This window comes from Panthera leo, chromosome D3, assembly GCF_018350215.1.
Source record: "Panthera leo isolate Ple1 chromosome D3, P.leo_Ple1_pat1.1, whole genome shotgun sequence".
Taxonomy (NCBI): Eukaryota; Metazoa; Chordata; class Mammalia; order Carnivora; family Felidae; genus Panthera; species Panthera leo.
Genome location: NC_056690.1, coordinates 53,248,671 through 53,310,961, shown reverse-complemented (window position 1 = coordinate 53,310,961; position 62,291 = coordinate 53,248,671). Strand labels below are relative to the sequence as shown.

Sequence of the window (62,291 nt, the reverse complement as noted above, 5' to 3'; positions counted from 1 at the left end):
AAAAGCTGGAGGACCTGGTAGGGAATGAACAGCACCTAGTAGGGATCCCTAAGGAGGCTAGCTCATTGAATGCCTAAACACACTTTCATTTCAGGCAGCAGGGGAACTGATATTTACTGAGTACCCTCTATGTGCTTAAATGTGGTACTATTTTCTTTATATTGTTTATTTAATTATTTTATTTACCCAAACACCCTGCAAGGAAGATATTATTAACCCCATTTTGCAGAAGAGACAACCAAAACTCAGTAAGTTTTTCAAGACCCTAAATACTATAGCTGAGATTTGAACCAGATCTGCCTGACCTCAAAGTTTATGCTTTTCCCACAACCCCAAGACTCTAAAAAGAAGGACGTAAGGCGATGTGACTTCATAGAAGTTGAAAGGTACTGTACTTGCCTATTTTGTCTTCATTTTCTTCTTAATAAAAAAAACCTAACTTTTTATTATTATGTAAGTAGTAAACATACTTTGTAGAAAGTTAGAAAATACAAGCAAGCAAAAAGAAAATCAAGTCACCAAATTTTGACCACCAAGAGATTAGTTCTATTAACAGCTTTCAAATACATGCCTCATTTGGAAAATGAGGCTAATTTCATTTTCTTTGCAGGTGTTTGGGAAAATCAAATGATATAAACAAATTCCTAGCATAACATAGAAGTAGGTAGAAGGTAAATATAAGTTTCCTTTCCTGCTTGAAATTCTTCCACTTACTTTTCTATTTACATAAATTTGATTTTTTGTTTTAGACAAAAGGAGATTCAGCTGTACATGCTTTCTTTTTAAGTTTATTTATTTTGAGAGAGAGAGAGAGAAAAAGAGAAGGAGGGGGAGAGAGAGATGGGGAGAAAGAGACAAGCAGACTCTGCACGGTCAGAGCAGAGCCCAATGTGGGGCTCGAAATCATGAACCATGAGATCATGACCTGAGCCGAGATCAAGAGTTGGATGCTGAACCGACTGAGCCACTCACATGCCCCCACCATTTTTAAGTTTATTGTGCATGCTTTTTGTCACTTGCTTTTTACCTATGTGTTCTCTGCCTTTCCATGTCAATAAGCATTATCTTTTCTAATACTCAGTCCATATTCAAATTTCCTCAAGTAAGCCAAAAAAAAAAAAAAAAAAAAAAAAAAAGCTTTTAGAGGTGATCTTTCCAAATTAGAATCTAACTCAGGACTGCATTTCCACCTTAAGTTTATTTTACTCTAGTAGCATGCCCCACTGTTTTAAAATGGCACTAATTTGTTGAATAGGCTGAGCCAGTTATCTTATAAAATGTCCCACTTTTGGGTTGGTCTTGTGTTAAACTTGTCTCTCTATCCTTGAATTTCTAATCCCTTGTGTACTGTATCTAAAGGTGTGTCAGATTCAACCCAAACATTTTTGTCCAAAACCTGTCCTATGTATTTCAGGTACCATCTCTGACCTCCCAGACTAGCTGGGGCTCTGTGTCTGCATGCCCGTACATAGCACTTGGGTAGAGCTTTCTTAAAGATTATGCTGAAGTATTTGCTTAAGAGTTGATCCCTCTTACTATTCTGTAGCGTCTCCAAGGGTGGAACTGTGTCTTGTTCCTCTTTGTAGCCCCGGTGCCTTGTCTGTTTATGGAAGATACTCAATAAATATTTGTTGAGATAAAATGAAATCAGTGGACTGAAAGTCAGCAAAATGTGGGCTGGGAATCATGCATCTGAATGTTACCTTGAAAGGACAGATTACGGAGTCCTGGGGGATAAGCTAAGATGAGGTTCAGAGATTCCAGGTCAGGCTGTGGGATGCAGGCAAGTTTCAGTGTCTGACAAAGTTCTTGTTATGTTAGCAGTCAGAAATCCAAGTCAGGTGAGAGGGACAAGCAGTCTAAATAAAAGCTGAGTTTGGCATTTAGGATTGGCATGAGAACAACACTAAGAAGAAGGAGAAGGGGATGGGGAAAGAGAAGGGGAAGGGGAAGAGGAGGAGGAAAAAGAAGAAGGAGAAGGAGAAGAAGGAGAAGGAGGAGAAGGAGAAGGAGAAGGAGAAGGAGAAGAAGAAGAAGAAGAAGAAGAAGAAGAAGAAGAAGAAGAAGAAGAGGAGGAGGAGGAGGAACAGGAACAACAACAACAACAACAACAACAGCAACAACAACAACAACAACAACAGGAATGGAGTAGAAAGTAGGAATAGGAATCAGATCAGGCAACTAGTCAGTTCATTGGCTCCAAACCAGGAAATGACTGTCTCTCCTAGAACAAGGGCTACATCTGCTCTCCCTTGTGTGGGTTTCCTGGTGAGGTCAGAGATCAGGTTGGGCAGGTGTGGCAGGTTCCAGAGCACAGCGGGCATCTTAGGGCTAGTGAGCCAGGACAGGCTCCAAATCCCTTTTCAGGATATGTGCCTCCTCCAACCTGTCTCTCTGGATGCTGCCCACTCTCTCCTTTCCTGTTCCTTTCCCTCCTTCTAATCCTTCTCCCTCCTGCTTCTTTAGATTTTCCCCTTCTCTCTGACTATCCGTTCTTTCTTTTCTTTCCATTATTTCCCCCTTTTCTCTTTCCCCTCTTCTACATAACCTCTGGGCAGAACGTAGCTCTGAAATGTGTGTTAGTCTGTTTATCAGAGGAAATTTTATGTTGTTTTTTCATTAGAACAAACCCCTGCATTGTTTTCTCACTCTTACAAGAAGAGCCAACTAAAGAAACAACCAAAAAGGAAGATCCCACTAATAAAATTGCTTACTGTTCCTTTAAATTTTATTAAACCCCATTCCACTAGAGCATGAAGAAAAGCAAGCTATTGTGTATGTCTGGTGAGGGTGGGGGCAGTGGATGCATTGAGCCTAGCTCCCAGCCCCTAGCACATCCAGAAAGATAGCACAGGGAAAGGGAAACAAAAATCTCAAGGAATTCTGGAGGTTCTTTCAGAAAACTTATTGCTCAGGGTGCAATAGTTCACTGCTCCCCAAGAGGCTTCATCCCCAACTTTCTCACTTGACCATAAGACCTCCTGGGGATTATATACATGTAGTTTTACTCACAGAGGATCCTCCAGAATTGGTTTCTTCTTGAACAGAATGCCTGGAATGCCTCAGGTCACTTTCATTTTAAGAAAGATTTAGTGTCTAATAGGGATTATCTTGTTAAGCAAGAGCAGTTAATACAATTTCATACCCAGGGACGTATGTTGTTCCAGAAACTCACATTTTGAAGGTGGTAGCCATGAAATCCAGAGAGGTAAGGGACTTGCCTACCATTGCCTACTATTAGGCAAGAAACACATCCCCAGCATCTAGGTTAGGATGATAAATTGCTACTGAGCAGAGATCATGGGCACATGTCTCAACATCTATAAAGTGCCATCTATTTCATACTCTAAAAGATGAAGATCAAAGCAAAGATTGTCAAAAGTGGGGTGTTGTAGATTCTGGGTCTGAAGTTCTCTCTTGTCCAGCAAAAGAGTGGGATGCAGGATTGAAAATGCGAGAAAGGCTAATATCCGAGAGGAGACAAGAGCCCCAAGTAAGGGTTCTTGCTTCTCCTTGCTCTGTTTTTATTAAGATCAGAAGGCTTACTAGTGTGATGGACGCGCACAAAGAGATGATGAAACCATGAACATTAACTCATGGGCGTGGAAAAAGGGGGTCTTGGAGATTTACAGCGTTAGGGGTTTGGGTCAGTACGAAACAAGATTCTGGTGCTGGGTGGAAGGTTGTTTACAGCAAACATGAGGCGCTACCTCTGTTTACCTGAACTGGTCTAGGGGATAAGAAAGAGCATGCTACCTCAGGGTCAACAAGGCACCTTTATTTTGCTAATTAGATCTGCTCTGGGCAACTTTGCCCTGCTGTGGTCTAAAGTCCCATTTTCCTGTTTACCTATTTTGGTCCTTCCTTCCAGCGAAAGCAGCTTTCTGCTATTGTATTAAGTTGGGGGGCATTTCTGCCCTGAATACCTAATCTTGTTTACCTCATCTTGGATGTTTTCATCCTGAGATTCCCTATTGCTATACCTTTGGCCTATACTGGGGGCCTTTGTGCGGTTTGCTTAATCTTGGATATTTTCATCTTGAGATTCTCTATTCCTGTATCTTTGTCCTATACTGGGGACCTTTGTCCCGTTTACCCAATCTTGTTTACCCAAACATGGGTGTGTACATCCTATGGCTTTCTAATTCTTTATGCCTTGTTAACCCATCGATGCAAGCTTGGGGGATTCCTAAGCTTATTCCCCACAGTGGAGTTTGCTAGGTTCAATTTAATTGAAGATATGATGCACCAACAACCCACTGGCTTTTCTCCATGTAGACGAACTATCTTTCGTTAGTAATAGTTATAATAGGTCTATGGTAGGTAAGGATCAAGTGCTCATTTTTACAAATTCTTCTGTAGTCTTCCAGGATCTGATAACTTCCTTGTTTTCCCAGTGTTTTCCAGGAAGAGGTATTCTATGTAAAAGATCTACCCAGGGCTTACTTTCATGTGATGCAAATAATATCAAGGGCACTAAGGTATCTCTCACTTGCATTGCTTTTGCTCTGCTCTAAGAGGCACTGCCCCTGTCTATTGATCTGAGCTTCCTCATTTCTAGCACTAAAACCCTTCTTATTTCTCTTGCAACTTTTTCAGCATTTGAGAACCTGAGGACATTTAAGATGATCTAGTCTAGTAGTTTTCAAACTTCTTTTAACCATGGTCAAAAATATGGTGTATGTCACCAACCAATGCACACATACTCTTACTATGTGTGATGGACTCTATTTCCTTTTCCTTTTTGTTCTGTTTAATTCCATTAAAGATGTTCATCTAGACAGGTATACTAAATTGACTTAATGACCCATCATTAGGAAGTATGACCCATAGTGTCATAGGGAGTATATACCATAGAAAAACAGTGGTATAATCCAATTCTCTAGTTTTACAAATAAGCCAAGAAAGGTAAATAGATGTAAGTGACTTATCCAAGAATTTGTCCTAAATGTGAATTCTCAGTAAAGTTATTCAGAGCTGCAAGCCTTTATAGGTAGAAGGTGAATATCTAATTGTTTTTACCTCCTGGTAAGTTATTAATACATGTTTTTTGATTTTATGATTTTTCTTTTAGAAAGCCGGATTCTCCCATAATCTACAGCTAGTAGAAGAGATAATTTTGAAAACAATATTAAGAATTGATTGAAGAAGGTAATTTAATAAACAAGTATTCATTCCATGGCATTTTTGAGTGTGTAATATCTACGAGGCACAGTTTGAGCCTAGAGATACAAAGATGAATGAAATAGTGGTGGAATCTTGAATCAGGGTGTGCACATAGGCAAAGAAAGAAAATGACTAATTCATTTCTTGTTGTGAAGGATTTTACATGACTCACTAGTTACGTGAAATTGACAAATATTTTAATGAATACCTACAATGGTGACTGTATTTTCTAAAACTCAGCTTGTCTAAGAAGAATGAGTATGTCAGTGGATAACAGGGAAATGATTTTAATTAAGACTGAAAGGGATAGTGATAATAATTGTGAACCTATCCTGGAAATCCAGGAAGTATGGTTACTATTAATTATGCACCCAACCCTAAGAATCGCCAACTGCTTCAAATGACAAAACTCATTATAAAGCCGTTTTTATTTTGGCCAGATTTTCCAGTTGACAATGGGATGGACGTTTTTCTCTTTTATGTAGTCACTGCTCATCAGTTTGTCATGGAGCTTAGTGGTTCCAACTTCAGATTTCACTTCTCAGCCTTTTTCCTGTTGAGCTACATGCTTTTCTGTCTTAGCTGAGGGCACTTAACAAATAAGTTGCCAAAACATGCAATGAACTGAACACACCCTTGTTTCAGAGAAAGGACACCCCTTTTGATTCCATGTAAACCATCATTCCTAAACCAGTGGGATTTTCTGTAGTCTTTTCTCCCTTCCCTTTCTTCTGCTCTCTAGGGGAAAGAGGAATCCTACAGGAGTGTGCTGCCTTCTTGACCTTCTCGGTTTTCCTTTCTGAAGTAGCCCATGGTGTAGGGCAGAAAGGCACTGTTGACTTGGTGAGAGACTGGGAGAGGCTTGAATTACAGGAGGGTAGGTGTCCTGTTTCCTCCTGTTCCACTAAAGAACTGCTCCCTCTTTCAGATTCTCCTGCTTGCTTCCTCCCAATAGAAAGCAAGTCTACCATCAGAAAATCTGAAGATTGAGGGAAGACACTAAGCACTTAAACCAGTTGGTTACCAGAATATGGTAATGGATTTTTCCTTTCCATTTCTTTAGATAATCACTTATTTTTCACTGATACATTTTATGAAATTGGGGTGGTGGAAAAGTGTTAAGGTTCCACTTGATTTTTTGTAGCACTTGCTGTGTGATATGGTCCTAAGGTACTGCTCAATTTTAGCATCCAGTGGAAGCTCTTGGCTCTAGCCACGTTGTGAAGATTATGCTGTTGTTGAATAGATAACACCCATCAGCAAGAGTTCATGAATCTTATTAGCTTGTGATATACGTTTGAGGGGGAGGTTTGTTTGTAATTGTTGTTAAAGTGGTTACTGTATAAGCCGAATGTTCCCTCCATGCCCAGATCTTCCATTCTCTCTGGTCAAGGGTTAACACAAAACATTGTATCTTAGTTTTTCAACATCGTTTGTCATGGTAGCTTCTCTCCTGCCAATATCTCAGTGCAGGTGAAACAGAGAATGTAAATTCCCTAAGTTACAGGAGGTGGGTGAGCAACATTGGTTTGAAACTATGGAAATGGAGAAGATCAGGAACAAGCTAGTACTTGAAATGCACACATTGTGGAAGATTAGTCATAGTTTAATGTATTCCAGACAGTGTAAGAATATCAATTTTCTTTTTTGAAATTAAGAAGAAAGACAAGCATTAAGTGTCATCTCAGGATGGGATCTACAATCATCATGTCAGATCATGCTTTATCTTTGCTGGGAATAGTTTTTTTCCTCTAAAGCACATGTTTAAATCTAAGGATCTTTCTTGGTGGATGGTGAACCTAGTTCTTTCAACCAGCTGACAGGTGGTACTTTGGAGATGCCAGTGTGGCATTGTAGTTTAGGTTTTCTCTTACTCTTTTGCGAGGAGAGATTTTTTTTCAGTGTTCAAATTGTTAGATGGTAATTTGGTACTTTCTTAGAAAATTATAGCATATAATTTTCGTTCTAGGATTACATTATACATAGATCAGAGCTGAAGACATAGATACATTGCCTTCACTCGAGAAAAATGAGTAAGTTCTAGGGCCATCAAAAATAACCTGGTGAAATTTAAGCCTTGATAGTGGGGAGTATCTATCTAAATATTCTTCTATAATGCTGGCATCTTAACAAATGAATATGTATCATAATAATGTGATACATTTCTTGGATCCATGGTCTCTGTCACAGTACTGGAAGGGAAACTGGAACTTCAGAAGTTGAACAATATATACTATGGCTGTGATTATTGCACTTTGGTGTATAAGGTATTTTTACAAACATTCAGGACTATCTTGTTAATGTGTTGTAATATAGAGTTTCTTTAATTTTTTTTAAATAAAATTTTTTTTAATGTTTATTTTAGAGAGAGAGAAAGAGAGAGAGAGAGAGAGAGACAAGAGTGTGAATGGGAGTGGGGCAGAGAGAGAGGGAGACACAGAATCTGAAGCAGGCTCCAGGCTCTGAGCTGTCAGCACAGAGTCCAATGTGGGACTGGAACCCATGAGATGGGAGATCATGACCTGAGCCGAAGCTGACTGCTTAACCGACTGAGCCACCCAGGTGCCCCATAATATACAGTTTCTTAAGTGCATAAGTTTGTAGAAATTTAAATTCCAATGGAAATAATGTAAAATGCATGTAAAGTTCCACATCATTATTTACAATATGAAAAGAGTGGAAGAAACCTCAGTGCTCATTCATGGCATGAAATATCCCTTAAAATACTTTCATAAAGAATTTTAAATATAAAGTAGGCATGAGATTTTATATATCATAATCTCAACTTTAAAATCAGATGCAGTGGGGGCACCTGGGTGGCTCAGTCGGTTGGGCAACCGACTTTGTCTCAGGTCATGATCTCACAGCTCGTGGGTTCGAGCCCTGTGTCGGGCTCTGTGCTGACAGCTCGGAGCCTGGAGCCTGCTTCTGATTCTGTGTCTCCCTCTCTCTCTGCCCTTCCCCCACTGTTGTCTCTGTCTCTCTCAAAAATAAACATTAAAAAAAATTAAAAAAAATAAAATGAGACGCAGTGAGTAAGACTGTAGAGAAAGGATATAGAAGCTAGGTTTAACAGTCACGAGTTTGGGTTTCTTGGGCGTTAACCTGTCAGCTGAAGGGTAGAGGTGGGGAAACGTTAACTGAAAGGAAAACTATCATGGTGCTAGCAGAGGTTGTCTCTGGGTAATTGTATATGATTTCTGTTATCTTTTTGTATTTCCTAAATTTTCTACAGTAGCTATACCCTAATTTTATCGTAGAAAATAATGAAAGCTGCACTAATAGCAAAACAAACAAACAAAAACAACAAAAACCTTAAAATCTTAACACTGACCTGTTTCAAATTTTTCATTTCTCTCCCTTATAAATGTAGAAAGCATTTTATTCTTGAGATGAAAGTTTGGGCCTTAGTATCCATATTCTGCTCCTTTAGCAGATAGTCCTCCCGGGAGACACCTGTTTCAAGGGCATGTACTGGGCTTGATGGCTTGAGGTTGCAGTGCCATCTTTGGGACATGGCTGGCATAGCTGGTTGTCACCATTTGTTGACGATGTGAGATACACAATTATAATATGGTTTTGTGATAGAGGCCGCTAATACGGGCAGTTAATTGGTCCATTATCCCAAGGATTATGATGAGTGGATGAAACTCCAGTCATTCTTGGTTCATTGAAATAGCTTCCTCATTGATTTCCTATTAACAGCCTCATTGTGCCCTTTGATCTGTACCAGAGCAAAGTTCACAAGTGATTTCTTTTTCTTTTTTTTAAAAAAAAATTATTTAAATTCAAATTAGTTAACCTACAGTGTAGTATTGGTTTCAGGAGTAGAACCCAGTGATTCATCTCTTACATAGAACACCCAGTGCTCATCCCAACAAGTGCCCTCCTTAATGCCCATCACCCATTTAGCTCATCCCCCTGCCCACCTCCCCTCCAGCAACTCTCAGTTTGTCTTCTGTGTTTAAGAGTCTCTTATGGTTTGCCTACCTCTCTGTTTTTACCTTATTTTTCTTTCCCTTCCTCTATCTTCATCTGTTGTGTTTGTTAAATTCCACATATGAGTGAAGTCATATATTTGTCTTCCTCTGACTGACTTATTTCATTAGCATAATACACTCTAGTTCCATCCATATTGTTGCAAATGGCAAGATTTCATTCTTTTTGATCGCTGAGTAATATTCCTTAATGAGGAAAAACTGAGAGCTTTCTCCCTAATGTCCAGAACATGACAAGGATGTCCACTCTTACCACTATTGTTTAACATAGTACTGGAAGTCCAAGCCTCAGCAATCAGACAAAAAAAGAAGAAAGAAAGAAAGAAAGAAAGAAAGAAAGAAAGAAAGAAAGAAAGAAAGAAAGGAAGGTTATCCAAATTAGCAAGGAAGAAATCAAACTTTCACTCTTCACAAATGACATGATACTCTATGTGGAAAACGTGAAAGACTCCACCAAAAAACGGCTAGAATTGATCCATGAATTCAGCAAAGTCACAGGATATAAAATCAACATACAGAAATCAGTTGTATTTCTATACACCAATAATGAAGCAGCAGAAAGAGAAATCAAGGAATCAATCTCATTTACAACTGCACTGAAACCCAAAGAATACCTAGGAATAAACCTAACCAAAGAGGTAAAAAGACCTTTATGCTTTAAACTATGGAAAGCTTATGGAAGAAATTGAAGAAAACACGAAGAAATGAAAAAACATTTCCATGCTCATGGATTGGAAGAACAAATATTGTTAAAATTTTGATAGTACCCGAAGCCATCTACACATTTAATGCAGTCTCTATCAAAATAATACTAGCATTCTTCACAAAGCTAGAAAAAACAATTCTAAAATTTGTATGGAACCAGAAATGACCCCGAATAACCAAGGTAATGTTGAAAAAGAAAATCAAAGCTGGAGGCATCACAATTCCAGGCTTCAAACTACATTACAACATTTTACTCATCAAGACAATATGGTAGCGGCACGAAAACAGACACTCAGATCAGTGGAACAGAACAGAGAACCCAGAAATGGACCCACATACATATGGCCAACTAATTTTTGACAAAGCAGGAAATAGCATCCAATCAGCAAATGCTGTAGGGAAAACTGGACAGCAACATGCAGAAGAATGAACCTGGACCACTTTCTTACACCATACACAAAAATGAACTCAAAGTAGATGAAAGACGTAAACATAAGACAGGAATTTGTCAAAGTCCTAGAGGAGACGACAGACAGCAATGTCTTTGACCTTGGTTGCAGCAGCTTCTTACTTGACACGTCTCCAGAGGCAAAGGAAACAAAAGCAAAAATGAACTATTGGGATCTCATCAAGATAAAGAGCTTCTTCACAGTGAAGGAAACACAAGTGATTTCCAATTCGGTGTTCTCCTTTAAATATTTCTGTGGTTTTCTTTAAGATAAAAATAAGAAATCCTTAGCATGTCATACATTTTAGGCTTCTGACTTCTTGTCCGTACAAACTTCTCTCCAGCCTTACCAGATTACTTCCAGTTTTCAGAGGAGCTCATCTCTTTTTCCATGTCCCCTGTTTCTCTGTTTCTCTCCCATTCTAGCGTGCCCTTCCCATTTCTTCATCTGGCTGTTTCCCATGGGTCCTTCCAGACTCAGGTGAAAGGCCACTGCTGAGAAGCTTTTCCCAGCTCCACTCAGCCCCCAATCTTATTTATTCCCCTGGGTAACACTTGTCATACTGCATTTTAACTCTTTACTTCTTCCTGCATTGAATTGTGAGGTCCTTGGTGTCAAGGACCTTAGTTCACCTCTCTACTCCTAGCAGTTAGCTCACAGGTAAATAGTGAAATGATCAAACATCATTGAATGAATGAATGAATGAATGAGCTTTGGAATCAGGTCACGGTGTTCCCGTAACTTTTCTTTCTCTTAATTTTCTCCATCTATAAAGGAAGATCATAGGTGGATTAAATAAGAATATGTTTGAAAAGCAATTAGCATAATGGCTTGGGTATAATAACAAAGAAACATTTGGTTTTTTATTCTTCTCTCTTTACAACACCTCTCTAGTTTCATGTTTCTCACACCTGGTGGCTCATGTCTCACTGATACCAAAGTCCCCACCCAGTCAGTGCCTCCTGTGTATTCAAATGTGTAATGAAGTCTCCCCAGTCAACCAGTGGTTATGCTGATCACATGCATGCGCTATGACTTTTGTACCAACACCTCACCATCACTCACCACACATACTCACTGCCTCCCCGTTAAGCACACAGTCAGCATCTCTCTTACCTTTGACTTAGTCATCTTGCTAATCACAGAGAAACTCAGCTTTATGGATTCCTAACCTAAGTGTGGCCCTCTTTTTGAGAAAAACTTTTCAATGCTGAGAGTTGGTCTTTTATGCCAACAACAGTAAATACAGGTTGTCCTCAGTTTTCATTTGTTCCACTTTGATTCAACCTACTTTATCCACATTATATATTGGCACCTTTATGTTGCCTTTCTGTGCACAGTTTCACCCACACAGGAGCTGATGAACAAGTACTTTGTGGTAGCACAGGATGCCTGCCTGCCTGCCGGCCGGCAGTTCACGTCCCCACAATTGCTATCTCTGTTTGTGAAGGAGAATTTTTTATTTTTCTTTTAACGTTTATTTATTTTTGGGACAGAGAGAGACAGAGCATGAACGGGGGAAGGGCAGACAGAGAGGGAGACAAAGAATCTGAAACAGGTTCCAGGCTCTGAGCAGTCAGCACAGAGCCTGGCGCGGGGCTCGAACTCACGGACCGCAAGATCGTGACCTGAGCTGAAGTTGGACGCTCAACCGAGTGAGCCACCCAGACGCCCCGTAAAGGAGAATTTATATGTGTAATTAATAGGGTTTTATTGCCTTTTCCTTTATTATTTTTTTTTTTATTTTTTTTTTTTAAATTTTTTTTTTCAACGTTTTTTATTTATTTTTGGGACAGAGAGAGACAGAGCATGAACGGGGGAGGGGCAGAGAGAGAGGGAGACACAGAATCGGAAACAGGCTCCAGGCTCCGAGCCATCAGCCCAGAGCCTGACGCGGGGCTCGAACTCACGGACCGGGAGATCGTGACCTGGCTGAAGTCGGACGCTTAACCGACTGCGCCACCCAGGCGCCCCCTTTATTATTTTTTAAAATGGTAAGACACTTACAATCTTTTGTTTATTTACTTTCTTAGCAATCCACAAAAGCACCAGCACCCCCCTGCCAGGGATCCCTTCCCAATGTGAATTGTTTCTTCAGTCTTACTGTCATTTCAAACAAGTTGAAATAGAATTTAAAGAAGTTGTCTTAGCAAATTAATTTTCATTACCTGTGCTTCATATTTAGTCCATGTTTAAAATATTGTAACAACCATTGGAACATTGCAATGTTCAAGAAGTTGTACCATATTTAGTGACAGTAAATGAGTTTTTTTGGGAATGAGTTATTTTCCATGTAACAAATACGTGCAATTTTTAGGGTTCATTTATTTGATTTTCGTGGTTGTTTTGATGAAAAGTTAAGAACCTTTCTGGGAAGGTTTTTTTCCATGTAACAAATAAGTGTAATTTTTAGAGTTCATTTATTTGATTTTCATGGTTGTTTTGATGAAAAGTTAAGAACTTTTATCTTAATATTAGGAACTCTATATTTCTTGCTGTATACTCTATGACTTACACACATACACACACACACACACACACACATTTTGTTACCAAACTTACATGGAATACATGGTTTTGAAAGAGAAAAAACCCACAATCAATTGCTCTAATGAAAGGTAACCTTATTATCAGCAGCCTCTCAAAGTTTCAGAAATTTTAACTTTCTTCTGAAGTATTTATCCTGCCTAAAATCTCTTTCTCTGTAACATTTTAACATTTATTTTATTCAGCTATAACATAGCTTCTTTCAAAAAGCACACGAGGTTTTCAATAGCTTTATTACTTTTTCTGCAAAAGGTAAATTTCTCCTGAAATTAACTGTCTTTGTGAGTTATATACTTGCATTTTCTTGCTAAGAGTGGCATTTACACAAGCATTTCAAAGATCATTCAAAGGGCTGCTATCAAAAGGCAATGTTGTTGAATTGCAGACATTTCCTTTTAGATGCCTGAGAGAATTGGACTATATTCTTCACTTCTTTTTTTTATATATATATGAAATTTATTGTCAAATTGGTTTCCATACAACACCCAGTGCTCATCCCAAAAGATGCCCTCTTCAATGCCCCTCAGTTTGTTCTCAGTTTTTAAGAGTCTCTTATGCTTTGGCTCTCTCCCACTCTAACCTCGTTTTCTTCACTTCTAAGATTAATGAGTGCATGCTGTGTCCTAGACATTCTGTTAATCCTGGAGAAAAGCAGTGCCCTTGTTCTCAAGGCGCTCACAGGCTGATAGGCATAGGACAAACAGCGTGTTGCTGGTGGGAGTAAAGGAGACTTAGCTAAGCCAGCAGGTTGGGGCTGTGAAAGAGATATCAGGAAATGCTCCCAAGAAGTGGCAATGCTTGAGGTGAGTGTTGAAGGGTAAGGAGAAACAAGCTACTTAGATGAGGAGAGTGAAGAGGGCTCCAGGTAAAAGAACCGGGGAGGGGCAGAGTGACAGAGGTATGAAAAAGCATGCCCTATTCTAGAAACTGAAAATAGTCCATGCATCTCACTTAAAGTTAAAAAAAAAAAAAAAGTAAAAGGCATTCAGTGTAGAAAAACTTTGGAGTCACTTTAAATATTAACTGGGGTCCCTGGGTGGTTCAGTCAGTTAAGCCTCCGACTTCGGCTCAGGTCATGATCTCATGGCTTGTGAGTTCCACGTTGGGCTCTGCGCTGACAGCTTGGAGCCTGGAGCCTGCTTCAGATTCTGTGTCTCCCTCTCTTTACCCCTCCCTGCTCGTGTTCTGTCTCTCTCTGTCTCAAAAATAAATAAACATTGAAAAACAATTTTTTTAAATATTAAAAAAATTTTTAGGTTTATTTATAAGAGAGAGAGAGAGAGAGAGAGAGAGAGAGAGAGAAGCAGCATGAGCAGGGGAGGGGCAGAGAGAGAGAGAGGGAGAGAGAGAATCCCAAGCAGGTTCTACATTGTCAGCATAGAGTCCGACACAGGGCTCGATCCCACGAACTGTGAAATCATGACCTGAGCTGAAATCAAAAGTCAAATGTCCAACCATATGAGCCACCCAGGCGCCCCTGATTGCGGTCACTTTAGACCACCCAGCATATACCTGCTCATTGCAGTGGTTGTCCAAGAGGATCTCTGATGCTTTAGAGCCACCAGGCTCACCCTGGAATGTTGCCTTTTCATAAGATCCTAGGCTCTCTGCCTCAGTAATCTGGCCTCAAGGGCATCTCTGTAATCAACAACACACCAACTATCATGAGGACTCCTGGTGGCTTCCCCAGTGTCATCTCATAAAATAACACCATTTGACCATTTACCAGCACACAAAATTTCGTTTGTTCCTCATTTTATACCAAGTTAAAACCAAACCCCTAATGGGATTCAGGATTCTTTACCATGTGCCTTTCTCACATATCCTTTCAGAATTAGGTCAAAAGAATTCGAAGATTAAGAACAAGAGTAGGCCTGGGGCACCTGGGTGGTTCAGTCAGTTAAGCGTTCGACTTTAGCTCAGGTCATGATCTCGTAGTTCGTGATTTCAAGCCCTGTGTTCGGCTTTGTGCTGACAGCTTGGATCCTAGAGACTGCTTCAGATTCTGTGTGTCCCTCTCTCTCTGCCCCTCCTGGCTCATGCTCTGTCTCTCTCTGTCAAAAATAAACATTAAAAAATTAAAAAAAAATAATAAGAGTAGGCCATCCTGGGTTTGAATCTTAATCCTGCTACTCAATTAAGCTCTAACATAAAAATAAGAAATTCTTTTTGCTTTAGTGTCTTCATGTATGACGTGGATATCAGTCATACCGTGTAGTGTGGTTTTAAGAATTCAATAGGCTAATATATTCTGAGTAATTGGTATAGTAAACATCATATAAAATGGCTGACTATGAAATAATTTTATAATGCCTATTTTGTTTCAGACTTTTTTTTATTATATTTAATTTGACCACTTAATATTCTTTGAATATGCTGTTTTTAGTTTTTATGCCTTTGGAATCCCTGTCAGATGACATTCTATTTGGCCTAGCCCAGATCTCACCATCTTCAAGGAGCCTTCCTTAATTCCCCTTATTGAAATTAATTATTCTTTTCTTACTTCAACAGAAATTAGTACCTCTGGTAAAAGAGGAACAATAATGATAATTTTATTGAATTTAAATCCAGTGGGAAAAGAGGATATTTAATTCTGTAACGCATACAGTGTTTAGAGCAATTTCTGGAATTTATTCAGTTGACTTGTTGACTAAACTAACGTTTATAGTGAGCATCTACTAAGAAAATAATGATTTTACTGAGAAATTTTACCATTGGTGAGTAAATGAATTATTCTGAATTTCATTTTACAAATGAATCCATGCTCCTGTATTATATACATCATGATAGAGATGATAATCACCTAGTAACACGATGGGAAAAAGGTTTTCTGGATGTATGTTTGCGTGTAGAACACTACATGCACCAAAGAGAAAATGAAATGTTTCTTTCCTTATCACATATTTTTTATTGAAGACATATATAAAACACTATTACATTCAGGAATACATTGCAATCAGAAATATCTAATCCAAAAGAGGAAATTTTTTTAAATAATTTTTTTTGGAAACAAGGTTATAAATACTCTGTCTTCTTAATGTCTTCCTCTCCCTTCACCTAACAAGACTTTTCTGAGCGAACCCATTTATGCATTTGAATGCTTTCTCTACAGGTAATTGCATAGGGTGAGAGATATGACTGAAATTACACATTATTATATTTATTCATTAGATCTCATTTCTTGGGCTTCTGGGTTCATTTTCAAACCTTAAAATAAATGCTATATCAGCTTTATCTCCTAGATAAATCAGTATCCTAGCTCTTCAGCAGTGAAGGGGAAATCTTGCTTTCCACTTTCTGTTTTGTTTGATATTTTAAAAATATACCAATTTCAGAAATTTAAGTCATATATGAGTGATACTGACCGTCTTGGAATGATGGAGTTCTCCTCACTGATAATGTTAAAAGAGAAAATGAAATGGTTCCGGTCTTGTTTCCATGAATAGTGTAAGGGAAAACATCCACCAGATGTACATTTTCTCTTTTGGAAGCACCCTTAAATCTTTGTGTATTGATGGAAGGAAAAGTTCACAAAGAAATTTTCTTACCCTTCTCACAAGAGATTTCGGTGAAATTCTTATGCTTAGTACTATTTTCTTAATTTCTCAGTCTTAAAGTATTTTCAGTTTTAATACTGTTAGCACCTTACATTTAATTATTTACTAGTTTTTTTTCATAATTTAAAAAATTATTGTCCCAATAACATGCAAAGTTCAAAAGCAGAATATCCACATCAGGATATGCCACAGGACTGAGTGCATGAGAGATGTTACATGGCTGGGACTGTTAAAATGACCATGGTACTGATGCTCCTTGGCTACCCTATGGATTCGTCAAATTATAGAGTTATGAAATGTAGCAGAATCTTGGTTGTGAATAACTACGGTAAAGAATGACTATAACAACTGGTAACACACATGATTTGGAAAAGATGAGAAAACATGTAAATAACCTTCTGGCATTATACCGTTGTAGCCATTCAGCATTTAAACTTCACAAAACCCATTTTTTTTTTTTTTTTGAGAGATAGTTTTTCTTCCAAGTAGGAAATAGCAAAGACCCTGCAACAGACCAAACTAGATCCTCTCCGTGTCTGATGAGGTTATAACATTGAAACACTGGCCAGAGTGCCCAAGCAATGGCCTCAAGGTTTTGTACCACAACTAGCAGGTTGTGGTCATTTTACCTCTCTAGTTCTAGATTCCTCTTCTGTAAAATAAGAGAATTGGACAAGAGGTTATGTGTGATGCTCCAAGTTCTACAGTAGTTTTAGTTATAAAGGAACAAATCAAGAAGCAATGCGGTTATTTCCTTCCAAAAGGAATAAGCCCTGACAATAAGTTTATTTCATTTACATTGTCTTACTGGTCATATTATAGTTACCACTATACAGTTTACATATGTTACAGAATTAAATAAAACTATCTTGCTAGAACCTCTCTTTCACAAGCCCACTTTATACCTACAAGGAGTAGCTATCTGTGCAAGTGTTTCCATTTCATTCATTCAGCAGGAGCAGCAATGTTAAAAAGAGAAACACAACTTGGTAGTGGACTTAAATATTTTGTTACTTATTCTTGGTAGGAACCCAAAGCTGTATCCCCAGGGTTTTAAGTCTAGAAATGAGTTAGAAGTTCTATGAAGTGAGAAATCATGTTTGTCTTCTTCCCCTATATATTGACGGAGACAAGACCAACACTCCACACATAATAGCTTCTAAGTAAATATTGTTGAATACGTGCATGACTACAGAGGTGCTTTGGAGAATATCTGATTGCCAAATGAAAGCTCTATGACTCAGGTCACTGAAACCGAGTAAACTATATTTCATATGGTTTTTTGACATAATTAGCAAGAATAGAGAAAACATTCCCCTTAAGAAGGAAATACTCTAATACTTTCCCTAAGAACTGTTTATACTCCATCATTGTCATAATTCTTTTGACTATCATAAATTATTTTACAGTTACTGATATAAATCAATAAAGTGCGATACACATTCATCCATATTGATTTATGTATATATGCATATCTATCTATCTATCTATATATATATAATTCTTTTCGGTGAACCATTTTCAGTGGTGCATTCAGCTGGCAAACACTTTCCCTGTATTATATTAACCATGCCCTAAATATTGCATATCTTGAGAAACCGAACAAATGACTTCAGATGTCTAATGATAGATGCTCTATTTTCCTTTTAAATCTTCTTTCAGAAATGTATACTTCATTCACTTTTTCAATTAAAAATTTTTAATAGAAATATTTCTCTAAAGGTATTTGCCTGGCAAATGCAGGCAAGATTTCTTTTGCAACCTCCAAGAACAAGAGCATCCTGGCTTACATGACCAGTCCTATGGGGCTGAAGACCTCTAAGATTCACCTTATGAGTTATGTGCTATTTATTAGATGGTATCAAAGGATAGAAAACATTTTCTTTAAGTTTTTTGGCACATTATTTAAAACCAGAAAGAATTACAAAAGGCTTATCTAAAGTGCTTAGCCATATTCTCCCCCCGCCCCAAAGATATATTCAAAGAGTGGCATTGATCTTAGAATGTTCAAATATTTGTCGGCTGCTAAAATGTTAAATATACTACATTATACATCTTTGATGGATATGTTGGTGATCACTAGGTGGAAGGTGTCCATATAGAATACTGACCAAAAGCACTTACTGTTGGGAGTAATGTATGTTACTATATCGTGTTACTCTGTGTCGAGATGTCATTGGAGATGTGGAGCCAGTGGTTTGACTTACGTGAATGTTGGGACTCATCATTTGTGTCACTTGAATTTCTGGCCCTACCAAAATACTGCCACTCATTACAGGCCCCATACAGCCATCAGTCATGCTACCATTGCTCGTGTCAGGCATACCAGGACTAGACAGCACTCTCTCGGCATAGATTACATTGTGCGTGTTGGCTAACTCAGCAGGTATGCAGATATTCCCTTGAACATCATAGACAGGTGCCATTACTGTTTCGGTCACTACAACACTGGGTGCAAGCTGAGGATCGAAAACAATTGTTGTGGGTTGCACACATGGGTCAGCTGTTGTATAAGTCTCTGTCACTACGATATCCCCGTGGATCATGGGTTCCGGTATTGCCATTTCTGCCTGGAATTCAGCTTCTGAGAGGGTCATTCCTGAAGATTCATTAACAAAATAATTAGGCCCCAGCAAAGGCAGGTCAGTACTGATAGGTATACAGGCCTGCTGTGAAGGAAATGGTTCAATTTCTGTGTCTAAGCAGATTTCAGCCAGAGTCCTAAATTTTGGGTCTAAAGTTTCCATGTAGCTTTCATCTAAATCATCCACAATCCAACTGCAACAACCAATGGAGCCAACAGGAGACCCTACTCCCTCGTGGTCATAAATGAGCAAGCAGTCGTTTGCAGGCCGACATTCATCTTCATCTGCATAAGCATACGCTTTCTAAAATTAGAGGAAAAACAGGAAGTTAAAAGTTACTTTTCCTTTAAAATAACCAAAGAATGACAACAATGCTTTAGAGATGTCTGATCTGAGAAGATTATAATGGAATGAACTGAAAAAAACACGATTTTTCGCTGTATTTCTAAATAATTGGAATTTTTAAAGGAGATCAGAGGGCACTAATGGTGTATAGAATCTGAAGCAATGTGAACTGCTCTTATTTGAAAGCTAACAAATAATAGTTTCTGCATTTTATTCAGATTTTGGCAATCTGAATTTGTCAGACAATGTTTTAACTTTTTGGATTTATAGTCTTTTGTTTTTGAGGGGTCTAGAAATAACAAAATATATTTAGTTATGTTCAACATGTTATTTATTTAAGGAGAGATATTTGATCAACTTGGAATAAAAGCATGTATAAACATGTCAGTATCTTTAAGCTTCAGAGACTTATGTCCAAATGTTCAGTGGTTTTACATGACCGAAGCAAAGAGAGCCAAGATGTCTTTGGAGTTAGGTTAACAGGAAGAAGGCACTAAAAGGTTATCTACTGTGACTTTCAAATTATTTTTAATGATGGACCCTTTGAATGTAATGCTAGGTAGGAGCCCTGTATATGGAACTAATGAAAGGGAACTTCTCTGTGGGAAGACGATGAGGTGGCTGCTCTCCTCCAGCTGCTATGGCTCTTGTTGGGTTCCGTGAAATCCTACGGGGCCTGACATAATCTTATCCCCTCTCTGTTTCATAAATAAGGTAACTGAAAGCCCAGAGAGAGTGAATGGCGTGCCCCAGACTCAAATAATCATAGAATGCTACCTCAAATCCAACTATCTTTTTTACCCTACATCATGCTGCTTACCCTCTGGTCTATGCGAGATTCTAAATTCTACCATTAGAAATGGATGGTTTTAAGTCTTGAAAGCAATTATTCATGAGTTTGGTATTACCATAAACATGCCGCTTAATATTTTCAAGTGACACCTCAGTAAGAGGATAATCCCCCTTGTCGGGGGCACAAGTTGGCTGTGGGGGTGGAGGGTGGTGGTGTAAAACATGGCAGAAAAGAAACACTGTACGTTCTGCAGAGGTTTTATCTTGTAGGGGGAGAGGCTGCATCTCACCACCTCTGAAACCTAGTGCCGTTTTTTAAAAGTTTTTTGTTTGTTTGTTTTTGGGTTTTTTGTTTGTTTGTTTGTTTTGAGAGAGAGAGTGGGAGAGGGGCAGAGAGAAGGAAAGAATCCTAAGTAGACTCCTGCATTGTTAGTGCAGAGCGCGATGTGGGGCTCGAACTTACAAACCCTGAGATTTAATGTATCAGGCACCAATTGTAATCAAAGGAAAAATTTTGAAAAATCAAAGGACATTAAAGGTAAGGCTCTTTTAATGTTACTGTGAATTTTATGAATGATTCATTAAATATAATTTCTATGTCATTTCTATGACACATAATTTGTGCCCATTTATTGGGTGTACTTAGTGATATCTATCACTCATCTAAATAATCAATACTGTTCATGTGATGGTATTTGTAATCACCAATTTTAGGGAATAGCTTACATTTACAACAACATCCTTAACATTTTTTGTTGTTGTTGTTAATAGCAGGTAATAACTCATGTATTACCATATATGGAATAAAACAGGCTAGTTGAAATATGAGATGAAATGGATTGCTATTAAATGAAATAAACATACTAACTAGGGATTCACAGGGGATTTATTTACCCTTTGTGCCACCCTGTCAGGCCAACCCAATGCCTATGGAGCTTTCTTCTTTGGAATGCTCAGACCCATGATCCCTTCTCTTAGTGAGGGACACGTATCCCTTGGGGATGGGGCACTGGATAGAGAATAGGAGACCGGGGTTCTAGGCCCTGATCTATCACCAAGTCATGATGATACTCTGTTTCTGAGTTATCATTCTCTTCCTTTCCCAGTCCTGGTTTTTAATTTATTTTTTTCTCCTTTCATTGGAGGTACCTGCAGGGTAGGAAGGACACCATAAAGAGAGGACATGCATACATTTTTTTTTTTCTTGATCAGGATCTTCCCGTTTTGCTGCTGCTATGGGAAACAAAGTGGTAAAAGCAAGAGACAGAAGACAGAAAAATGGGAAAAAATGAAGTAGGGAATAATGAGAGATGCTAGCCTTTTCCACGATAGTAAGATGGATGTATGTCAGTTGAATATGAAATGCTTTGGCAAATTGGCTTTCTGTATTATAAGGAGAAATGAAATACTTTTTATTCAGGATTGAAATAGAGTTGAGAATAACTGAATATATTTCAGAAGAACCTATTGCCATCATTGTTATCATTCAGTGTCAAGACTATTTTGTATAATCGTGTTCAGGGGGATTACCTCAGAGAAATAACTGTCCAGGAAAGCCATGTTCAGGCCCGTGTCTGCATATTCCCACTGGGTTCCTATTGTGGAACTCCTCCTCCGTCGAGCTCCTGCTGAACCTCCGGCCGCCACGCCAGCGGCCGTCACAAGGTCTGTGTTCAGTTCCACTCCTGACACACCCCCTTCAACCGTTCCTCCGCCCGCGTAGGTGTTAGTGTAGATTTCTGAAAGGACAGAGCATTCGTGGAACAGTGCTTGAGTGGTCCGCACTGTTCATCCATGTCAAACCCTGCTAGCCACTGTCTGCCATGTTGCACCACCACACATGTGAGTAGGTCCTGGAAAGCAAGGCCAGGAGCTATTTGAAATCTGCCCAGTCTTAGTTCCCTCATAAAATAAAAGTCAGTAAATGGTACAGAGGGAGCCAGCTTTTGGAATTGGCCTCTGATTTGCACAAAAATATCCCCTAGACTCACAGGTATGGAGCCAGCCAAGGGGAGCAGGGCCTCTGCCTGTCTGCATCAGTCCTTCTGTCACTGCCTCTGGCAAGCTCCCTGGCCTGTGTGAGAGGGCTTGCACCCCCCTCAGGACCGCTCCACAGCAAGGCCAGCAGAAACTGAAACAGTCCTCACTCACCACCGGTGCTGGAGGGAGAGCTGGCTTTCACAGGAATGTTCAGCCACCTTAGACTCTGCATCAGAGTCTGGTTTGGGATACTGAGGAAGCACTGCTGAGAAATCTCATGTTTGTCCTAGAATTGGACGACCTCTCTACTTCGTTCATTCATTGCCCACTAGTTGAATATTTTACAGTATTCCTAGGTGTACATGGAACTGGTAAATTAGGAGAATATAAGTCTGGTGAGGCAAATGCATGGATTGCATTGGCAGATATACTGTTTTTTTAAAGGCACTTATACATGAAATTAATCAAATGCAAATGCATGGATTTAAGAAGAATTCTTCAGTGTATTATTAGAAGAGCATATTTGCTGCTTTTTCTTTTCTCTTATTATTATTATTATTATTATTTTTGAACAGCTTTATTACAAATAATGGCTCCAGTAGCTGTCTGTGCAAGGCACTATTCTAATGTATATTTTTAATGTATATATACATATTTTATGTACATGTATATGTGTATATTTTGTGATATATATTATATAAGTTATTTATAGGTAACTTACATAATATATAGTAAGAACATTATATATCATACATAATATGTATATATGTGTGTGTATCGCTCTTTACAGGGACACCTTGAAGTAGGTGTTATCATAAACTAAGTTTCAAAGATAAGGAAATTGAGGCCCAGAGAGGTTAAGTGCCGCCCAAGCACATAGCAGGGGATCAAACTCAAACACTCTGGTTCTAGAGTTTGCCTTTCAAATTGCTACGCCATACTCCACTGCCTGTAGTTTAAGAAAAGTAAAGCGATGACTTCAAACATGTTACTTGCCCTCTCATTATGCTATCATCCAAAAGTATTGGCAGATATACTGTTTTTTTAAAGGTACTTATACATGAAATTAATCAGGTTAAATAATTTTGCAAACTTTAACAAGAAACAGATTTTGGTGTCCACTGACCAGAAGAATCTATACGATCCTGGGTATTAGAGGCTGTCATTGGTACACATATATTTGACACATCCTGAAAAGAAAGAGAAACATTTTTGAAATAAATGCTTTATGTTAAACACATAACAAATGACATAGTTTTCTTTCTGTGTGTCGTGCAATTATCAAGACATGCTCGCTTGCACTGAAACCCCACCCCGCTCTGGACCATGGCCATCCACTCACCCTGTCCTCCGGGCGGGCCCCTTCTATCCCCCAGGCCTGCATCACTCCATCTCCCCCTTCTGGCACGGGAGCAAACCTCGTCCCCAGGCCTTCGGGCTGTCTTCGTTTGCAGCAACACATGAGGAGCAGGAGGGGCGCCACTGCCCAAGAAAGTGGATAGAGACTTAACACATTGTTGCTCAATTTAGGAAGTCACTGAATGTATCATTTTTTGAAACATGTGGAATTATATTTAGAACCAAAGGGATGAATACAAATATAAGAAAGCATCAGTTCTCCCTGAAGAGTTGAATATATAGATCCATGTTTATGAATACAAAACCACCAAATCACATAGACTTTTAGAGCTGGACTGAAGGGAATTTGGGATTATGTAATCGGAGTTCTCTCCTGATATATTAGAAAAATTAGGCCCTTTATACCCTCGATTCCAAGACTCAAGAATCCAGGATTCTGATTCCTAGTCCCCCATGTGCATGCATGTGCATTTATATGTGCATATGCGTGCACATATAGTCATCTGTATATGTATATGTATTTGCAAGCCTGTGTACACATATGAATAAATATGTACTTATCTCCAAGAGCATGTGTATAAGTGCAGGTGCCTTATACATATATATACATATATTTGCAAATCCATATAAAAACCGATATATACAAATCCGTGTAACCAAACACCATATATACACTATAAGTTAAATACATAATCAGTATATGTAATCAAAAGGATTGAATACAGGTTTCAGTTACAGGACCTAGAAATAGGACTCTTCCTCCAGCCTTATACCAACCACATATCACCCTTAAAACCAACCACATATCACCCACTAAATTTAATTGAGCTATTTACATTTATTTTAAGATCTTGTATACAAAATATAATGGAAACTTTACTTCAGTTCTACACTTTAATCCAGAAATTTACACATTTCTTAAGTTTTCTAAGATTCTAGAATATACTCAGTTTAGTTCTTTGGGTCCCCTCTAGTGGTTTTTTATACTTTTAAATGCCCTAGTATAACATGCGTTCCACTGAGTTAATTACAGGTATGGAAGAAAAATGTCAAAGCTGCTAAATCAGCGCTTTTTACTGATTTCCCTGAAACAGTTAATCTCACTCAGAGCAAACATCAAAAGTCTTAAATGAAGGCCCTTTGAGAATTAGGTTTTGGGCAAGGACCTCTCCTCTCACTATCACGCCCAAAACACAGCCTGGGCTTCTTCACTGAGAACCGATGACTTTGTCCAAAAGGGTCTTCCCCTCCTATTCTACAATCAACTTAACAACTCTTGTGCTTTCTTGGCCTGAGTAAGGAACAGTGGTGAAATTTTGAGTGCTAGTCCACTGGGAATGTGGCTAATTCTGGGTGTTTATCCCTGAACTACACATTAGCTTCATTAGAGGGCTTAAACATGCCACAACTTGGGTCTCATTTTGAGTATTCCTGCTTGAACATGATTAATTAAAAGACCTCCAATGATTCTAATGTGCAGCTAGGATTGAGAACCTCTAGCTTAATTTTTTTTTAATGTTTATTTATTTTTAAGGGAGAGAGAGAGCGAGAGAGCATGAGCAGGGAGGGGCAGAGAGAAGGAGACATAGAATCTGAAGCAGGCTTCAGGCTCTGAGCTGTCAGCACAGAGCCGGATGTGGGGCTCGAACTCACAAACTGCGACATCATGCTCTGAGCAAAAGTCAGATGCTTAATTGACTAAGCCACCCAGGCACCCTGAGACCTGCTGGCTTAAAGGCAAACTGACACCTCGACTCATCGGCTCTTGTCATGTTCTGGGAAAATATCTCCAATATCATTATGATAATCACTCATGATCTTGGTATTATCTTACAAATTCATATTATTTTAAGAAATAAAGTTTGCCCAAAAGTCATTTGTTATTTTTTCATTCCTCAGAATGATAATGTTTTAGTTTGTACTTACCTATTGAAACATGCTAATGTTTTAGTTTGAAGGATTTAGTCAAATTGCATTGTAGAATCCAATTTTTGATTTCCACAAAATCTAAAGTATTGGGGCAGGGAACTAAAATGTGTTACTCCTCTGAGGGCCTACATGTTTTAAAACATGTAAGGAGAGGAGGACACTTTTTGATGTTTCCATAGGGACTTCAACATCCCTGTGACCATGGTCCTACTTGCAGATACTCTTATCAAGAGTCCAGAGGCTAATTCTCTCTTCTAGGCTCTTCTCCCTACTTCCTGCTATACCAGAATGAACAGGTCACCTGATCTCACACAGCCTCACTGATTTCTCATTGCCTGTGGACTGAAGCCCAGAATGTTTGGCTTATCATGAACATTCCTACAGACGGCTCCCAGCCTACCTTTTAGCCTGTCAACTTCCTGAGTGTTCTGTGCCCTACCATCCCTGTCCCTGTTTATGATTGGTTTATTCCTTTCAGATTTCCCCAGATACCATCCTCCTTCTAAGAAAACCTTTAGCTTTTAGGGCCTGGCTTGAAGCCACCTTCTCCATAAAGACTCCCAACCTTCCCACTTGGACTTGATTGCTTCTACCTCTCTTAATGCACTTTGCTGAATTTTTCATTTTAGGATTTACTCTATGTTTTGCTGTATTATACTTAGGAATTTGCTTGTGTTTTTCATCTTTATGACCCTCACTGACTCTAACTGTAACTATTGAACAAGCACATGCCCTTATTAGCCCCATTGTTTACTTCCAAATTCCCACAAGAATTGCTATAGATACCAAAAAGAAATGGCCAAATTAACCTAGGCATCCCAGTGAGCCTGGTTACATTCTTATTTTGAAGAAGTGCTGAAAAGGGAGATTCAATCCAGTACTTACAAAGCAGTAGTAAGAGTCCCAGGGCAATCATGCCAATGCCTGTTGGTCCAAGACCAACATTTGAACCCTCAATTTGGTCTTCAGTGATGGTCCCATCTATATCACTGGTAACCAAGCTGCCATCCCCTGTGTTGATGCCTGTGGTACTAGAGTACAAACATATGTGGTTGTAGTCACAATCACAGGCCTCTAACTCCACGATCTGTGGCAATTCACATGCTCTGTTAAAGCTGTCCTTCACGATGATTGGGATTTGGTAAACTGTGGCGTATAAAAGCTGCTCAGCCGTCAGGATTGCAGAAGTAGCTGAAAAGAAAGAGAGGAAAAAGAAAATAAATTGGAATTCCTTGGAATAATGCTTCCTAATACCCAAGACTAACCCAGGGCCTGAGTTTTTCATACTCTCTTAGTCATATGGCATCCTATACTTAATTTTTAAACATTTATAATGAATTGTTCAATACTTTTTGCTGCTTAATTATTTCTTCTTTTTTTTTTTTAAGTTTATTTTGAGAGAGAGAGAGGGAAAAGCAGAGAGGGAGGGATAGAAAGAATTCCAAGCAGGCTCCACACTGTCAGCAGAGAACCAGGCACGGGGGCTCAACGCTACGACCGTGAGATCATGACCCGAGCCAAAGTCAAGAGTTGGACACTTAACTGACTGAGCCACCCAGGCATCCCTGAATTGTTATTTCTATGAAGCAGGCTGGGATCCTGTTGCTTATTTCCAAAACAACAATATTTGTCATATTATATGTACTCAATAAATATTTGTCCAGTGAATGAAGAATATTGAGTTGAAAGGAAATATTGGAAGTGTTCTATTTAGGATTACAGTTTGCAAATACCCTCCTGAAGACTATTGTTTATCTCTTATTCAAAATCGCTGTCCTATCATTTAAATTTAAATTATTCCAATAACTATTTTCCTAATTCTTAGTTACCATTGCCTATCAATTTGTATAGAAACTATTGTTTAAAACATAGGTTGAAATTTATTTATCAACCCAAGGAGGGCTTAGAGATGATTAAGTGTACACCTAAATCATGAATATTAATTGATTAATCCATAACATGCAATAATTATAGGTATTATTATTTATTAATTTCATTTAGCTATATGATAAGCCAGCTATGTCTACCAAAATATAGCCTATGCACAAAGAGTTGAATGAGGTGATGCCATAGCACATTAAGTGAAAGTTTATTCCTTTCTTTAACACCAACATTGAAACAGGACTCTAAGAATATTCTCTCCAATGTGATTATATTTTTTACTGGCAAATCTATTATATAATTTGAATACCTTTACAAACCTCCACATAGAACCTTTTTTTTCTTATATTTTTACTCATAATATCTAGGATCTTAATGAGGAAAAAGTGGTTAGTACTTGTTATTTACTTCATAGTTATTTACTTCATATTGGACTTCATAGGAAGGGTGAATTCAAAGTTGTCTTGATTTTTGTTTCTTTTTTTTTTTTAAACTTTATTTTTTATTTTTTAAAATTTACATCCAAATTAGTTAGCATATAGTGAAGCAATAATTTTAGGAGTAGATTCCTTAGTGCCCCTTACCCATTTAGCCCATCCCCCCTCCCGCCATGCTCCAGCAACCCTCAGTTTGTTCTCCATATTTATGAGTCTCTTCTGTTTTGTCCCCTTCCCTGTTTTTATATTATTTTTGTTTCCCTTCCCTTATGCTCATCTGTTTTATCTCTTAAAGTCCTCATATGAATGAAGTCATATGATTTCTGTCTTTCTCTGACAATTTCACTTAGCATAATACCCTCCAGTTCCATCCACATAGTTGCAAATGGCAAGATTTCATTCTTTTTGATTGCCCAGTAATACTCCATTGTGTGTATATATATATATATATATATATATATATATATATATATATATACCACATCTTCTTTATCCATTCATCCATCGATGGACATTTGGGCTCTTTCCCTACTTTGGCTATTGTTGATAGTGCTGCCATAAACATGGGGGTGCATGTGTCCCTTCGAAACAGCACACCCGTATCCCTTGGATAAATGCCTAGTAGTGCAGTTGCTGGGTCATAGGGTAGTTTTATTTTTATTTTTTTGAGGACCCTCCATACCGTTTTCCAGAGTGGCTGCACCAGCTTGCATTCCCACCAACAATGCAAAAGAGATCCTCTTTCTCCACATCCTCGCCAAAAGTTGTCTTGATTTTTAATGGGGTTATTTTAATGTGCTTAACTTTTTAAAATATTGAAATGATTTTGTGGAAAAGAGCCAAAAGGTTTTATTATGGAAACAAGTTGCCTAATTTCCTCTTTTGACTAAGTGCTTAATGGTGGTCTGTTTTCTGGCATCATCTTAGGGTTTCTCCATTCTACGAATGGAAAAGCTTAGTGGCCTCGGGAGATGGGAAGTGTTTCCTCTCTGAGGACTGACCCCTCTAAAAATCTTTAACTGTTGCCTCAAATGAATATGAGATTAGGGAGCTATTGTAGCCCAAATGAGGTCCTCTTAATAGCATTTCATTTCTATGTATATTTAACATCTCAGGGAAATAGAACCTAAGGTATGTAAAACGTTATCTTCTCTGAAATTTACTTTCATTTTAAAAATCAATTTCAGGCATTTATTTTTACATAGCAACAGTTAGCACAAACATACATATTACTTGGGTATCTTTACTCTTTAAGTACTTTGGTTTATGTATTTCCTTGTATCTAAATTCTCACATAATTCTTTTTTTTTTTAATTTGCAAATTTTTTATTTTTTTAAGTTTCGTCTTTTTAAAAAAAATTGTTTTTAATGCTTATTTTTGAGACAGAGAGAGACAAGAGGATGAGTGGGGAAAGGGCAGAGAGAGAGACACGCACACCAGAATCCGAAGCAGGCTCCAGGCTCTGAGCTGTCAGCACGGAGCCGAACGCGGAGCTTGAGCTCAAAAACCGTGAGATCATGACCTGAGCTGAAGTCAGACACTTAACCAACTGAGCCACCCAGGCACCCCAATTCTCCCATAATTCTAATTTTAATTCCGTGTGTACTACACCTTAATAATATATATGTACTACTGTTTGCTTAACCATTCTTCTCATATTGAGCAATTCGGATTTAAATTTTTACCTTTACAAAGAGTCTGAGCTCATCATTATTTCTAGAAAAAAATTCATTGAACTTATGTGCATTGATCTTATGATATTAGAAAATATGTAATTGTATCTATGGAATACTTGAGTTGCAGAAACTTTTAAGTGATTTGCCCGAAATAATTTAGCTTAGGGAATTACGACATATGGTGAGTTAGTGAAGGACTCTATTTCAAACTGTTCAAATATTGGTTTAGCACACCATATAAAATGGCAAATAAAGTGATTATTTACATACTAATATTTGTAATTGCAGTATTGATAAAACATGTTTACTTTTATTTCAGTTTAAAATTTTTCCAAATATCCTAAGTATGAATATGAAAGATTTTCTCATTTAATATGAATATGGCAAGAATCTTAGAAACAGAGATAGAAAGTATTACATAACTTGCCTAATTATTTGGTAATTGTTTTTGCTTTTGGTCTTAAAGTTTGAGCAAGTTTGGATTCCACTTACCATTTATTGATCTGATATCCCATAAGTCAGCTGTCCCTGGTGGCTGATCAGCCACACAGAAGGTAAAGGGAGCCCCATAAGAATGATCATAAACAGAGATAAGGATTGATGGAGAGGCAATGCAGATGTATTTACTTTCAGCAGAAATGACTGGACAGTAATCATGAACATCCGGTACTTCGATACATATGGTTCCTGTTGCTGTTTTCCCAGAGCCATCTGAAATAGCAAAGCATCATGAGTATTGGGGTAAATGGTGTCAGGGAGAAAATCCTTTCTTATATTCTATGATGATGCCACAACATAGAGGAATAGCATGAATGACTCCTGAAGTGGTGCATGATGGGTTCCTGCGTACTTCAATGACCTGAAGCCACTCTTGTCTTTGCTCACTACCTTCCAGCCACACTGGTTTCTTTTTAATTCTTGAAACATATTTCTTCCTAACCCAGGACTCTTGTGCATTCTATTCATTCTTCCCAAAATGTTTTTCACCTCCATTTCATTCAGCCAACTCCTACACATCCCAAGATGCAAAATTAAATGTCCTTCAAAACAGGCTTACAGTTTCTAGTCTTATGTTGTCCCCATAAACAAGACTCCCAGTCCAGTCTAGAGCCTTCCATTCAGGATGCTTATTGATTTCCGTATTTGTAGGAAAATAACCACAATTGAAATTAAAGAATTGTCTGTATGCTTTTTCTTTCTGTTTTACTATTTATTTTAATTCCATCCATTAGATGCTATTTCTCTCTGAAATGGCACTTCTGAAAACAAATATAAATCTATGAGGTTTTTTTCCCTCACCCATTCAAAACAAATTTTGGGTCAATATAGTTTATTAGAAGGGCAGAAGAGCAAGAAATTTGAATCTGGACTTTTAGTTCACTTTTCCGTCTGGATGGCTTGTGCCTATGCAGATACTCTGCTTAGGCAAGTAAACAATAGCCCTTGTTTTAGTTTTCTGTTGATACATTTTGATAGTTTTTTTCTCCCTCTTTATCACTTGATGACTAATTTTTATTCTAGTTTTTGAAGATATTCACATATGACCAACATGCAAAGATAGGCTGTGATCAACATGGTTAGAGTCCTTTTAAGGAAGTGGCTTTCTAGTATGCTGATAACAAATAAGACTGTAATATTTCTATAACTGACGCAGGTGTTAGAAGTGACACAGAATGAAGACCAGAATGTACGGACTATAATGACTTGGGGATTATCACGGTTTCTTTTAAAATCTTTTACTGCCCATTTATCTTTTTCTTTGGCTACTGTAGAGCTCAGACATAAACAGTGCAAACCTACAGTATCTATCTTCTATTAGGTGTATATCTAGAACACCTATTTTCTCTCTTCTTTTCTAGTTACTGACCTTTTTCTGTTTTGTTCTGTAGTAGCTGGTTTCCTAGGCACTGTTCAGAGAATGATTAACTGTTGGTAAATAAATAAACTCCTGTTGCTATCACCAAAAAGGAATGCTTAATAGCTTTTCCCGTGAGAAGCAGCTCAGTTACAAGTTAGTTCAGTGCATCTGCTCTTATGACTTTTAATTTGGCTCTTATATTTGGAATAATCTTGTGCTTTAACATCTTACTTTGGACATGTCTACTCAAGCAGCACTTACACAGGCCTCTCACTGTAGCTCAGTTTTTGTGGTTCTAAAATAACTATACTCTGGGACACTGACTTTCTTCTAGGTCATTCCCAAATGAACTTTGCATACACCTTGTAGTGCTTCCTTTACGTAAACATTCCTAACATACTCTGAAAGTTGGATGAAGCGTCTCAAGAAATGAGGCCAGAAGCAGAAATTGAATTTTATTTATAGACTTAAACTTTTATGCTTTCTGCTGTAAGCCACATACTGTTCTTTTTTGGAAGTAGGTAAAATAAATTATGCTTAAATGTAAATTATGGTATGGGTGGACTGAATTCAGTTCTTGATCTAAGGTATTTAGAACTCTCTGTAAGTCTTGCAGACACACTAAATATGTTATTTGAGTCAATCTAGTATAAATACTAGAATTACATTTATATTTAATGGAATAATAATAATTTTATTGAAATATTGAAAATACATTTTCTTACCATCTACAGCCAGGATCTCTGCTGTGTATATCCCATTGGTAATATATTTTGACTTCTTATCAAATTCCCTAGACAATTGTAGCTCACCAGTCCTTGAATCTACTTTTAACCAGCTGCCTGCATCATGTCCTATGATATACCTGTTTTTAAATAAATAAGTTCATCATTTGCTTATGTGAAAGTTAATGATTTTAAGTCACATGCAATGCATTAAACTTAAATATAGTGTTCGTATGTTTTACAGTGATAATTGCCTTGGTTTATAAAATGTATATATATCAATAAAATTTTAGTGTTGAACATATTAATACACAGGTTCACAACAGAGTTTTAAAATTTCAATTCTTACTCTTCTAGCTCTTAATATAATTGTTAGTAAAATGAGTCTCTTTCAGGTTTGTTTATTGTAGCAATATCTACTGAGGGAATATACTTTATTCATTTTTACATGTGGTGCCCTTCGTTTTTCCTAGATTTTAAGGTGTATTAGTTTTAGGGTACTTCGCTGTTGGCCTGTTATGGGTTTTAGTATTATATAAATAATATAATATAATAATATAATGTATTCAAAATGCTCGACCTTATTGAAAGAAGATCTGGCCTCTGTACCCGGTACAATTTCAAGTGTCCAAGGCACTTATTTCTCACATCCTTTTTCTCTATCCCATACTGATAGACTTCATAATTTTTGTTGTCTATCTATTTGTTAACCTATTAAGTAATCAAATTGTTAATATCAAAGTAATTTACAAATCAATAAACTGTTGACTCCAAAAATATTAGGAGGAGGAAAGAAGAGAGACAAGGAAGGAGAATACACTTACATATTTCAATAGTCATCTTCCAGAATATCTTGTATAGATCTAATTCATGTATAATCTGTGTACCTAGTGCCTCTAATGCCTACCTTTCTACTTCTCCAGTTCTGAGTTTATACTCATCAAATTTCTGAAACACCTGTGTTTTAGTTTCTATTATCTTTTTTCTTCCTCTTAAGCTGGTGGTTGAAATTAGTCCCAGAGTCATTAGATAACAGGTTTTAAGGAAACAAGCAGTGACTCATCTTTTATGAGGTCTTATAGTTTACAAAATGGCTTACTCAGCCTGGGGCCAGGGTGGTAACAACTGGCCACAAAAAGATCAGAGAGACTCAGGGAGTCAGAATCTCCTAGTAGTTCTTTGACCTTATGGTTGCTCCCTGTACACAATTACCATTCTAACCTTTTGGAGTCCATATTGCAAAACTCAAGACGTATTTCAACCCACATACACTAGTACATTCTATATGAACTAACACTGGACAAAACCACATTTTACCACTTTGATATGAGCACAGTATTTGTGGTACCTGACATTTGTTGCAGGATTCCCCGTGTCCATATCTATAGCTGTATATGTGCCAAGCACATAATTCAATAAGGAATTTCCTTTTATTCCTTCTCGAATGCTGAAGGTCATGGAATTTGGATGAAATGTGGGTCCTTCTCTCACATTAACAACCTGAATTCTCACAGGGGTTGAGTGCATTCGGAATTGAGAAGCAACTGAGTGGTGAAATTCAGCTTGGTTTTTAACTCCAATACTAAGATGAATATTAGGCATTTGTTCATAATCCAGCATCTGAAATGATAGAAAATAAAAAACTCTGAAAAGACAAAAGAGCTCTCTTTTGGTAGAATAAGTAGCCATGATAAGAAAGCAACATGCTAGAGTGAATTCCAGGAGTTATGTTATTCAGATTTTGAATTGATAAAACTTTATTAATTACTGCATTAGACACTTCAGACATGTTATTCCCTTTATCTATTGGCATAAGCAGGTATATAGGTCATTTATACCTACACAGGTCATTTGGGCCTGTGACTTAGGTTGGACTCAGACTTCTTATATAAAAACCCTGAAGTCAAAAATGATTTCTTTCCAAATGAGAAAAATGAAAAATAAACTTAGAATGAAATAAAAAAATGTTCACAACTGGTAAATGAATAAATAGGACCCAGGTTTTCTTTGTAGAATTCACATCTAAGAAGCTCTTGAAATCAGCAGAATAAGGGAGCTTTATTAGTATAGTTGAACATGTAATTTAAAAAAAAATGAGGCAAACAACTTCTAAAGGAGAATTCATGATTATTATATGCAGCCCTAAACTATAATTTAATTGTGCTGGGTCTGGTGGACAAGAAGATTTCTTCACAGGGCACATTCAAATAAGCAAATAGCTTTCCCAGAGAAAAGTCACCTTTAAAATGGGTTGTTTGAATAAAAGGTGAATGGAATCTTTTGATCCCGAATGATTGATGTGGTGACATGAAAAGTCACCACCAACAATTCAGCATAAAGCTGACTGTGAATTGTGTACTAAAAAATGGATTTTCAGTTGGAAGAGTTCCCTCTTATACAACAAGTGAAAAAGCAGTTGTGAAAAAGGGAGTCCTGGACAAAGACTGTTTAGAAGTGTTCCGGAAGATAACGTAGCATCCCTTCTATCACATTTGCCAACAACAGTAGTTGACATAACAATGCCATCAATAAGACCCTGAGGTAAATCTCTGCTTCTCAAGGAAATTCTATGACATCATAAATATTTTCTCAGTAAATTTTAGTTAATTTCTTCACAAGAGCTAATAAGATGGAAATAGTCACAGGAATTCAGTTAGGTCCTTATTTGGGACTGGCTCAGTATGATTTACTTACATTTCAGCTCAAATCCTTCAGTTTTGGGATTTTGAGTCTTCTGTACATCTGTCCCCTCCCAGGTCCACACAATGCCTAGCACAGAGCTGACTATGAGTGGTGTTCTCAAAAATAGATTTTCAACCGGAAGAGACCTGTCTTCTACAACTCAGTTTTTGTTTTCTAGAATTCCACACTGTCTTTAAACAAATGAAAAATCTGAGATTCTTTTTTTCAGGTAGAGAAATCTCTTGGAGTTTTTGGTGCATACACACGTATGCGCTCTTTGTTAGAATAGTTCTCTCCCTTTTGAATAGAGGGAGGGGAGAATATTAATATGTGTAAAATGTTGTGTCAATTACAGATGTTCATAGAATATGGTGTGAGGAAATTGGTTGGGGGGCTAATCTTCCCTCCAGTAAGGAAGATAAAAAGCAGAGGAAAGACAGAAAGCCTCTCTAGTATTTTTTGCAAATGGGATCTTTTATCAAGAGTTTTGCGATTGTGCAGAGGTCAGGGTTGTGCAAAAAGCAATAAAAACAACTACGAGTCTCTGCTTGGAGTTAGAAGAGAGAGGCTGGAACGAATCAAGTTTCTGTGGTTGAAGACCTGACTGAAGAATACTCATAAAGGATATGCTGATATGTGTTAAAAGGGTGGAGCTAGTCTTAGAGAGTCTACAGGGGGCTCAGGAAGGGCTCAGAATGAAGATGACCCATCCAGAAATAGATTTGGCTTCTGGCAGGTTTTTTTGCTATTTAAAAAAAATTTTTAATTTTTAAAATTTAAAATTTTTAAATGCTTATTTATTTTTGACAGAGAGAGAGAGACAGAGCATGAGTTGGGGAGGGGCAGAGAGAGGGAGACACAGAATCCGAAGCAGGCTCCAGGCTCCGAGCTGTCAGCACAGAGTCCGATGCGGCTCGAACCCACGGACCATGAGGTCATGACCTGAGCCGAAGTTGGATGCTCAACCGACTGAGCCACCCAGGCGCCCCAAAGAAGTTAAGCTGTTAGAGTCTCCCATGCAATTTTGTATGTTTGGTTTTGGTTTTGGTTTAGGTCAACATGACCCTGCTATTTCTCAGAGGGGATGCTGGTTCATTTTAGAATTAAGTATGGAAAAAGGTGGATCAGCAGTGTGTGTACAAAACAGGCAGTTTTTCCATGGCAATTCCCCATGAGGGAATTGTTAAATATCTGCCAGGGTGTGTATGTTCTCCTCTCTAGGAATTGACATTTTCTGGTGGAAATGTGTCTGGACGACATGAGCAGGGCACATGCAGTTGGGAAGGGGCACAGAGGTGAACAGAGGGAGATGTCTGAAGGTACCAGTTCTTGCTTCAAACTTGTTTGACTGGCCCCGGATTACATGGGGAGGCACGGAGGGGGCAGTTAAGTATGACTTTGGAATCAGAGAGCTCTGGTTGGATCTTGTTTTTGTCATTTGCCACCTGGTTGAACTTAAGGCAAGTTAGTTTTCCCCTTTTGATTTTGTTTCACTTTCTATAAAAAAAGAATCAAAATATTTTTCTCCTAGAGTTGTGACGGTTTTAAAACCTCTGTATACACAGTATGACTGACTAGCTGGTGTTTAGTGACTGCTTAATAAACATTAATTAAAATTATTATAAAAATAGAGAAGCAATATTTCTTTGTTAGAATTCCAATTGTAATATTTTGCTTGTCTTCTCAGTGTTGAAGTGAATGTGTATACACACACACACACATATTATTTGTTAGTATTTCTGTATACATGTATTGATAAATAGTGAAAAGAAGTTATTATTGACAAGAGAGATTTTTTTTTACCTTCTTAAAGATTTTCTCTTGTTAAACTACAAGTTCCTTGAGAACAAGGACCATGTCTTAGTCACCTTCATATCTCTAGCACATAGCAGTTCTCAATCCTTAGACTAAGAAAAGGGTTATAGAAAGCTCAGTCAAAAGCCCATGACTAAGAGGCCAGTTTCCATGAGGTTAAATAGCAGCTTGAGTGAAAATGGAGAGGGTACAGGACATTAGTGACCTTGTTCCAAATGCCAAATTCTGGAACTCGACACATATGTTCTCTAAATACATAGTTGTAGCTAAGTCCTGAAATACATACTGAGGCTTTAAATATCATTTTAATTAGCCTTTCCATATTATTTTGATGTTTTTAAACATACTTTTCCTGCTTTTTTTTTTTTAAATTATTTTTTAATGTTAATTTATTTTTTGAGAGAGAGAGACAGAGTGGGAGCTGTGGGGAGGGGCAGAGATAGAGGCAGACACAGAATCTGAAGCAGGCTCCAGGTTCTGAGCTGTTAGCACGGAGCCCGACGCTGGGCTCAAGCTCACAAACTGTGAGATCATGACCTAAGCTGAAGTCAGACACTGAACCGACTGAGCCACCCAGGTGCCCTTCTGCTTTCTTTAATGGACTTGAGAAGTTATCATCCAGGAAAGAAAGATAGACACTGCATAACATCTAATACTGTCTTGACCAATTTTTCATGAACTTGAATTTCCCATAGTTGTGTGTGTGTGTGTATGTGATGAACTGAGTATATTTAAGAAACCCAAAACCTTTTAGCTCTCACAGAAGACACATTACGTAAGTAATAGTGCATTGCCCGCATTCTGAACATGTCTTCTTTTTCAGTTTTATAATTTTTTAGAAATTATGAATTATACAGTCAAGCTTGGTGACTCGCATTTGGGTGAGAGCCTCACCATCCTCAATTTTTTGTGAGTTTCTACTATCTTCTGAACACTGGGCTGGATGCTAGGAATGGAAAGGTATTTAGATCAAGTTGTTTATATTCAAAGCTCTTACTATGTCTTTTAGTAGTTTCAGAGACAGACCAAAAGCAAAGAACAGGGACATGCTATAAGATAAGAAGCTAAGTCAATGATTAAGATGGTAAGAAGATGGGTAAGAATTATCTGACATGTCTAGATCTTGATTTTTAACTGAGATGCAAGGTTGAACAAATTCTATCCCTGAAAACAAACTTGACTAAATATTCAGAATTTGATAAGATGGTAAGTGACCTTTTGTCTCTCTTTTCCTTATCTATGTTAATTTGGCAATGACTGTTTTTCTTGTTCCCTCATTTCCATTTTTACTGCTATTGTCTTAAATCAGGTTCTTATTACCTTAGGACTCAATTAATATAATAATTATTTTCTTAATTTTATTCTTTCCAGAGTTGAGCTCATAGTGTGACTGCTATTGAAAAAAAATCCCAAAACTTTTCTTGGCCTATAAGTAGGGATTAGTAAAGTTTTTTTGGTTAAGAGCAGAGAGTAAATAGTTTAGGCTTTGGAGGTCATATGCAGTTTTTGTCTTAAACGTTCAACTCAGCCATTGGAGTGTGGAAACAGCCATAGAAAATAGTGAATGAATGAATGAGTGTGGTTGTTTTTTAATAACATTTTATGTGCAAAAAGCGACTATAGCCCATGGGCTATAGTCTGCTGACCTATGGCCTCAAGCAATGTTTCTCAAACAGGAAAGCTCTGGTATATTCTTCGAGTCCTTGTGTTCTCTTAAGAAATTTTGAAATTTTGTGGGTTCATTGGAATGACAATCTTAGAAAGTATACATAGACATTTTCCATAATTTTGATTACAACCTCATAAATTAATACACTGCATGATTTCAGTGCTAGTGTTTTGTGGTAAAGTAGTAATACTTCAGTTGCTCTAGAAAATTGCAAACAGAACAGAAGGACTGTATAGAGAAATGATATGTTTGCATTAGAGGGAGGCTAAATGGCTTCCTGATATACGGCAAATGGAATAAGGAAAAGTAATAACGGAATGAAATAATTACAGGTCACTATGTACCAAATTAAATGTGTGCATGTGTCTATCAGTATATACTTTCATAACTATGAGTTCTGTTTATGTTGTTTGTACTGATTTTGCTGAAGGAAAAAATTAAGTTCCCTGATCACATCAATGTTAATTTAAATCTTATTGGTTTGTAGTTTTAGTTGTTTCTTATTTGTAGTTTTAGATTTTATTGCTGTCCGTAAGACAGATTAGATTTATTGCTCCATAAATCATAAAGTAGTTTAAGAAAAATTAATCGGTAGGAAAAAGTCAAGCCCTACATTCCAGTATTCAAGGTTCTCAGCAGACCCAACTCTAATCATCATCTTCGCTCTTGCATCTCATTGTTTTCCTCCATGAACATCTGATACAGCCCCCCAAATTGCTCGTGGTGTCCTGAGCATGCTTTCCTTTTCCTCCCCTCAACTTGTTTGCTCATTTCAGCTCTCACATTAGCAATCTCAGTTGTAAGGTCTTGCTTACACCGTCTTCTCTACATGAAACCTTTTCAGACAAACCCAACTCAGAAAGACCTCACCTCTTAGAAATTATTTCATGTTTCACCCTTTCGGCCATTAATTATGTTTAACATTATAACATCTGTACAAGCACTTCTTTGTTTTTAACTCGTCTTATTATCTAATTCAGGAGTACATGCCTTGTTTTCTTAACAAGATATTGGGCACTGTGAGAACAAAACAGCCTCCTTAATTCTTACTTCTCTTGGTAACAATGAGCGTGTTGCTGAGCTGGAAGGCTCAGACCGACATAGTGAGCTAACTTAGGGCACTAGTCACGTAAGTAGTATTCAAGGTTATAGAATGTTTTTTTGGTAGCAAGATTCTGTCTGGAAGAGGAAATTAAAACTTCTTTAGAAGAAAATAGTGCAGGGGCGCCTGGGTGGCTCAGTTAGTTAACATCTGACTCTTGATCTCATGATTGGTGGGATCAGACCCCTTGTGGAGTTCATGCTGGCAGCATGAAGCCTGCTTGGGATTCTCTCTCTCCTGTGTCTCTCTGCTCCACCCCACCTCAAAATAACTAAATAAACTTTAAAAAAAGAAGAAAATACTGCAGGTCCCAAACTGTACCTTGACGACTTTCAAAATGCCCTCATTGGTTCGTGGGTCTGTTTGAATATCGAACCAATTCCCATCATTTCCGGAGAGAATTAAATATTTTGCCAGCCAATTATCGGTGCCTTCTTCATCAAGATCAATTGCTTGTAATCGTATCAGCTCTGAATTTAGACAATTCTCTTCAATACTTGCTGAGTACTGAAAAGACATGGATCAATTTTATAATCAATAAAGTTTCAAAGGAGGAAAGATATTTACTAATACATAATTATCACTTAAGATACTAACAACAAACTACGTCAATAATTTTTGCACCATTATTAAAAGCCACACATTTCAATTAGAAATATAAGAATAGGAATATAAGATAATAAAACTGATTTTCTTGTGCTGTGTGTGAAGTCAAGGTCAAACTGGCACTTTATTTTATTTTCCTTGCTTATTTTTAATTTTCCGTAAGTTAGTCCCTCCTTTTCCTGTGAGGGGTCAGATGACAATATCTTAGGCTTTGTGGGCCAGAGAGTTCAGCTACAACTAGTCACCTCCGCTGCTGTAAGATCAAAGAAGCCGCAGACAGCATATAAAGGGATGAGTCAAGTTGCGGTCCGATAAAACATTTTTTTTTTAACCAAAATAGGTGGCGAGCCAGATTTGGCTTTGCTATTTTCAATGTTATGCTTCTTTGTGCCTAAAATGAAGATGAAAGTGGGAAATGTTTGGGACTCCTGTAGAATTAATTCAGCAAACATCAGGCCTATAAAGATACATCAATATTGTTACATGATTCCCAGCATCAGGTTAATAAAATCCCACATTTCTTTGAGTAGAGAGTATGGAGGAGTTGGTCTGCTGCTTTCATAGATGCAGGTTGTACAGAATAGTGACTCAAAGGCAAGCATGCACTATTAAGGTGTATTACTATTTTGTAATGAAATACGATTGAGATACAGTATCATTTTCGTTTGGCATACAACATAGTAAATCCATGTCTATATATAATGTGACATGATCACCATAATAAGTCTAGTTACCATCTGTCACCATACAACGTGAGTACAATATTATTGACTGTATGAGGTATATTATTATTATACTTAATAAGTTCCAAGGTTTACACAGCAAAGCTGAGTCCATCCACACACGTAACAGAACCAGGCTCACAAACTAGCAGGAAAGCAAATCAGTTACTGACACTTAGGGGAAAAGGATTATAAAAATAACAACTTACGGAAGTTTTCTCCAAAGTGGGGAAGTTGTCATTGACATCTAAAACCTTGATTCTACAGTCGCACTCAGAAGACAGTCCATCTGCAGCTCCGTCTCGATCTGAGCCCCTTACCACGAGATTATACATACCGTGTTGCTTAAAATGAAAAAGAATTGTAAGCCTTAGACCACGTGTTGAATGAAACACGACACATTCTGAAATTGTTCCCCTAATTTCCCTTTATAATTTTATGTAGTATTTTAATATCATTTTTTTCTTCTTTTAATTTTCATTCAAAAGTCATGGTTAGATTATCTTTCCTTCCCTCCTTTACACTGGAGGAAAGGCATACTTGGATCATTTCATCTTTGCCTTTTGAAAATTGAGTTCTTTATTTCTTATCATTCATTTATAGAAGGCTTTACCTCTCTGTCAAGGAAACTGGACATCGTGCGGACTTCTCCAGTGTACCTGTTCAGGATGAACATTGGTGCCCCTGCTGGCTCTTGAGAGATGATCTTATAGGCTATTTTAGAATTCAGATGATTGTCTTCGTCTGCATCTGTGGCACTTAACTTTACAACCAGTGTGTCTAGAAATGAAGATGGAGGTGGAGAATGTTTGGGACTCTGCTGGGATCAGTTCAGCAAATCATCAGGCATAGGAAGAAAGAGTGGTTGGCCTTCCCTGAATTTTCTGTTTTAGTTTTCCACAAGAATGTATTACCATAATTTCAAACTACACCACTAATTGTAAAAATAATGGAATGGCGGTTTGCTCTATAAAATCCTTTAGTATATAAAGTACTTACACTCCTTAAGTGACTAAATGGTAAATCAGGAGCAAACTAGAGTAATTGTTAATGTATGAAAAAGAAGTTCCATAGCCTTTATCATAAATCTGAAAAGCCGATTTTGTCAATTTGTGTTTACAGTGGTCTTGTGACATTAATTCAAAATGCTTAAGTAAGAAAGATTATAGCTTGGGGCACCTGGGTGTCTCAGTCAGTTAAGCATTTGACTCTTGATTTCAGTTCAGGTCATGATATCACAGTTTGTGGGTTTGAGTCCCAGATTGGGCTCCATGCTGACAATGTGGAGCCTTGGGATTTTTTCTCTCCCTTTCTTTCTGCCCCTCCCCCACTGACTCTGTGTCTCTCAAAATAAATAAATAAACTTAAAAAATAGAAAGATTATAGCTTAATTAAATTCAATGTTAAGATTATTAATTGATCACCTATATTTTTATTTTTATTCATCCAGAAAATGGAGAATTATTATTGGTTGCCTTGGAGGATGATAGCACTTTACTGAATAGTCAAGAACATATAACTATTGAAAAGAAGATTTGTCCACAGGAATACAAAAAGTTGTTGATTATTCATAGGAACAAAGAGCCAGCATCCTAGACAATCCCCAAGGACATTAGCCCCTAGGACAGATTTTCCAGAGCTGGCTGGTCCCTGATGTTTTTCTGCTTCCCAGCCAGTTTTCAAAGTGAAAAACTAGTACAGAGAACCAGGGACCCCTTGAATAAAAAAGCCAGGTTTCATGGACTTCATAGTCTATGAAAATATGCCCTGGCCCTGTGGTTCACTCTCCTCACTTGAGGGAGCATTAATAAAACTGCTAATCAGCCACCAAGTGGACGTGGACGTAGACGTGGACTTGGGTGTCGGTTTGGAGCGGGCTTCACCTTTCCTCCCTTCACCAAGTTATGCTGAAGTATGTTAGTGACGAAACAATGATGGGCTTTGGAGACCTTCTGGGGCAAAACCTTCACTTTGCTTCTGTATGTCCTCTTCTCCTATGCTATAAAACATTTTGTGTTTCTTATTTTCAACATCATTCTTTTGGGGACTCTGAAGAAGTTCTCCAGACACACCCTCTTGACTCCTGCCTTTTTACCTCTTCTTTCTCTCCTCCAGTACTTCTTGCCTCTTTCCTCTTTTCCTCCAAACTTCTCCATCCTTCTTTCTTTGACTGTCCATTAGTACCTCTAGTTTGCTTTCTATATGTCTTTCTTTCTGAAATTCCTTTTTTATATTCCCCTTTTCAAATTTAATTTCGAGATACACGTGCAGACATAGCTATGAAAGAAAAAGGAATATTAGAGGATTGGGGAAAGCAAGGGTCAGAAGGCAAGGGAGGGGAGAACAAAGGAAAGTACCAACATAGGAAAAACATAGAAAGGAAAGACATTCAGGAGAAGGGATAGAAAGAAGGAGAAGAGAGTATTGGAGCTGGAGATGGAATTAAACAGGATGGAAAAAGTGAAAAAAAAAAAAAGAGAGAGAGAATGTAATGTGGCTTGCCGTGTAGACTGTGAAGAACCAGAGATTACCCTTTGTAAGCGACCTGATGGCTACCGTCGGAGATGCACCCTCCGTCACTCTCTGATGCGCTTCAGCCCACAATTTGAGGGATAGATCAGCACAGAGACCTTTTCCATGCATTGGAAAACATCCATGGTTTCTTTTTCAGTTAACTCATTTGGTTTAAGTTAATCATGAACCAGTAATAATCTTTAAGGAAGGCGCTAAGCTCCTGCTAAATGACATGTACAAGGATCCTCCACAAACAAACAAGAGGATATGTAGCATTTTAGATATGATTTTTTTTCTAGGTCAGTTTTAAGTTAGAACTTGTGGGGCTTATTCAAAATACAAGTTTGACTTTTTCTGATCTTTAAATTACCTGTGTGTCAGTCTCCTACAGCTTTTGAGCAAGAGAAATCGACGTGATAATAATGCGGAGAAGTAGTGTCATCCACTTACTTGCATCACTGTTTTCTTCAATGCTGGCTGTGTACACATTTTGGGTAAAAACTGGAGGGTTATCATTTATGTCCATAACTTTGACTCTAAGCTCAAGAGGTCTTTCTAAGTCTTCACCCCGTGAATTCAGAGCCCGGCAATAGATCTGTGGAGAGTTGAGGGAAAAACTGTCTCTTTCTATCAAAGGAAATTAAGTAACATGATCAAAACTATTTCAGGAAATATGCAAAGAAACAATTTGCTTAGTGAATGCAGACAGATTAAAGTTTATTAATTTAAACATTATCAAGACATTTGATGGCATATCTATGCAACACTCTTGAACTATAAACTTATGTTTTCATACTCTTTTCATTGCTTTGGTCCCTTTGTTTGGCTTCAGCTTTACTGTGTTTTAAATAGGGAAGAAAAATAATATGCATAAGTTAAAACACTACTGTGACTTACCAAGAAAAGTGGGGTTATCTCTCTGTCCACCACTGAAGTGATGTTAATTTCCCCAGTCCGAGGATTAATGGTGAACACTCCGTAAGGTGGTCGATCAATTCCTACCCCAGAGATGCGGTATGTAATCTTCTGGTTCGCTTCACAGTCTGATCGGATCTATGAGGAAAATGGTTAGGATTGTGATCTTATTTAAAGCAGATAATGAACCGTGGCGTGTAATAGAATGAGAAGGGAATAGCTTTGTAGCCAGATGGGCTTTAGATTCAAACAAGGCACCATGATTTAGGCCTGTGTGACCTTGGAAAATTCACTTAACTTTGCCAAGCACCAGCTTATAATGGGATAATACCACTTACATCCTAAGTTTGTTGTGGGGATTGTATGAGGTAACATATATACACCACACCCCGATGCCTGGCATAAGGCACATACATGCTTGATGGGAGATTTGCTATTATTAATGGTACATTGTTCAATTCTCTGATTTTCTTTGCATATAAAGAGTTTGACAGAAGAAATCACCATCTTTAGTACTCATTGAAGGATTGTGTTATATTGATATGTACCCTGACTAGACTTTAGAGATTTAATCAAAATTATAGATAACTTAAGAAAACCACAAGAGAAATACAGTGTTTTGAGATACTGGGAATAGTTTTATGAATTGAAACCTACCATATCACTCATCTGCCAAATAGAGTTTATGGCAAATATTCTGCCACGTAAGTTTTGTTTTAATAGTTTTATATCTATTGCTCATAAATTTGAACAAAGATAGTTTAAATTTTGGAATCTCACCTGTATACCAAAGAGGAGAACGTTCGGTAAAATACTAAGATTTGTTACCCAATACCCACAATTAAATAAAGACAACTGGAAACACAACTTGGAGTAGCTCCACTCTAATCCAGAGATCTTATTTATCTGGATGAAAATCCAGGAAATCCCCGAATGCAAATAAAAAGAAAAGAATATGCCATACAGTGAAGTAACATAAAGCTATAACTGTGAGTTGAAAGGAAACAATAACAATTTAAATCTTCCCAAAAATTTCCAAAAATCAGAATACTCCTCTGACAGAGAATAATGTCTTCTTGAGTGGAGGTTGTATCTGTAATATCACTCACTGCTGATGCTTACTATAGATAGGTAAAACTTCATATAAACATGCAAACAATGTATAAATGTAAATCTGTAAGGAGAGAATTCTGGTTGACTGCTCTGCTGTTTCACTAGTGGGGCAAGGCCAAGATGCTCCTTCCCAAGACCTAGTGAAACTGCTAACGTGGATCCCATCCTTCTTGGATCAATTTAGTACAGTTTCTTCCCTTCATTCTCCTTCCTTTTTAATTACCATTATTTGGAATACTTTTTAAGACTCTCCTAATTCTGGATATAGGAATCTAGTGGGAACTTTTGACACTTCCTTTCTTTCCTTTCTTGGAGAGAATTAATCAATACTGTAAACCTTTGATCTGGGGGAGGGATAGACGGAAGATTATTACTACATGCATAAATTTTCTGTAACATGTACCTGTGACAGATAAGCAGGACACAAATGAACAGATAAAGCCCAGTTGTACTGGAGATCCAGGTTTCTCTTCTAGGATCACTCGAAGACTCTCTGCTCTGTATCAGTTCCCACAAGGTAATATTCAAAACAGTGCCTCAGCAACATGAGCAAATGACTACCTGTCACCCCTCTTCCTAAGTCACTTTGGAGTAGTGAAGCCTGCAAATCCCCGAAATGTCGGAGGGCTTTCCTGCCCTGCAAATCATGTGTTATCAGCACCGCATACTCCTGTTCATTTCCTCACTTACTCTGGCAATCGGATTCCTCTTGGAGTTGTCCTCTCCTTCTCGACAGGCAGCAGCAAACTTGATCCACTCCCGCTTTTGTCTTCTGACCGTCTGCCATTTTGTAGTGCCATTTTCAACGTCTAATTCTTTCACCTTATGCAAAAATAGTTCACATTTTATACAGTGTTAGGACAGTTTTACTTAGTAAGGACATTTATTCAACATTGTAAGGTGCACCCAGAAGAAGCAAAGGTATTGAATTTGAGGAACAAAGAAAGTGTTCACTAATTCAAAACCCTTGGTGTGTGTAGCCTGGTCACTTGCCTACCTACTTCTTTTGGAATCATCTCACTTGTAACTATATGATTCTAGTGAAACAAATTTCATTAGCTATGTGTCGTGCTCATAATGTGTTATATTGGATAATATGTTGTGTTTTTTTCTTTTTTTTTTTTTTCAATCTTTCCTCACCCCTCTTTGGGCTCTGACCAGGCTTTCTGATCTCCAGAGTTTAAAAGATTGCTGGTGTTCCATTGAATTCATCCTATGCAAAAGGAAAATTGTGCTGGTGGGTATGGTCACCTAAAAGAGGGAAGGGATTTTTCTTTTCTTTTGGTAAGGACATCACTCTGGCTAAGTATCCAAACATATTATTGTAGGATTAGAAGAATATTTTAACTGAATTGATGGTACTTGCAATAATCCAATGGAAAACTATGTGTCTTCTCAATGTTGTCCATATTTATCCCTGCTTGCTATATGTTTTTCTCTTTGTCGTCTTATGTTACTATTGTTGGAGGAAGTCTAAGAATTTTAAAGTATTGAAGAGTTTAGAAATGTTACTACATGCATAAACATATTTGTATACATGCATAAATGTATGCATTTATATATAAATATAAATAAATTTTTAAGTGACTCCTAATATACTTATTGAGGCCTAAATGATCGTAATGTTTGTTGAAGCTAATGCTTCATTTAATTACCACTTTGGGGAAGGAAACGTTCCCTGTGAATGGAGCTTATCCTTTCAAGAACCAAAGCACGTACACTTTCCCCCCATTTTGATACAACTTCCTGAAATGTACCAGAGATCTCTTCATCAACAGAGATTAGAAAAGTAATTTTATTTTCTTCAATGATTTGAGATTGATCATGATGAAAGTTTAATTACTGTAAGAAAATAAAGCCCTCCCAGAGATCGAGGACTTTATTTCCTGAGTCCCACTCTTAATGGCACTGGATTCTCTGTTGTTCTATTGAGTTGTGATGACATATATATATATATATATATATATAGATATATAGATATATAGATATATAGATATATAGATATATAGATAGATATAGATAGATATTTATATCTTTCCCTCGCTGATAGGAGGAAATTGACCATTGGTTATCTTTCTTAATGGTGTAACTGTCTAAAAATCTTCTTCTCATTCTAATGTATTACTGTGCTTCTTTAAGTTGAAAAATGTATGAATAAACTACTAATACAGTTTGAAAAGTAGGAGTTACTATGACATTGAGTTGTTACAAACTATGCCTGAAAACATGGATATTTAGAAGTATGGGTTTGCCATTGCTATTTTGGTTTGGCAGAGGTTCTTTCTCTTACCTTTTACTAAGTGATTATGATTTCAGTATTCTGATTTTCGATATACGATGCATTACAAAATTCCATTTTTCTTTCAATTTAAATTGAGAAAACAGTTTTAATATACATTACCTCAACAATAAATTCGCTGTTTACTTCTAGCACCACCTGTTATAGAAGGTACAACATTAGCAAAAAGTGCGTAATTTAAAGGAAACTGTCATAAAACCATTGACAATCTTCTTTTGTTAATTCATTTCTTAAATCCACATTTTGTTAATAATATAGAATAAGCATGGGTAATACAAAATGAATAATACAGGCTCTTTGCCCTCCAAAGGCTTTTACACTTTTAGGGAAGACAAAACACATAATTACAGCAAGACAGGTTAGGATATATGCTTTAATGGAGGCACTGATGGGCTTGATGGATGGGTATAGCAGACAACTCAAGTGATCGAAGTGAATTTTGGTAAGGACTTGTAGGAGACTAGGGACTGAAAGGGCTCTCAAGGATGAAGCTGCTTTGATAAGAAGAATTGATAAAAAGGAAAATTTCAGCCAGAGTAAAACATGAACACAGGGCACTTTTGGATGTTCCAGAAATGATAAATAATATTATTAGCTGGAAAGTAGTAGTAAGGACACATGGGAAACAAGATTTGGAATCTCAGTTTGGAGACATATCATGAAGTGCTTTATGTAGCAGATTAAGGAGTTTGAACTTCATTGGATAAGAGAGTAAGAGTGACAAAAGTAGTGTATGTAATACACAGCATCAATACAAAGGGTGGAATGTAAAGGAAAAGCACTTGAAGTCAAGACATGTAGGAGTTAGCAATTGCTGAGGTAAGGCATACTTAGAACACCAACATCAGTGTTGAAGTGGCACTGGAAAGGAGAGAAGATAGAAACATTCCCAAAGAACTGGTAGGGCTTATGGACCATGGGATGCCAGGAGGGGAAAGGTCAGATGGTGTAAGCTTGGCTTTCACAGACAATTGGAGTGCTAGTCATAGAAACAGAAAATTCAGCAGGAGAATGTCACTGCAGTGAGAGGGTGTCTGATGTTCGTTTTATTTTTGTAAATTTTTAATGTGATTCTAAAATTTGAGATAGATAGAAAAGCTAAAGAAGTAGAATTTATCCAAACACGAGTGTTATTTGAAGTTAAAGGAAACGAGGCTATTACATGCAATGGTGTAAGGTAAGTGAAGTAGGCAAGGAACAGAATCTTATGGGAAATGTGCATATCTGTGCAGGGTACAGAAAGAAGAAGTCTAAAAGCAGAGGGCTCCAAGAGCCCAAGGGAATAGAGAATCAGGGGACCAGGCTGTGGGTGCAGAGCGGATTCTCTCGGTGTCAGAATGCTACAAAGTGGTGGTGATTGTGGTGGTTGTGGTGGGTTGATGAGGAAGCTGAGTTCAGAAAGGAGACATTGGATAAGCAGGTGGACAAGTAACAAGAGAGGAAACAGAATCTCTGGAGCGGAATGATAAGAGGTTAGACAAAGAGGGAATATTTGATGGTTAATGTGCATAGCAAGGTGAAGGAGAATGGGAACCGAGAAGGTCATGGGTCATTGCTAACTTTTGCTGGTGACATATGCCAAATCATGGGAGTCAAGGAATGAGTTATTGAGAAAGTGGAAATAGTAATTGTAGATTACACTTTCAGTTAGGAAATAAAAGAAATGTGGGAGGTAAGATATAGTTTGAGGGGTTAATTAGATCAAGATATATTTTTTAAGTTTATTTATTTTGAGAGAGAGAGAGAGAGAGAGAGAGAGAGAGAAAGAGAGAGAAGGAGGAGGAGGAGGAGGGGCAGAGAGGGAAGGAGAGAGAGAATCCCAAACAGGATCTGCGCTGTCAGCTGTTAGCGCAGAGCCCAATGCAGGCTCGATCCCATGAACCAAGAGATCATGACCTGAGCTGAAATCAAGAGTTGGATGCTTAACTGACTGAGCCACCTCAAGGCATATTTTTTTAATGTTGGGAAATCATGACCAAATATATGATCTAAAGGCAGAGGAGAAGGGGGCTGTGGAGAAAAAGTGATAGGAGGAAAAAGGAGAAAGGGAGAGGAAAGAAATCAAGGAACAGTTACAATTGTGATTAAAAGAGAATAGGAATGGCTGGATCAAAATGTGAATAAAAGAGACTTGGTAATGAGGTAGATTGTTTTTCCTTTGATACGAAAGATCAGAAGAATTCAATGAAGAGAGAAATCATTTTGAGGCATAATTAGAGGAAAATTATGCACATACCTGTTCCACAATTTTGTGGGGTTGGAGTGAGAAGAATTGGGAAGGGTGAAGGAAAGTGACAGGAAGCCAACTCATGCCATAAATGTTAGAGAACACTTGAGCACAAAAGGCTAGAAACAGAGGCAAGCAACTATTAGTCTGTAGTTGATGAAGAGTTTGAAGACCAACTGAGATGAGGAAGCAAGAATATGATGTGCAGGCCATCTGTTTTGAGCCTTTTTTTTTTTAACTTTTTTTTTTTTTTTTTTTTTAGCATTTATTCATTTTTGAGAGTGAGGGAGACAGAGCATGAGCGGGGGAGGGGCAGAGAGAGAGGGAGACACAGAATCCGAAGCAGGCTCCAGGCTCTGAGCTGTCAGCACAGAGCCCGATGCAGGGGCTTGAACTCATGGACTGCAAGATCATGACCTGAGCCGAAGTCGGATGCTCAACCGACTGAGCCACCCAGGCGCCCCAGTTTTGAGCCTTTTTTAAAGTAGAACTTGACATGGGGCGCCTGGGTGGCTCAGTCGGTTAAGCGTCCGACTTCAGCTCAGGTCATGATCTTGCGGTCTGTGGGTTCGAGCCCCGCGTCGGGCCCTGTGCTGACCGCTCAGAGCCTGGAGCCTGTTTCAGATTCTGTGTCTCCCTCTCTCTCTGACCCTCCCCCATTCATGCTCTGTCTCTCTCTGTCTCAAAAATAAATAAACGTTAAAAAAAAAATAAGTAGAACTTGACAGCCTAGGAGCGGGAAGAGAAGGAATGTTAGGGCTGTCCTCTGGTTGGGAATTGTTACCAAGGCTGACTGGAGATTCAGGGAGATGATAAGGTACTATTGTGAACTCCGGTGAGTCAGGGAACAGAGTGAAACAGGGAGAGACTGGAGAGAGACTAGGACAGGTAGACAGGGTGCAGAGCAGATCTGCAGGTATGTGTGTGTGTGCGGGGGTATAAGAGGGAATGGGTGTGTGGTGGGGATTTGGAATGGCACCTGAGCCCAGGAAGGGAAAAAATGCATATTAGAAATTTGGCAGTAGGGCATCGTGTTTCTTCTTAATTCACTTTCTTCCTCACGTGTACTTTTACTAGATATCAGCAAAATATCTAGACATAGAAAAGAAGTTCAGTATTTAATAGAAGATGGTTTTATTTGGGTGTGAAGGATGTTTTATTTCATACTAAATAATGTCCCTTGAGAGTCAGGTTTTTTGGTGTTAGAAAATTAGATGATTCTGGAAAGAGGGTAAGGACAAGTAAAAATCCCACTAAATCCCACTACTTGGAGATTGCCACTGCTAATATTTGGAGAATTCCTTTCAGGCTTTTTTTTTTCTTCCAAAAACACATACTCACATAAGTTGTAATATTTTTTTTTGACCAAAGGAGAATTATAATGCACTATTTGGTTATTTGTTTTTTTCATCCAGTGATTATTGTGGTAGAGTTCCACATCAATGAATACATAAAGACATCATATATTTCGAAGGTTGCCTTATATATCACTTTAGTAGGTAGCTTCCATTCAGGTCATTGAGATGTTCGGAAAACAGAGAACGGATAGTGCTGTACGTTAAACTCTGATACGTGATTGTCAAGCACTGTCCTCCAGCGGGAGGTTAACTGGAAACACTGCCTCGGTGGATGCCGGAAGGTTGGTGAGCCAGGCACGTGAGCCCTCGTCTCATGTTAAGAGATTCTTGTTCCTCATCTTCAGCTTCCCACCTGTCTCTATTTTCTCCCTTCCCTCCACTTCTCTTCTCTCTCTCTTAAACATGGAATAGTTCTCTATTTATTTTTTCTAGAGTTTCTCATGTATACCTTGTATATATTTTGTTAGATTGATACCTAACAGTTTAATTTGGGGGGGTATTAACTTAAATGGTACTGTGTTTTAAATTTCAAATTCCACTTGTTCATTGCCAGTATATTAAACAGCATTTGGCTTTTGTATGTTAACCTCGTATCCTGTAACCTTGTTGTAATTGCTTATTGGTTCCAGGAATTGTCTTGTCAGTTCTTTTCGATTTTCTACATAGACAATCATGTCATTGCACTTGCGTTTAAAGAAAAGTTGGAAAAGCTTTCTTGCTTGCATAGAAGCTTATTTATTGTTAACTGATTAAGTGCATCTCTACTGAAAACTATTATACAAACATGTTTATTGTGGAGTATAACGTATAGCTTTTAGATATGTTCCTTAGGAGTACCAAATTTATTCTCGTTAAGGCTCTTTCCTAACTAGTTATCCCCAATTCTCTTAAGATTGGTACTACAGTTTGAAAAAGTTACCAAATATAAACCTTATTTAAATCTGATATTATGTATATAAGGTAAAATAGCTTGGGGCCATATCACAGATTTTTTGCAAGAGCCAAATAAAATATGACATGATAGCCAAAGCAATCTTTATAAAACACAATTTGGATTGGGGTGCCTGAGTGGTACAGTTGGTTAAGTGTCTGACTCTTGATTTCAGCTCAGGTTCGAGCCCCCCATCGGGCTCTGCACTGATGGTCTGTCTCTCTTTCTCTCTGTGTCCTCCCCCCTCTCTCAAAATTAAAAATTAAAAAAAAATTAAAAAATACCACAAATTGGATTGAGTCACTCCCTTGCTTCAAACTTGCAAGGCAACTTCCCATGGCCATTAGAATGGAATTTAGACTGCCTTCATAGCAAAGAGGCTCTATCTGATTTGGCCCTGCCCTTCTCCCAGCTCTGTCCTTTATCTCTGTCCCTGATGCTCTCTGTTCTAGGATTCAAGTGCTCCCTTGTCTCAGGTTACTGAATCACTGCTGGGAAAGCTCAAACTTCTGATTTTCTTTCTTTCTTTCTTTCTTTTTAATAAAAATTTTTAATGTTCATTTTTGAGAGAGAGAGATAGAGCATGAGTGGGAGAAGGGCAGAGAGAGGGGGAGACACAGAATCTGAAGTAGGCTCCAGGCTCTGAGCTGTCAGCACAGAAGCCAACACGGGGCTTGAACCCATGAGCTGTGAAATCATGACCTGAGCCAAAGTCCAACGCTCAACCGACTGAGCCACGCAGACATCCCATCAACCTTCTGATTTTCAAAACACTGGCCCTGTCTCTTTCTTAGTGAGATATACCCGAGTCCCCCATCCCCAAGCTCAGTCAGCATCCATGGCCACCCTTTGTCAATGGTTGTCAAATCCATCATTGTTACATCTTCCTCTGTAAGAGTCTTCCCAGCACTTTTTCAGTGTCTGATGTTATTTTGAAAAGTTAACCATTTACTTCTCTGTTATCTGTACCTGTCCACTACTCTACATATTCCAAGAAAGTTGGGAGTTTGGGGATCATGTTCCTACCGTCTCCTATCAGAATGCCCAGTGACTAGGCATGCAGTAAGTATTTGTTGTAGAAATGAATAGACCAACACTATAAAATTGATAAAGATATTAAGCCTTGTAAAAATCGAGGGTGGCATTACTAAAAAATGTAGAGGATGTAAAGGGAAAAATATATGCAGAGACACAGGTGTATGAAATAATCCACCCAGTTCTTTGAGAGAAATTATTTCATGGTGGCTTTTGATTTCTTTTGGTTCATGATATGCATGTGGTCACTCACTATCCCTGCTCTTGGTTAAGCACTGAACTTGGAGCAGCCTTTGAATGGGTAGGCTGCCTTCCGTGTGCACTCAGACACACTTCTGGGACTTACAGGGCTTGTTCCTTATCTTATGGAGAATTTTCTCTCCCTAATTTTAAGTGATTTCTTAGACTTTCCCATGCCTTAAATAGTAATTTTGTGAGATTTCTTTTCAACTTTTTACCTGATCTCTAAAACACAGATCTACTTATAAGTATGATAAATTTCCATGAGAAAATAACTATTTGATTAGCAGCACCCGAGAGAATGACTAAAATCATTTATCAGGCATTTGCACCATAGGACCTTTTTAAAAAATGTTTACTTATTTACTTTTGAGAGAAAGAGAGAGATAGAGAGAGAGAGAGAGAGAGAGAGTGTGTGTGTGTGTGTGTGTGTGTGTGTGTGTGTGTGTGAGTGGGGGAGGGGCAAAGGGAGAGTGAGACAGAGAATCTGAAGCAGGCTCTGTGCTGTTAGTGCAGCACAGAGCCCCACACGGGACTGGAACTCACAAACCATGAGATCATACCCTCAGCCGAAGTTGAACGCTTAACCGACTGAGCCACCAAGACACCATAGGACTTTTAGCGTCAATGTGACTAAATTGTGGTTTTGGACAAATGGACAGATGATAGATTAGAAAACCAGTTGGGGAGCAGTGACTTCAACTCTACTCCTTGCAAATACATTGGCATGAGGATAAAAGAGCTAGAGGGGACTGCCTCCTACAGACAGGGCCATATGCTGGATCTGTGGTATGATTAAGGTCTTATTACACTTGATTTTTGCCACAGGTCTATCTATTTAAGAAAAATGAAATAATAAGCTTTGTTCGGAACCTAGAAGTTGGTTTTGTTTGTAATCTGTGTTTACTTTGCAAATCCTTGGGTGATTTAAAAAAGGAAGACAGGGGCGCCTGGGTGGCTCTGTCGGTTAAGCGTCCGGCTTCGGCTCAGGTCATGATCTTGCAGTTTGTGGGTTCAAGCCCTACATCGGGCTCTGTGCTGACAGCTCAGAGCCTGGAGCCTCCTTCGGATTCTGTGTCTCCCTCTCTCTCTGCCCCTCCCCCACTCACACTCTGTCTCTTTCCTTCAAAAACAAATAAACATTAAAAAAAAAATGAACATTTTCAAAAAAAAAAAGGAGGACAAAATAATATTTGTAATTTATCACCGTCTCTTATTTAATGTTTTGTGTTCATAAAATTAGTTCTACCACATATACAGACTAGATGAAAAATGTAAGATCGATCATTATGGAGCCTTTTGTGCTTCAAATTGTGCAGGTATGGGAAGTTACACGGAGACATATGTTGTATGTGAAAGTCTTGTTCTGATCTAAAAGGAGGACACAATAGATATTTTACTTTTGCTGAGTGGTGATCTGGAATTTATTGCTAATCATGAATCTGCCAGAGGCTTTAGTGTTTAAAAATATTTTAAAATCTTTGAAGAAATAGAATATATGTGTAAAATTTAAGAGAACAAAATTTTACTTTCATCTTCTTTCTGTATATTTCCAAAATAAATCTTTGGATTTATTGCGTTCTTATAAGTGATCTTGCAATAGCAGCCAATTTTGAACATTGACATTGCCACGGAGAGTAACGTTTTTACAGTATTTTGAATTTTTGAGAATGTTTAATAATGTTTCATCTATCGTTAAAAATGATTTATAATGACCTATACACTGGCAACCCTATTGGGTCCTCTTTTAATATTGTTGAAAATAAATAATTGAAAATCATATGACTTGTAAGAGGACACTATGAGTTTTAGAGTCAATTCTTTCTCAGTTCTGATATGGATATTTTGAATTATCGCTTGGCTCAGTGCCCCGGATACTTTTACAATCCATTGCAGTGCAACCTAGCAATGTTTGCCATGTGTGAGAGGTGTGACTTTTTTTAAAGGGAGATTTGGGAGAGGTCAACTTGATACTTCAGGTTCAGGTACATGTTCATCATGTTGACTTAAGGAAAGAATATATATGTGGAAGCTGAGTATGTAGTGAATGATTCATTTAAAACTATCTGTGCACTTATACCCTCTGTATAAGTATGATCATGTATCTCAGGGATACATGAGAAGCATGATCATGTATCTCAGGGATATGTGTACCCCAAATGAAGATTATTGTTATAGCAGCAATTAGGCTGATATCAAGTTTCTGAAATCTGTGTATATTTCTTTTTTCAATTATTTATTTATTTGTTTTTGAAAGAGAGAGAAAGAGAGAGAGAGAAAAAGAGGCAGAAAGAGGAGAGAGAAAATCCCAAGCAGGCTCCATGCTGTCAGTGCAGAGCCCGACACAGGGCTTGAACTCATGAGCCGTGAGATCATGACCTGAGCCAAAATCAAGAGTCAGACACTCAACTGACTGAGCCACCCCGGCACCCCAAATCTGTGTATATTTCTAAGTCAAATAGTTTCTGTCTCCAAATGGATATGTAGCACTAAATTATAGTTTAGCTTCATAAAAAGCAATGTGGTTTAGACACATTGGAGGCAGAAGAACTGAGGACGTGTCTTGACTTTGTTTGCCAGCTATGTGACCTTGGATAAATCTCCTAGCCTCTGTTTCAGGTTCTGATCTAAAACGAATAAAAAGTGTGAAAGTGATAGGCACAGGAAATGCACAGTGTGTTCATAAAGAGGAAGAAAAGTGAAAGAGTTTTCTTCTGTGCTTTAGAGGGTATGTTCACAGCACACCCTGTCATATAAAAGTACTAGTCACTCATTTTTAAAGTCTTGAAATTAGCCACATCAACCTGATTAGTCCTCAGTTTAAAGGGATAAAAGGAGTGTTTGGAGTTTATTTTATTTGCTCTTGTCCTCTTTACAGAACCCAGCTCAACTGAAGGATAGCAATGATCCATGGATGCCCTGCGAATCTGTGAGTAGAAGCTCCTTTTCATCCTCTTGCTGTCCCCGACATTTTTTGTTTTTTAATTTCGGGAGGTTGCAACGTTAGATCCCGGGTTCTTATCTAGGAGAACTTATATCGTGCCTGTTGGAGGTGGTACACATCTGGTATTTCTGCTTCCTACTCAGCTGGCTCTACTGATGAGGGTCCTAATCGCCACGCTCTCCAAATCCTGTCCCTTTAAGGACAGGTGTTCTTGCAGGAACTCTGCAGGTTTTATTCTCAGGCCCTATGAAATCATGAGCCCTGTCAGGAGGCTCCTCACTTTCCATACCTGGGAATGGGTGTTTTGGAAGAAACATGAAATGACATTGTCTTCCTAAGTTGCACACAGTAGCCTAACTGTGTGAACCTCAATTAAACTGTGCAGAATAGTTATGGGCTCCTGGATAATTGCAGAAATTCCTTGCCTATAAAAGTCGCCATTTTGGAGCCTATGTAGGTCACGCACCATTCTAAGGTGTGGTTTGGTCTGAGGGCCTGGCTAAAAGGCATCACACAAAATGGAGACTGTTGAAGTACCATAATGGTGGAGTACATGAAAAAGGGAGTTAGAGGCACCTGCAGTTGAGGGAGCAGAAATAACCCAGAGAGATGTTTGGTATCCTGGGTGTGCTATGCTCTCTGTGGCCTAGTTGACGAGAAGGTTTCCCATCTTCCTTTTTTCTTTGGATGTCCTTACAATAAATTGAATTAACTGAAGTAACCTGAATAGGCCTTTTTCTGGCAATATAAATGTGCCTCAGAAGCTAAAACATACGCACCCGTGCTACTTAGTCTCCCAGAATGAAAACTAAGATAGAGTATCTGCCCAGAAAGGGCTCCCACGTTCAAAGAAAGAGGAAAGCAGATATAAAAAGATACTGGAATGTTACAGACCCTGTAAAAGAAGCATGGATGGGATACAGCATTGGCCCAGTTGAGAGAAGGAGTCAAATCAGGAAGAGTGGATAAAGTTTTGGACGTGTAATATTCGGTTCAAATTACAACTGTACCACTTATGGTACATTTATGAATCATTTATGTCCTAAAGTTTATTTGTGAAATGAGGTTACTTCTGCTTATCCTTTAGGACTTTTGTTATGCGTGTGAAATGACTTTGTTAACTGTAAAATGTTTTGTAGTGTAAGGGGGTGAAACGAGCATGCAGTTCCAGACCAAATCCCTGAGATCCAACTCCTTGGTTGTCTCCGTTTTAAACCATCAAGCTGGCTTCATAGCTCACTAAACCACATTAAAGTTGCCTATTAGCTGATAAGTGGGAAATATGGAGAAGTGACTTGGTTAGAAAGATGCATTAGAAACAAAATCCATTCATTCATTTAAAATTTTTCATTGATACATATTATGTAACAGGTACTGGTTTTTTCTGTGGGAGACACGTTCCAACCTGTTATGATGTACCCATTCTAGGGAGAATAGTAGGTTATATATACAATATCCAGTAGCCATCTAACTTTTGGCAAATTACTGAAGTTTTTCTGGGCCTGTTTTTCCTTGTCAGTACTTTCTCCTACAGAAAATACGGTGATTTTATACAAGATATTGGAATCTAAGTCATTATGTGTACTAACTGCAATATTAGACTACATACCATTCTTTTCCATGCTGAGTGTATTTAAAGTAGTAGCTACTGAACCAGGATGTTTTTCATTTTTGTGACTTACCTTTTTGAAGTCAGTTTTTGAAGTCATTTGCACACCTCAGACTAACTTATTAATAAGCAGTTCTCTCCTGAATAATACTTATAAAAATAATTGAGTAAAGCAATTGGTATCCTCATAGGGATATGTCAGAGATGCCAAGTTCAAGCCTAATTATACCACTTTTGTTTATAATTGAAGGTATATCAAGTAGTGGCATTTTAGTTTGTGAGCTGTGTAATTTTCCAGGTAGAAAGGAAAGGCAAATATTTCTCATGCAGGTCATATCTGAAGGTTTCACTCAGGTCACTCCTTCCAGAAACCCTTTCATCAGAGGTGTTCTCTGTGTGTGAAATATTCCAACATTCCAGCTGAGCTCCCACTTGGGAAAGGGAAGGAAGTATCCCTGCAACTCAAACAGCAGTTTCATTACTTTGTAAGGAACTCCTGCCTGGATACTTAGGGACTAAAAAGGAGGCAGCTACTACTCAGGATTGAGAAGTTCTCTAAAAAAGAAAAATATCTTTGAAAAAGGGGAAACATCATTGAGTCTCAAGAACCATGAAATATTTTCAGGGCAGGATTTTTATCCTACAGCTACATCTACATCTACATAATATCTACAAGGTAGATATTATTGAGAAGACTCTATTAAAATCACAGGTCATGTTATGGTAATAATACTAGATATCTCCTGGGATGTAACATTTTTTTTGTAGCCCAATGTGAAGTTTGTAGGAATCTGAAGGCAAAAATAAAGATTTGCCTACTGGGATTAAAGTATATATTATAATTCTCTAGTCAGTTATATTGACAACAACAAAAATAATAGAGGTGAGATTTGCTTCCATGGAACCTTTAGTGTTACATGTTGAAAGAGGGAGGAAAGCAGGTAAGTGAAAAAAGATACTAGAATGTAATAGACAATGTAAAAGAAGCATGGATAGGATACAGCATTGGCCAAATTGGGACGTCAAGGTTTTTTGTAACAAGCAGTATTAAAACCAGTCACTTAATACTACTTAGGGTATTCTATTTAGCACAAATAAAAACCAAAATCAGATAATGTGTTTTTGTTGTGGTTGTTGTTAGTGGTGGTGTTCCCATAAGTCTATACACCTAGAGATTTGTCTGACAATAAAATAAAAAACAAATGACTGCTCTATATGGCAGAATCACATTGTTTTATGTGAGAACTAAATTGATAAGTGGCTAGGTTAGTTCTAAGTATGTTTTTAAATTTTGGTGTCTGTTTTCAACTTACAGTGAGATAATATTTATATGCTTAGCTACCTACCTGCTTTATTTTCCAAGAGCAAGAATACTTAGTTGAAATGTTTACATCTCATAGGTAGCATATGATCACCATATGTACCCAAAAATTCTTATCTGATAGAAACTACCTAGCTGTTTTTTTTATGATACCATCTACTGGATAGAATACAGGTCTCTTACAGCTAATTAACTGTTCTGCCTTAAGTGATTCTTTCTTAGTAAAACTTATACAATCCATAGCATGACCCAAATCTGTAGATTCTTCGACTAAAGTTATGAAAATAGTATTTGTGAGCCAGATGCAAACTTCTGCTACATAACTCTTCAGTAGAGGTAACTAAAGAATCTCAGAGTTTCTGCATTGGCAGGAGCTTAGTGACATCATGTCTAACAGTGTTTCCTGACATGGGGCACGATGAGGCCCTGAAAGGTTGGGTGCTTTGGCCAAAGGTACACAGCCCCTTTGAGGGGAAGCTGTGACTCAACCCTGAGGTTTCTGAGTCTCAGTTCAGTGTTGACTGTACCTGACTACCTCAATCCATTTTACAGGAGAACATGATGAACATCCTTAGGAAGACGATGCCAAAGGGCTTACATGATAAAATGGGACGCCCTATTGTAGCCTTGAGTTTTGGGTACCACTTATAGATCATGCCAGTCAAAATCTTGTTTAAAGTACCTTGTGGATGAGATATAGATGACATAAAGTACCCATCTCTGAGAAGCTGCCACACCCTCATTAGTGTGACCTGCAATGATGCCCAGATAGCCTTTGATTTAGTTAATGAAAAAAGGACAGAGTTCAAGAAACAAAAGACAACTAGGTGTGCCTATTTTCCACAACATCCATAATATTATATTGACTTTCCTTAACTTGTTCTAATCTTGAAACATTCTAGAAGTTTCTACTTCCTAATTGCAAAAGTTATTAAGTGATACGTTAAAAGATCTATTAGAAATAGAAAATACCTTAAGTCTATCACAATTACTAAGAAATGCAAAACACAAATACTTTAGTATCAGTGGGGAGTAGGGGGAAATTAAGTATCAAAAACCTGAAAATAAGTAAGGATAATAAATCAATACTACCTAAGAGAGATGCTGAGAATCTGAAATATAATACTCTTTTAAGATCAAGGAGAAGAAAAATGAACTCAATAAAATTAAATGGTCATAAAACATGCCTGTGCGGAGAATAGGAGGCAAAATTTAGTGCTCAGAAATACCCTTTAAAATCTTGATACATGCAATGCGTTTTCCTTACAAAACCAAAAGATTTGTCTGAGTTGAAAGGCATGGAGATAACCCATAGAAATATAGCAATAGGTCTAGACTGATGATTCTTAATTTCCATTAAAAATTGAATCAGATTCTTTCCTTTTGTAATGCAAATAAATAATGATCATTATTACAGGGCATCACACTTCTATTTGGAGTTTTTCAGTTGACAAATATTTTTCAAAAACGGTCTTATTTAATAATCTGTCTCCCAAGCTCAGAGAACGGAATGTTCTACCGCTGTTTCCTTCCAAGTTTGGGCTATGTGACCTTTGGCAGTGTTAGGCTGCTGCACCACTTTGGAAGCTCATGGAATTGTAAATTCCAGAAGAATGGCACCTGCCAGGGCAAGTGGACAGCAATGTGTTCCCTTATCTCCCTAGCATTGGCTGCCCTCTGCCTTTTAGAACTGATGTTCAAGATAAATCCTATATAGAGCCACTTGCTGGAGAATATGGTGGAAATCATTTTCCGAGGTCATGTCATAGCATCACTGTGGACATTCCTAGGAGACTGAGAGGCAGCGAAAAATAGGGTATTGGCCTTTGTTTGCTTTGAAAAAAATGTCCAATTTTCCTAATAATTCCCTCCTCTTACCATTCCCTTTATTTTTTTAACTCTTTTGACTGAATTGTTCTGTCATTTGACATTCAATAGACTTATGTCTAATGTAATATAGTTTTCTTTAAATGTTTATTTTCAGAAAGAGAGGGAAAGAAAGAAATAAAAAGAGAGAGAGCGAGGGAGCGTGCAGGAAGAGGGGCAGAGAGAGAGAGGGAGAGAGAGAATCCCAAACAGGGCTCCATCCCATGAACCATGAGATCATGACATGAGCCAAGATCAAAAGTTGGATTCTTAACTGACTGAGCTATCCAGGCACCCCTTAATTGATTTTTAAAAATAGTTTTTTTTCTAATTGAATTGGCATAGTTTGGTGAATTGACCGACCTGATCTCTGTTCCTTTAGGAATCCAGAATTAGAAGCTCCCTTACCTTTTTCAAGGGTAGGACACTTGCTATACGTGATACCTATCTGGAAAGCACTTTATGCTTTGAGCACCCAAAGGAGGAAAGTAGTATAATAACCAAAATTCCATGTTTATTTTAAATAAATATATCATCTAAATAGTTCCTTCCTGGACTGTAGGAATGCTTTAATAATCCCAGATAGGGTTCATCTTGATGGCTTGGTTTTCTTCACTTTCTTTAGCCATTTCTGATAGGAAAAAATTCTCATATGACTTAAATATTTCATGGTTAGTTACAATGTAATTTTGAGATAGCTAACATTACTTCACCTTGAAACAAACTCACAGGGAAATAACTGTATAAAAGAAATGGGCTTGACCAACTTACTTCCCTACACATGTAGGGTTTTGGTTTAAGTATAAATAAAAGAAAATGGAAAATAATTTTGTTTCTGATTATAAGTTTTAGAATTGTTACGGCATTTAATCTGAATTAGATTATGTCTGTGACTCCATGGAAGTCTAGTTCAGCCAAATTCTCACCCTGCTTTTCTATGGCATTTGGTCCCTCAAGCATGGAGAGTCCTTTGAAGTCACCATGGGCTGAACTCATAGAACTCTTTTTTATAGGAACAGGTTTAAAAATGGAATAAATCCCTATAGAAACTCTGACAACTGACAGAAGAGATAAGGCCTTAAGGCTGCATTTCCTTCCCTAGGCCTTTAAATTCTACTTACCATTAAAATGATCAAAAGGCAGATGTTCCTGAAAAGGAGCCAATCCATTCCTTCAGGTCTTTCTTGCACACGAACCCGGATGAAATTTGATTTTAGTCCTAGTCTTCTGGGTTCTGAATTCGGCTCTGCAGCAAGATGTGCTTCAAGATGCCCTTTTAGGAGGGCATGGGTGATAACTCTGGTGCTTTCTGGGCAGAGGAATGAAGATGTTC

General features: G+C 37.9%; 1 protein-coding gene across 1 annotated transcript; it reads right to left on the bottom strand.

The window, feature by feature from the left end:
- Positions 1–18,542: 18,542 nt before the first annotated feature.
- On the bottom strand, positions 18,543–57,871 carry DSG4 (desmoglein 4). The gene is given in 18 exon segments (XM_042909685.1): positions 18,543–19,310; positions 21,675–21,883; positions 23,251–23,314; positions 23,467–23,606; positions 26,298–26,603; positions 29,900–30,118; positions 31,991–32,130; positions 33,339–33,610; positions 39,580–39,765; positions 40,796–40,930; positions 41,200–41,366; positions 43,551–43,695; positions 43,998–44,153; positions 45,819–45,950; positions 47,530–47,565; positions 48,258–48,288; positions 56,629–56,738; positions 57,845–57,871. Coding segments are annotated over 18 exon segments (3,243 nt in total).
- Positions 57,872–62,291: the final 4,420 nt, after the last annotated feature.